The sequence below is a fragment of the Pogoniulus pusillus genome, chromosome 19 (genome assembly GCF_015220805.1).
Source record: "Pogoniulus pusillus isolate bPogPus1 chromosome 19, bPogPus1.pri, whole genome shotgun sequence".
In the NCBI taxonomy this organism is placed as follows: Eukaryota; Metazoa; Chordata; class Aves; order Piciformes; family Lybiidae; genus Pogoniulus; species Pogoniulus pusillus.
In genome coordinates this window covers 22,091,233-22,163,321 of record NC_087282.1, presented here as the reverse complement: position 1 = coordinate 22,163,321, position 72,089 = coordinate 22,091,233, and the positions used below count along the sequence as shown (strand labels likewise).

Genomic DNA, 72,089 nt, shown 5'->3' with positions numbered 1-72,089 from the left:
ATTCCTCAGTGTAACATAAAAGAACATGGGAAGAGCTAGCAGCTTTAACCAGAATTTTCAGAAAATCATAGGGTTTGTTTTCTTGCACTTTCCTGGGTGACTTGTCACATCCAATAGTGTCAGTCACATCTCATTAGGTGTTTTTTTGACTCCAAGACACGAAGCTACCTGGCTGATGCACCTCGATGCAAAGCACTTCAAGATGACTCACTGAGAAACTTAATTCATTTGGCAAAGAAGCTTAACCCTTAGTGCTCAGAGTCAGATTCCAGTAGGATATTTCCATCACATTGAGTAGGATATGATAGAGAATGACCACTGACTGAAGGGTACAAAGAGCAGTGACTCTTCAGAAAGTGGACTGCTTTAATAAAAGGTCTGAAGAACATGCTGGTGAGTTTTTGCCTAGATATTAACATGCCAGATAGTGGCTCAATACCTCTCACAATCTTCACTATTTTTTTTAGCAAAAAGCCTTTCCCACCCCCCCCACCCCCCCAATCCCAGAATATTTTGCTCAAGGTTCACACAGAATAAATAAGACAGATCATTGGTCAGGCCACACTTTGAGTACTGTGTCCAGTTCTGGGCTCCCCAGATGCTGAGGTGCTGGAAGGTGCCCAGAGAAGGGCAATAAAGCTGGTGAGGGGCCTGGAACACAAACCCTATGAGGAGAGGCTGAGGGAGCTGGGGGTGTGCAGCCTGGAGAAGAGGAGGCTCAGGGGGTGACCTGAGGGTCACTACCTGAAGGGAGGCTGTAGCCAGGTGGGGTTGGTCTCTTCTGCCAGGCAACCAGCAACAGAAGAAGGGGACACAGTCTCAAGTTGTGCCAGGGGAAGTATAGGCTGGATGTTAGGAGGAAGTTCTTGCCAGAGAAAGTGATTGGCATTGGAATGGGCTGCCCAGGGAGGTGGTGGAGTCACTATCCCTGGAGAGGTGTTCAAGCAAAGACTGGCTGAGGCACTCAGTGCCATGCTCTGGTTGACTGGACAGGACTGGGTGCTAGGTTGGACTGGATGAGCTTGGAGCTCTCTTCCAACCTGGTTGATTCCATGATTTCTCTGCATCATTTCCCCAGACTCCCAGTTTGCAAAATCAGGCATATAAATCACATATCTCTACCCTGGAAAGCTCTTAGCAATAGTTTTGCACATCTGCAAATATTGAGACACTGTAATTGAAACAGCAGAAGACAGTTCACAGAGCAGCAGCTTGCAGGTCACCATGGATTTACCATAGCACTTTTTGTACTTAAATGAGATGTTCTAGAAAATATTTACTGGATTATGAAAAATTTGGAGGGGAGGGTGGTCACATCAGTTGCTACCTGTGGTTATTACCCTCTTTTATTTAAGTTCAATACAGGTCAGAGATGCTCTGAGATATGTTTTTGAGGTGAAGCATTTTTAATGAGATTTGGAAAATAATTTACTGGGGTTTTTTATGCAGGGAAAGAGAAAAACCAAGCAATATAGAGAATTATTTGTCACTTATTTCTGCCTTTTTTCCCCCCAACAGAAGCTAGTCCAGATATCTTCTTCATATAATTGAACAACATAGAAATAATTGTGCTGCATTACATTAATACAGGTGTTTTACCTGCAGACTGTAGCACATTTCAACATTAGCTATAACCATATCATAAAGTAATATTGTTTTCTTGTATTACATGATGATTAGGGCTCAAAAAGAAAAACCACACTGTTTATAATGTTCACTTTGGCTATTTTACCTACTTAACAATAACCTACGAGTAAAGAAAATGGAATTGGTTGCAAGGGTATTGTTTTGAGAAGTTCATTAACCACGTGTGGCAATATTAAACCATGTCACATCCAAACAAACAAGTAGGAAATGCTGCAGCAGCAACAAAAGAGCTGCATTTTGCCTTGGAGCTCCTGGTAAGCCATGGACACCATTCAAACCTCCCCCCGTGCAACTTGAGGCTGCTGCCTCTTATCACTTGTGACCGCACCACAACCTCCTTTCGGGTAGAAGTAGAGAGCAATAGTGTTTCCTCCCCCCCTTTTTGGGGGACTAAACAACCACAGATCCCACAGAGACTCCTCATCAGACTTGCTCTCCAGAGCCTTCACCACCTTTGTTATCCTTCTCTGGACATGCTCCAGCAGCAAAATGTCCTTCTTGCAGTAAGAGACCCAAAACTGAATCCAGTATTCAAGATGAAACCTCACCAGAGCTGAGAACAGGGGAGCAATCAGTTGCCTAGTCCTGCTGGCTCTTGCTGCTACAGGCTAGGATGCCATTTGCCTCCTTGGCCACCTGGGCACATGCTTGTTCATGCTCAACTGTCCATTGACCAATATTTCCAGGTCCTCTCCCACTGGGAGCTTTCCAGCCACTCTCACCCAAGCCTGTAGCATTGCGTGGGGTTGTTATGACCCAAGTGCTGAACCCAGCACTTGGCCATTTTAAACATCATACAACTGACCTCAACCCACTGATCCATCCTCTCCACATCCTTCTGTAAAGCCTTACCCTCAAAGCAGAATCAACACTCCTGCCCAACTTGCTGTCTTCTGCAAACTCACTGAGGGTGCACTCAATCCTCTCATCCAGATCACTGATCGATTCAACACAGCCAGCCACTAGAAACCACCCTAGGATTAACCACATACTCCAGTCTATATCTTAAAGCCATGAGTTGGCCAAAAAGTCCTAAGAAGAAGACTGTCAGAATGCTTCTACCTCTCCATGAGCTGCAGAAAAGGCTCAGGACTGAACATTCCCAATGGGAAGTGGGACAGTGGAATGAAGGAATCTTATGAACCTTGCACTATTTATTAGTTGCACTCAGCTAGGACAGTAGTAAACACTGCTGGACTGCTGCCTGTCACTGCTAGTCAGGGTTGCCTTGTGCACTGGTGTAGAAGAAACTGGAAGCATGTGACACTTCATGGCACAGAGATTTGCAAATCCATTTGCTGAAAAGAAATTTCATCCTTTTATTAAAATTGAACCTAATTTTTTAACAACTGCCAATTTTACTTGGCTCTGCTGGGAGGATGGGACTGAAGCCCAGTCACTATTAGCATTTACTTTCATTTCTTTTTGCTGTTCTAACATGAGAGCTGACTGGGAGTGACCCCAGCATCTTTCCATCTGCTTTAGGAAAATCTGCTGTGGCTTTATGATATCTGAAAAGAGACATTGCTGATTCAACTGTTCATTACTTCACTAGATCACTTTTGTTTTCTTGCAATCTTAATCCAGGAGTAGGAAGATTGAGGTGCTGTAAACAGGCAGATTCCTATGCAATTGCTACCAGAGTGCAAAGAGACACTGCTTGATAAATTCCCACCTGCATCAAACACTCTTATCTTCTTCCCATTTCTTGTGCCCTCTCCCACTCACCTGGAACTGAACACTTCCCCTTTGTTTTATCTTATCATGAAAACAAGGAAATACCACAACTTCCATGTCAATATGACCTCTGTGAACTAGGAAAAAGCTGTCTCCTGTAATACCTTGTGGCTCCATTAAGCCAATTAAAGATGCATCTTGAATTCTAGCAGTGTTGGGAGGAGAAAATGTGCTTTAGGCTGTAAGTCTGAAAAATGTAGAGACTAGACATAAAGAGCAGCTCTTCTACTCAGACATCCTTTGTAAGATGAGCTTACATAGTTTCCCAAAATTAGATTTAAACCCTGGTTTGGTTTGTTTCCCCTCCCCATTTATTGGCTATTTTTATTTTGCATGCATTTCGTGGACTAAAATGAAACTGTTGGGATTTTAGGTAAGTTGAAGGCTAACTGGGGAATGCAGAAGTCACATCTAGCAAAACAGATGTCTTTCTGTGATTTATGAATCAGTTTTTTGCCCTTGCTGTAGAGGAAAAGCTGCAAGGAATGGTTGCAGTGAGATGTTTGGTCCCTGACTTTACTGGTGTAACAACACTGGGGTTTCAAAGTGGTGTGATTTCTGGGTGCATGCAGGGCATCAGAGCAAGATCTGACAGAAAGCTGGTTTTGATAGCCTTTAGCTTAAGTTGCCTTTGATTTCAGCCTGACTCATAAAGGAAAACCATTAGGGCACAAAAAAACCCAACAAACCAAAACCAAAACCTCCCAACCCACCCAACAATGTGTAATTTAACAAAGGTACTTGGAGTTCACCTGAAAAAGGTTTGTGTGTTTTTTTAATTGCCACACCGCTGATGAGGTCATGAAGCTGCTTCCCTGTGGGCCTGTCTGACTGTAGAGAGGAGTTGTAGTCACTTCTCAGCTGCCTCTGGAGATACCTGATCTTGGATGAAAAGCAGTGGTGAACTTTTGATAAACACTTGGCTGAAGACTTGCCCTCAGGTGTGACAACAGGATATTCCTGCAGACATCTCACAGAAATACAGATATTGCTACCACAGCTGAGATCAAACTAGAATTACACTTCACCAGCTTCACTCTCAGTCCAGAGGAAAAGTAAAACACTGACTACCCTGAATCCAGAGGGACAGCACTAGCAAATTCCCCCTTACCCTGCTGGTGTGATGTAACTCTCCTCTGAGAGTGGAAGGCAGTTTGGTTTCTACAGTCAGTGTGCTACAACTGCTTGTAAGGGAGGGAAATAATGTCTCCATTTAAGATAGCTAGGGTGGAACTCAGTGGCTTGTAAATGAACTTAGATCAGCTTGCAACAAGCTACAGTCGCTGCTTCTGGTCCTAGGCATCACCCTGAAATGGTGCCACACTAAAATAGGAAGACCAGAGTCTTACATACAACCAGCTGTAAAGTGTCTACCAGCAGAGCTTTACCTCCTGAGAGCCAGCAGGAGCCATCACCATGCACTTCTGGCCTGGCTGGTTTGCATCCCATCTTAACAGTAGGACTGTGAGCAAATAGCATTAAGTGTTATCAGATGTGCACAGTCTAGTGGGCAGCCACTCTGCTTTGCTCTGTTCAGCTCTCTAAGTTTGACAGGGATGAATGTGAAAAGAAGTGGAACAGTAAGAAAATGCAGCATACTGACAGCAACAAAACTAAGAGCAATTGTAGTAGCAAATGACTGCTGCTTGGAGTTGCACCTGACTTGGACATCTTCTCTGAACAACATTTCAATAAATCACAATCTGTGAGTTGGAAGTGTTTAACTAAATCTCTGAGCCTTATCTTCTTAGCAGATAAGTGGGAACCACATTAAGGAGCTCACCCACCTTAAAGACAGGCAGCGTGGATACGAGGAGCAAAAAGAGAAGGCAGGATTTATTTTGCTCTGGGTTAACACAAGGCTATAGAAAAACCAAATTTGAGACAAACATTTTACTAAAAGAAAACGATTCTCTCAGTCAAATGCTCCATTCATTTTTAACCAACACCTTCAAAGACCTAATTTGCTGCTGTTGTAAACCAAAAAACTACATGAGAGGCTACATCTGGTGCAAAACACTGCAAGCAAGAAAAAGTACTTTCTGTGAGCCTTCTGTGCTTTGCACAGGAGTTAAATATTTCTCACAGTACAGAAAGTAATCTCTCTTTTCTTAAAGAGTAATCTCTTTTTTTTCCCCCCTCTCCCTCTATTAAAAGTAAGAGCTGAGTAAGTACTATTTCTGTCCTCTGGAACAAAACAGGCTGGGGTCGGAGTGGCTGAGAGCAGCCAGACAGAAAGGGATCTGGGGGTGCTGATTGATACCTGCCTGAACATGAGCCAGCAGTGTGCCCAGGTGGCCAAGAGAGCCAGTGGCATCCTGGCCTGCATCAGGAATGGTGTGGCCAGCAGGAGCAGGGAGGTCATTCTGCCCCTGTACTCTGCACTGGTTAGACCACACCTTGAGTGCTGTGTTCAGCTCTGGGCCCCCAGTTTAGGAGGGACATTGAGATGCTTGAGCATGTCCAGAGAAGGGCAACGAGGCTGGGGAGAGGCCTTGAGCACAGCCCTACGAGGAGAGGCTGAGGGAGCTGGGATTGGTTAGCCTGGAGAAGAGGAGGCTCAGGGGAGACCTTATTGCTGTCTACAACTACCTGAGGGGAGGTTGTGGCCAGGAGGAGGTTGCTCTCTTCTCTCAGGTGGCCAGCACCAGAACAAGAGGACACAGCCTCAAGCTACGCCAGGGGAAATGTAGGCTGGAGGTGAGGAGAAAGTTCTTCCCTGAGAGAGTCATTGGACACTGGAATGGGCTGCCCGGGGAGGTGGTGGAGTCGCCGTCCCTGGAGCTGTTCAAGGCAGGACTGGACGTGGCACTTGGTGCCATGGTCTGGCCTTGAGCTCTGTGGTAAAGGGTTGGACTTGATGATCTGTGAGGTCTCTTCCAACCTTGGTGATACTGTGAAAATGGAGCTCACCTATTATAAAAGTATATTCTACAGAGCATCACTGGTCTGGGAACAGATATCTGTGCTTCTACAGCATCAGTGGAAACAAAGCAAGGCTGCAGCTATGCTGCATTGCAACTTTTGGTGCATGAAAAAAGCCTTTGGAACTGGGAGAACACATGTCAGCCTCTACTTTAATAGCAAATTGTGTCAGAGCTTGAAATACATTTAGCTGCTCTGCAGAACAACATTCACTCTGAAAGCAAACTGCAGGTAATAACTCCTGCTTCTCCCACACACCACCCATGCACAGAAGAAAAGGTTGTGAGAAAATTACTTCCATCTCGATACTTTTCTTGTGACAGTGTCCTTGGTTACTCAGGCAAGGCTCGGAGCACAGTAGCACATTACTGGGGCTGGAAGGTGAAGGCAGATTGATGTTTAACTTTGTGGTATGCTTTGTAAATTGAGAGATTGGAAATGTGAACCAAAATCAGGAAATGCTGCTCCTGGTCCTAGAGAAAGGTGCTGGTGTGGTGAGTCTCTTATGTGGGAACAGCTGTGAGGCAGGGATGCTGCAAGAGCGTAGCAGCCCAGGGTTAGCCCCAGGGGGAGTGCGAGGCATGCAGCTCTCTGACCTGCTTCTCACTTCCAGTAAGTAGAAGGGGAAGGAGATGGCTGATATTTTAGCGTGGCAGCAGTGAAGCGGGATGCCCCAAGGAGCAGGCTTTTTGCACCAGTCAGTGAGGTAAGGGCAGGAGAGCAATGAAGCATTCATCCAGCTAGGAGAAGGGTAAGGTGGCAGCTACAAGTCATTCTGTAATCATCATTTGAGAATGTTTTAACTCATCTCTATTTTTTTTCCTAGCTATGTCTGGGATTACATTAATTCAAAGATCTTTTCATTTGCCAGATACAGGAGACAGTGGCAAAGAGTTGGTCATGACTTGCTCATGCCAAATGAGCCTGCAGAGCAGTCCTTCCCTGACAGAGCAATCAACAGGCTCTGCTCATAGTGCATGTGAAAATACTGAGTAATAGTTTCATGTCCCTGGGAAAAGCAACCTCCTTCACATTCCTCTCACCCACTGCACGCCTTCTGCATTCAGGCAGCAGTTCTGCTCCTCAGCTCCTGCTCACGGTGGTTTCAGTGGAATTTTGGAGAGGCAAAGAGAAACAGCAGTTTAAGGATCAGAGCTTTGAACCCCGGTGCTGGCCTTCTCTTGTCCTAAAATACCTTTAACACACTTGAAGGTGTCAAGAAATGAGAGTTTCCCCTGAAAGAGGTGAATCATCAGAGATGAACAACAGAGGTGAAGCTCCACAGCTCAGCAGAGCTAATATTAATGCGTTTGACAATCTCTCATCACAACCCACGGCTCCTGGACTTATTAGGAAACACTGATGACTGTCTCTTAGTGCAAAAAGTGCATTTATCCTCAAGAAACAAGCTGCACATTCCTGTGGTTTTCAGTTTTTCATCTTAATGATACACTCCCACAGAATTATGCAGAACAAGCATCATATTCAGGGTATTGCTTTCAACTACAACCTGCAGTGTTGCCTGCTTTTCTCTCGTGTGCTCTGTGTGATGTTTAATGTATACACTGAAGTCTTTGTTTCTGGAAACTATTAATATGTACTTCTAGATCTTACTGCTCTGAGATAGGCCACATAAGAGAAGTAGAAGCCAATGTTGTTTAAAAGATCACATTTGCAATTATGGGGGGGGAAAAAAAAGAGAAAAAAAATCAATTTATATAAAATTCAATGTTTTCCATAATCCTCCATCTATAGAATTAGGCTTACAACAGATTACTGTTGGCTTTGTGCCTGGAAAGGTTTCGAGATGACTGCTTGATGATATTTTTCTTCTGAAGCAGTGTTTTCACGTCTGCTGCTGAGGGCTACTTTGCTCACCATGGCCCTCTAAACACACATAAGTCAAACACCTAAAACATCTCATCTTCAGAAATGCTGTGTTAAGAAATTTGCATTTACATGATCATAGAAGCATAGAATCAACCAGGTTGGAAGAGAACTCCAAGATCATCCAGTCCAACCTAGCACCCAGTCCTATTCAATCCACCAGACCATGGCACTAAGTGCCTCATTCAGGCTTTTCTTCAACACCTCCAGGGACGGTGCCTCCACCACCTCCCTGGGCAGCCCATTCCAATGCCAATCTCTCTCTCTGGCAACAACTTCCTCCTAACATCCATCCCAGACCTCCCCCAGCACAACTTGAGACTGTGTCCCCTTCTTGCTGGTTGCCTGGTGGAAGAGACCAACCCCCACCTGACTACAGCCTCTCTTCATGTAGTTGTAGACAGCAATGAGGTCACGCCTGAGCCTCCCTTTCTGCAGGCTGCACACCCCCAGTTCCCTCATCCCCCTTCATAGGCCTTGTGCTCCAGGCCCCTCACCAGCTTTGTTGCCCTTCTCTGGACACCTTCCAGTACCTCAACATCTCTCTTGAATTGAGGAGCCCAGAACTGGACACAGTACTCAAGGTGAGTAGGTTTGCAGGTGATCTATCACCCTATCCAGAAGTCACTTCCTTGCAATCACCACTTTCTTTGTCATGTATTTCCTACACATAGGAACAGTCTTTATTACAAGGCACAAACATCATCTAACTATTGACACCAAGCTCTCTGGCTATTGCTGTTTCTCAGGGCTCTAACAGCTTGATCGTTCAAAGACAGCCCAGTCATTCATACTCATTGTTCACTTACATAGACTAACAGCTCTTGTTACATCTATAAACAGAGCATTCTTGCCTATAGTGGTAAAGGGTTGGACTTGATGATCTGTGAGGTCTCTTCCAGCCTTGATGATACGGTGATATGTGGAAGTATTCCCTCTTTATAGTATCTTCTGTGGTAGTTGTTGCTTTGAATTTAAGGAAAGGGGAGAAACATATAACCTGGGACATGTTGCTTAGAGGATTATCTAATTGACAAGTAGCATGATAGTATTTGTCTCAAGAATGAACACTGAGGAGAGCTGACAGCCATATTATTCTATAGGTCATGAATTTTAAGGAGTCTAGTGTTTGTGGCTAGTCTTAAAAGTGTTCAGTACACCTATACCAAGGCTTCCTCTGTTTAGAAACTCTTGGCATTTGTTTCACCAGGGAAAAAAGATACCTATAAAATGTCTTTTTGGTCAAGGCTTCATGTCATCCCATTACTGCTTGCTGCCTGTTCAAATAATTTAACTAAATACCTTAGGGATAATTTAAGGTATAGCTGTGAGAAGTAACAAACTGGTTTTCATTACATAGTTTAAGAGGATCCTTTCTGAATCATCCCATGGAAAACTCCTACTGAAATCACAGGGCAAGGAATGCAAGGCAGGGAACGCTGAGCTTTTTGCTGTTCAAAAAAGGATTCCTGAAGCAAATAGAATGTGAAGTTCCAGTAAGTGATCAACTTCCCCTTTGTCTGATGTCATTCAGCTTTTTTCTTCATGTTGCTTAGTCAAGATCCTCTAACCAGAGATTTGAAGTGTCTCACCTAAAATTTTCATGGGTGTGGTTACTCATAAGGACACTAGTCATAAGGACCAATTGAAGCCAACATCCAGAGATGCCAGCAAAGGACATGACACATTGGCTGTGTTTTGGGAAGCCACTGATTCTCTGTGAGAAACCTACACACTCCTAAGGCAGTGGTTTTTTGGGGAGGTTCACTTATAACACATTGTGAGAACAAAAATCTGTCTGGAGTCATCATTCTGAAATATTTTAGGCAGAGGTTGTCTGTACCTAGAGTCTTAAGTGTAAATATCAATCAGTTAAGCAACTTTTTTAACCACTGAATTATCATTACATTCAACTGAACTGTGAGTTCTTTGAACCCTGGAAGTCCCAAACATTTCAGCTTCTTAAATCCAGACTTAGTAACCTGATTTTAAGTGGTTATACTTTGTAATACCTTGTGGTTCAGCTCATTGATTTAGGAATCAAAGTATGGTTAAATTGTTATACCTTCCTGGCTTTAAAAAGATGTGGGAAAAAAACTCTTTATTCTGTTCTAGTTCTACTGCTCTCATCACAGTAGCAGACTGGAAAGCATTGAGGAGCCTAATTCATCACAGTAGCAGACTGGAAAGCATTAAGGAGCCTAATTTCTTGCATCTATCCAGATGGAAAACACTGTAACAGTCTGAAAATAACCCTGGGGCAAATAAATGGCTTCCTTTTGTCCTGATCTTGAAGGAGATTCTGACTGCAGTTGATTATATTCAGTATCAAACTATAAAGCTGTTTACTTCCAAGTGGAGTGCTCACAATACCTACAATGCTGTGTGCTAAGGTGCAATGATTACACCTGCTAGTAAGTGCAGAGGCATGTGAGTCTTGACAGACAGGATCAAACAGGCAGCTCATGAAGCCAAACGTCTTCCTGTTTGTAATTGTCACCAAGCTGCTTTGATAAGGACACCAAACCAATCCGCTACACTGACACTTAATTTAGATCTGCAATTAGACCTACAAAGGTGTTTCCTTTGTGCCAGTGCATGTTATTCCAGTTGGAACTTCTCAACACGTGATTCACACTATGGTCTTGTATGGATAGACCCATTAGAGAAGATTCTGAGTCGTGAATAAGATTTCTGAGAGCTAAAAGTCCTCAATTCTGATCACAGAAGACATAACAGCACCCTAATAACCTGGCCTGGAACAAGACATCAGCATCTCACTGCACACTAATCATTACACCTGGAAATGTATGCTCACCTCACATGGCATCACAGTATCACCAAGGCTGGAAGAGACCTCACAGATCATCAAGTCCAAGCCTTTGCCACAGAGCTCAAGGCCAGACCATGGCACCAAGTGCCACGTCCAATCCTGCCTTGAACAGCTCCAGGGACGGCGACTCCACCACCTCCCCGGGCAGCCCATTCCAGTGTCCAATGACTCTCTCAGGGAAGAACTTTCTCCTCACCTCCAGCCTACATTTCCCCTGGTGCAGCCTGAGGCTGTGTCCTCTTGTTCTGGTGCTGGCCACCTGAGAGAAGAGAGCAACCTCCTCCTGGCCACAACCTCCCCTCAGGTAGTTGTAGACAGCAATAAGGTCTGCCCTGAGCCTCCTCTTCTCCAGGCTAACCAATCCCAGCTCCCTCAGCCTCTCCTCGTAGGGCTGTGCTCAAGGCCTCTCCCCAGCCTCGTTGCCCTTCTCTGGACACGCTCAAGCATCTCAATGTCCCTCCTAAACTGGGGGGCCCAGAGCTGAACACAGCACTCAAGGTGTGGTCTGAGCAGTGCAGAGTACAGGGGCAGAATGACCTCCCTGCTCCTGCTGGCCACACCATTCCTGATGCAGGCCAGGATGCCACTGGCTCTCTTGGCCACCTGGGCACACTGCTGGCTCATGTTCAGGTGAGTATCGATCAGCACCCCCAGATCCCTTTCTGTTTGGCTGCTCTCCAGCCACTTAAAGCAGAGATAATTAAGCATCTCACTTTATTCATGTCAAGTATTGTTTCACTTCCTTATTTTATCAACTCTGAAAGTTATGAAGAGAACTTCCTGCCTGAGGTGGTAAAATAAACCAGGATTGGCACTCGCAAGTGAATTCTACTGCCTTTAGAAAGGGCAGAGCCTGTGATACCCCACAAGTGTATCTTCAAGATCAATTTACCTCACAGCAAGGGAATATACAACAGCAAAATTAGTTTTATCCTAAAAAAATTAACCTACCAATCTAGGTAAAATAATTGTGTGAACGCTTACAAAGGCAGCTTGCTGGAGTTTATGTTTTCCTTGCAGTGAATCACTAAAAGGATTAGGAAGGCAGTCAATGAACTAAGAGGAAAAGCAAAGTTTATGCTGACCATTTTTAGGTTTTCAAGCCCCAGCACGAGGAAGCTGCTGGCTCTCAGAGCAGCCAGAAAGCACTGTGGCTTTGCAAAGAAGTCATGATCTAGCTGTAGTTTCAGGATGGCTATTTCTCCCTAGCTTTGTAGAGAAAAATCAATATCTTGTTTTCAGATGTGTAAATGTAGTTGTCTCTCTAAAGTGCCCTGGTCAGTTTACCACACGTTCAGCAGCTGCTTCTTTCCAGGCTATCCCACGATTCCCAGCCTATGAGGATTGACAAGGCAATGATAAACTAATGTGCCCCCTCAGCTCTGTGCACAGCCCATTGTTCCGGCAGCTGAGACCCTCTGCTTCTATTTGCTTTCTCCCACATACATTATTCAACAGCCCAGGAAAAGGCCAAGAACCTCTTTCATTCAGGAATTCTGTATTAAAATAATCAATTTCAAACTGAAGCGGGGAAAGGAGGCTTGCTACAGGCAAGGCCTATTAATAAGCCACCAGTCCCTGCCATTTGCATTGGAACCATGCTAGCACAAGGTAATATAGTATTATATTTCTTACTCATAAAAGGAAGGAGGGGGAAATGAGACTGTTTGCACCTCTTTCTTATCAAAAACATAATTACAGCAACACCATCCTGATGTCATATTTTGGCACTGTTTGCAAAGCAAGCACCTCGTTTGTGAGAGTCTGTATTAATTGGCTACTACTTGATCCAGAAAGCCTTAGGGAGGGAAGAAAGTTGATAGTTCTACAACAGGCAAACAAGTTAGGTGTTAAAAAGAATTTAAACCACTTTTTTCCCCCCTGAATGTTCCAAAGTCCATTATTCCATGCAAATGTTTTCCTGGCATTGCAACATGCTTGGGCATACCAAAACCATGCCCAGTGCTGTTAAGTCATAAACTGCATGACATACAAATGCCACATTTCTCCTTTACAGCACCACCAAAAAAGAAGCACAGGAATAAAGGCAGGATAAGTCATTGCTGATGCACATCATGATTTTCTTCCAAGATCATTACCTTCAGAAAAAGTGGAAGAGGTTTCACTCCTCCAGCCAAAGAGTCTCTTGTAAAAGCCCTGCAGGGGCATTGCTTTATGGTGTTTAGTGTGGCTTGTTTCTCAGGGACACTTACACTATCCTACTGCACTGATAAGTTTTCAGCCAAACTTTCCTTCTTTTCTTTCTGCAGTTAAATGCATTTATGACAGCAGCATTTTTAATTTGCCCACTCTTGGCACCTTGCAGGTCAATAGCATAAAAGCAACACTGATGCCAACACCAACAAAGAAAGCGAAACCCCAGGCCCACGGCCATGGGAATTAATGGGAAGCATCTCACAGCCTTCAAATGGTACTGACCATTGTCCTCCTCTGTAGTCATGTTTTCATAGAATCACAGAATGTCAGGGGCTGGAAGGGACCTTGAAAGCTCACCTGGTCCAGCCCCCCTGACAGAGCAGGAGCACCCAGAGCAGATCACACTGGAACACATCCAGATGGTTCTGGAATATCTCCAGAGAGGGAGACTCCACAACCTCCCTGGGCAGCCTGTGCCAGTGCTCTGTCACCCTCACAGGGAAAAAAATCCTCCTCAGGTTCACATGGAACCTCCTACACTTCTACTTGAGATATTCCTTGTTATGAATGTTCCACCCATTATTGGACACTTCTGCTAACCAGTTATTGTTACTATTGTTCAGGAATGATTAAAACCTGTGAAGACTTCAGTGAGATCAACACTACAGCAGCAGCCTAGCAGGCATGGAGGTGGTGAGTGACTAACTAATGGTGGCTGAGGACAAGCTTTGCTCAGCTTCATGAAAGGCCCACAGTTTCTGCCAAGTGTCTTGGCTATGAAGTCAAACAAAGTGTAAGACTTCAGACACTGCTTTCAAAACTCTGAACTTGCATCTCAGTGGGGAATAGTGAAAAAACCAAAACTGCCCCATTCTGATAGTGAGAGGGGACTCTTTTACCACTCTGTTGTGCTGCTGCTGGCACCGATTCTACACACTGGGAGTCTGCTCTTCTGACAGGAAAATCTAACAAGTGTTTGTTGTTGGAAGCAGACAAACTGAAGTGGAAAAGGCTAAATGTACTGGGATTTGTGCTCATGACTCACTCCCAGAGCTCAAAATGCTCAGTGAGTGACTAAAACATTCCAGAAAGCGCCGTGTACAGCATGAAGCATCCGACCTCAATAAGCAGATGACTTTTTGCCAGCTGATGAGCAGTGCCCCATAACTATTCAAACTTTTGTTCTGCCCTCTGGAGAGTTTCATTTCACAACTCTGCAAGAGATGTGCATGAGACTCACCTAGAGATGAGCCAGTAAAGCACTTCATTGTGTCCAGATTTTCCATGGTCTGGACATACCAATATGTCCCTCACATTTTCACTGTGCAAAATAAAGCAATCCCTCCTGCTTAGCATTTGTAGTTTGAGGATAGGAAATCACTAATACGACAGCAGTCAGCTGCTACCTGCTTGGTGGGAAACGAGGCTGCAGAACTTTTGATCTTACACCCTTGTATTAACTATCCACTTAGCAAAGCTGAGAGCAATGGGTAAGGAGGGAGAAGAAGCAAGACAGAGCAGGATAAAGGACATTACAACCACTTCCCCCACTGAGCTGTTTTCAACAGGAGGGAAACTTGGGAGCACAGGCAGGAAGACTTATGGCAGACTGACAAGGTTTGTGCAGCTGAAGCCTGCACCTGCTCCAAGGAGACTGCTGTGCTGTCAGGTCTAGCAATGCAGACAGGGTCTAGAACACTTGTACAGAGTGTGCTTATCTGGAAAGGAGTATTCCTTTTCTCAAAGCCTGCCTTTACAAGAAGGTCAATATGAAATTTTACCCTGTTTTTTTCCCCGTCAAGGCATCTTTAAGATTTACAAATACCTCATTTTTACTCTAAAAGAGCCTCAAATCCTGGAAATGTCACAGTTTTTTCACAAACCTCTACTTCTGAACCTGGTTTCCTATCACCATTAAATCTCTAAAACTGATGCAGATTGTCTAAAACACAAAAGTAACCCCAAAACATTTATAACATAAACTACACTTCCACAACAAAGTTGGTCCACAGACCTGTATGTAGTTTCTAACAGTAGCTAGTATACAACTCTTCCATAGTGACTGCACTCTTGAAAGGCACCAAATTCAACCAACCAGGGTAATATTATAACTGGGTATGGGAAATGAGACTGCCTTCCTTACACAATTAATCCTGAGTTTAAAAGAGTGAGATATCTCATAATGTGCCAAATTCTCGTGGCCCCTGTAAAACAAACTCTGCTTTTCATTTTCTTCTAATGAAGTGATTCAAAATGCATATTGATACAAAAGAGAGTAGAGTTCAAGACTCTATGCAGGCAAACTGCACCACTTTTTCTTAGCTGTGTTTACTTTTATGTGTCTCACTAAGCAAAATGCTTTAGTAACTGCAGGCATCCTCAGTCGCTCATTATTAGACCTTTTATGTTATTTTTCAGTGTTCAACAAGTGAATTTGTTCTGTAGTTTACACTGTAGTAACCTAAGATGTACACAGACAAAATGCCATCAACATTTATCTGCTGCTTTACACATGCCTGGAGCAGAGCAAAGGGGAGCTGTGAGCATTTATATTCCTGAACAAGAAGAAAGGGAGGCAGGGGAGGGAAAGGAGGGGAGGGAGAAACAAACTCAGAAACAATCCAATATAAGGATGAATATAAGGATAAATATGGTCAAAGAGAGAAAGAAATAAGCTCAGACCTGTAACATACTGAGTTCCCCCAGGAACAAGCAAAGTTTCCCACCACTGCTTCTTAAGAGCTCAGTAGTACAAGAAGGCAGATCTAACCACTGCCAACCTGGGAGCTGCAAACACCACCAGTAACAGCACAGAGAGGGAGTACAACACCAAGTCTAATGTGAGTCCCAACTCCGTTCTGAGCATAGAATGCCAAATGGGCATGCACAAACTTACACAGAGAAAGAATTTTGATTCTCAGACCTCTGCAAACCCACCAAATTGCACACAAACTGTCCAAGTACCTCTGCTGTATAATGAAACTCATTCTGGTGCAGCTAGCAAGGAGAACATCACAGTGTAAGTAATTCACAGAATGAGTTTTATGGGTCCTGTGTAACTATGGCTGGTTCAAAGCACACTTCTTCCCTGTGAGCTGATACAGTGATAGTAGAAATCTTAATGGGGAGATGCAGATTCCTTTTGCTGAAGAATTGTTGCAACCTTATTCCTATAAGGTGAAGGCAAACATGTACTTTTAGAGAGTCTCACCAATTCCTGAGTCCAAGGTTTTTACTTTGTGTTATGGTAACAAAAGGCTTTGGACTCTCACAATTTTCCCACTAGCAGAAAAATCTATTTTTATTCCTATTTTATTTCCTCCTTCCTTCCTTATCAGGCTTTTAAGAAAGGAAGAAGGAAAGACACAAATCCTATGCACCGTGCTTGCAGATGAGTTGAATTGCTAATTATGTTTTCCAGACCAATGCCACAAGGTGCCAAATCCTGCTAAAATCATCCAGCAGCAGCGGGGTTGGATGGGACTGTTAGGAAGATCTTTGCCAGTATTGAAATGAGCTGCATTGTACTATCACACGCTTGCTGCTAGAACTGATCCAGAGAAGGGCTAAGTGTCCTCAGCTCTGATTACCTCTCATTTGGAATTGAGAGCACTTGGCAAGATCCAGCCTTAAAGCTGTCTGGGCCATTATTCTGTTTCATAGAGTGATTTATTTGAAACGAAAGCATATGGATAGCAAGTGTCAATAGTGCAACAGTGCTAATGTTAGGTGATGCACCCATGGCACATGAGAAGAAATACAGTCCCTCCAAGCAGAAGGTAGCAATGCATATGCCTCTGTCAATAAGACCCTACACACATTCCCAGTGAGCAGATTTTGAGCTCCTATTATCAGTAACAGGAAGGGGGGGGGTGGGGTGGGGGGATGGGGGACATCCATGTCCCTACGTGTTTTCTGTGCTAATCTGAGAGCTGGACCAAATCCCAGTACTTGGGTCACTTGTACACAGAGTTCTCATTGTGACTCAGGGGTAAAATGGCAGCCTCTCAGTTGTGCTTTCAAACTATGCATTTTTTAAAACTTGTGTATGCATAAGCCTCTTATTTAATGAATGACTCCCTTTGTATTTACATGTTCCACCATCCACAGAACAAATAGGGTTTAGTTGTTGGAGAAGGAAAACTTTGAGTCCTTAAGGGAGAAAAAGGAAAAGGAAAAAAATAGTTGCAGCTATTTTATGGAAGTGGTAAAAGGGAAAAAAAAAATCTCAATTGGGCTGTTAATTTTAGATCTCAGCTGATCTTCAAGGCATTCTTTGGGCACAGATGTATTCTTTCTGAAGTTACAGATCCCATTGCTTGGATCAGAAAAAAAAACCAAACCCTGATATAAATGGGACTGAAATGTATTGAAGCTGAATTCAGACCAAAAGTGGCCAGCAAAGTTATTTTGGGCTGATTGGGATCATTATTCTAAATGAGAAAGGTCTTATCCAGCCTTAAGACATCTTAATCTTATGCCTTTTTCACACCTCCCTTTAAATTCAGCTGATAAATGAAACATTTTTAAATATATAGGCAGAAATTATGTCAGAGGCTTTAGCAGCCAAGATTGGAATGGACTGAAAGCAGCATTTTAAGTTGTCTTGATTTCCAAAAGGAAATAGTTATAAATTAGTTCTAGGGTACTCTGCCTCATTTATAAGAGTGGTTCAAGAAACTCTTCCATATTAATTAGTAGCCTGTGAATCCAGGCTATGCAATTATGATGAGACAGTTCTTTGGGTATGAAAGAGCTAACTTATCATATTTTTGAATTCCCCATCTATAAGCTTGAATATTTTTGTATTTCCATATTTCTCAAGTAGCACTTAATTTAATCTTCTCCCCATTTCTTTCAATAAACCATTGTTGCATCTCTTAAGGAGCGCAGCTTCCTCCTCTAACTCATCTCCCCGTGAAATTGGTTTAATGAAGCAGAAAGGTATGAAGCATTAACAACACTGGAATTCATGTGGTAGCACTTCATTTTTCAGAGGCACTCACATTTCCTACCTAATTTATAAAATCAGCACACAAATGATTTTTATCACAGCCATTACATCAGTATAAATTACTGCCTTTTCTATAACACAGCAGTTAGTCAAACTGTTGAAATTATATCTATTAGTCATAGAGAGGAGGAGGGAAAAAGACAAACCTGTAGGAAAGATTTAGTGTAAAATCAGGGCTGATAGCAGCCTTATTGAAAGGTTAATATTGATTTACCAAATGAGCCCCAAGTGTGGATATTTTGCAAAGGGAAATTAAAACCACACAAAAGTCAAGCAAATGGGTCAATTTGTAAGGAGCCAAAAAGGAAACTCAGCAAACAAACTGCCTCTATCAGAGGCAGTCAGAAATGCAATTAAGAAGTTACTCACATCCAAGAAACCAAGGTATGCCTTGCTTCCAGTTGTAGATTCCTCTCAAGCTTTCCCATTCTCCTCATTGCTCTAGTACTGGTGTTCTGCTTTTCTGCATGGTTCCTCCTCCAAAATCGTTGTTGTCACACTCACTTCTTCCAAATACGCTGTTGCCTTCTTGCATCTTGGATGTTCCTTCTCAGGCCAGCAGAAATCAGCCTCTACCACACACGTTTGCCACACAGTGAAAGTATGATGACACTTACTGGGAAAACCTTTTAGTGTGCTCTGTTTTCCCAGTGGACATAAACTGGCTTTCCAGGATAGTGCCCTCTGTTTTCCCAGTGGACATAAACTGTCTTTCCAGGATAGTGCCCTCTGTTTTCCCAGTGGACATAAACTGGCTTTCCAGGATAGTGCCCTCTGTTTTCCCAGTGGACATAAACTGGCTTTCCAGGACCTACATCCTGATTTGCAAAGTTTAACCTGCTTGCTCTGCAGATTCATCACATACTTGCAAACACTTCAGCCTTGCACTGCTCTGCAAACAACACCTGTCTCCACTACATCTGCTGCTGGTCTTACATGTGTGTCATGGGCCTTCTGTCCTGTTTGCCATCCTTCAAGCATGACTCCTTCCAGGATTGTTCTGCAAATTCACTGTTACCTGCTTTCTCATCTCTCTCCTCCAGGTTTGCCTATGTGAAACATCCACATGATAAGGGGCAGCCAAAAGGTCAGTGGGAAATATTCTGTCAGAACCACAAAGATGCTCCAGAAAATCTACTCTTCCTGTAACTTTTATTCCCCATACCCTCTTTCAAATTATTTCCCCTTGTACTTCCTACAGCTCAGGTAGGAAACACTTGGAGGCAGGGACCACATCTTCTGATTTGTCCTCTCACAGCAGCACACAGAGCAGGGCACAAGGCTACACAGACACTGCTTGATGTCATTGCCCTGGGGAGCACAAAGTGGTAAAATCAGTTTCAAACCAGCATAAAACAAGGGGATTAGGCTGTCAGTGCAACAACACAAAACCTGCCAGGTGCACACAGTTCGAGCTGCCCTCCTTTGGTGTGTTTTGCTTTATATTTTAATCTCCTTCTCCTTACAGTTTTTAATTAGTTAGTCTTTCCCTCTGCATAGCATCAGGGACCTGTAAGCTGGCTTTCTCTGCTCCCAGTGGATGTAACCCTGATGTAGAAGTGTCTACTGATGGCACCTTGTGGCTAAAGCAGAGAAATGCTTGGGAGTGGGAATAGGCATGAGATACAGCAGGAAATGATGAAGGAGAAGCTGTCACTGTGAGAAGTATGGCCTGCCTGCCCCGGGCACTGCTGCAGGACATGGCACAACACTTTGCACTGCTGCAGGACATGGCACAACACTGTGCAGACACCTCCTGGGCATAGCACGGCGCAAACCCTGCCTGCCGGGGGAGCCCAGAGCTGCTCCCTCCGCACTCGCCTGTCCCTTGCAGAGTCCGGAATTGCAGGCAGGGGACTTGGGCTAAAGCCTCAGCCCAGCAGGAAGCAGAAGGGGGAAGGGGCCTGAGGCTTGCAGTAGGCGAAGTGAACCGGCAAATTCAACTAATCCAGTGTGTGAGAGGGAGGAGGGACCCAGGCTTTATCTGCTGCCCAGAGCCCCCGAGGCTGATGTCAGCTTGGTTGGGTTCCCTTGGACTCTGCAGATGAGAAAGCCTGAACCCAGGCATCAGTTCTGGTCTGCACTGGTCAGCAAAAGCACTGAGCTCCACGGCATCCCTTTCAGCACCCCTTTTTAGGGGGCATTGCAGTATCTGCCACCACGGGCTGAGATGTAACTGCTCTGAAAAGCTGATGGCATTGAAGAGATGCCCAGCACCTGCTGATCCCCATTTCCAAAGGCACAAGTGAGGCATTTGGCCTCTACCTCGCTAGATGGTGATTTAAAAGCTTGAGTTTGGGTGGTGGGTCCTAAATAGCCTGAGACCTGCAAGACAGCTGCCAGCTTGCAGACACAGCTGGGGCTCAGCGTGGTGTGACTGCAACCAGTAAGGCTGCTGGGTCCTCACTGAGTAGTTCTGTCCCAAGCCCTGATCAGAACAGCTCAACAAAAGCAGAGCATATACCAGCACTGGCTCTGCTGGTATCAGTGCAATCCTGTTCCCACACGCAGGAGCAGCTGACAGGATTCCCAAATTGTGATGAGCAGCAGTAGTGGGATTAACAGACAACAAAGGCATGGGCAGGAAATCCCAAAAGAGCCATGAAAAAAGTGAAATTTGTCTTTGCCAGTAGACTTAGAGGTTCTCAGTAAGCTGAGGTCTTCAGACTTGATGAAGCAAAATGCCAAAGAAGCAGCTCTACCTGCCTTATATAAGCAGCCAAGGCAGAAGTTACTGTCCATCTAGGGGTTAGTGCATCCACATTACAAAGCAAATGAGACTCTCAGCAACCAGCAGAGGTTTTTAAGCAGGAATACAAAACAAGAAGAACTAAATTTTGTGCCAGACCTAACCTGCAGCTATGCCAAGACTTTGTGTTTGTCACAGCCTGCTGTGGTACCATACACGGGAATTCTCAACAGCTTTAATGCACAGATTTTTGGATACAAGGACACAAATGTTCTGTCAGGTAAATTTTGGGCTTTCCAATTCAGCAGAGGCAGAAGAATTCTTTTTCCACTAATCACATTAAAAAAAGAGGTGTTATGTTAGGAAAAGCAAAATTCCAGACTAAGAAAGGAGTTTCCTCAGTAGCTGGTGTAAGGTTTTGGTTTTGTTAGTTTAGAAAACCTTTTTTTTCCCCCTTTCCTGTACAACTACTTTCAACCATAAAATTACTCCTGATAGTTTTGCTCTTCTTTTTATCCTACCTCTACTTAAAAGGAAATTAACACCAACAGATAAAGAGTAAACTTTTGCCTATAAAAGAAAGAAGAGTGAGAGATTCAGCAAAGGCTGCAAAAGATTTCACTCGTCCTTATTACCTGGAAGATACTCAGATACCACTGTGATAAGCAGCCTCACAAAAACTTGGGAAAGGCTGATGGCTGAAATGGGAATTTTACTTTTTACTTTTTTTCCCTCCAAAGTAGATGTTTTATTGCTTTTTTTTTCCCTCCTGAAATAGTAAAGCTAAAGGCTCATCTTTACCTTTTTGTGTAAATAATTTCCTTTGCCTGGGGTGTTCATCATCGGTTTGACCTTAAAATGCATGGCAGAGTTCTTAGCAATATTCAATCAATGGTAGGATTAAAGGTGAAATCAGTTACACAGAGGAAGCCTACTGCTGTTTCACCAGTGTGGTGGCTCTAATCTCCCTCCAAGAGACTAAAGATCATACCTGATTTACTTCTCTTCCCTGGGGAACAATTTTCTGTAGCCTGAAGCAATCAGGAAACAGACTGAGTTGGCTTTAATACCCATCTGCCCCAGGGGGGGAGAGACTGTGAAAAGCTGCTAGGTTGTTTCTTCTTCATACTTGTAATTAAATAAACTATGACAAATTTGACAGGCAGAATTTCTAGCAGCACCAGTTGTCTTTAAAACTTCCTAGTCAGTGTGTAATTGATATATAGCAGCTATTCCCAGGTAGCACTAGAGAATATCTAAACATTAAAATCGGCAATCTCCACTCCAGGGCATGAGGAAACCTATTGGCAACACAACTCTAATTTTCACACCTATCAAGAGACAAAAATAAGTTTTTTTCCTCCCCAGGACTGTGAGACATGCTCAGCCACAAGTAAATGGGGCTTACTTTGATTTTAGCTGTCCCTTTTCCCCCCTTGACATGGGTTCTTTCTACTACTACAACAATGTAAAGGAGATAGTACTGATACAATGGGATAGAATCATAGAATCATAGAATCATAGAATCGACCAGGTTGGAAGAGACCTCCAAGATCATCCAGTCCAACCTAGCACCCAGCCCTAGCCAGTCAACCAGACCATGGCACTAAAAGCCTCATCCAGTCTTTACTTGAACACCTCCATGGACGGTGCCTCCACCACCTCCCTGGGCAGCCCATTCCAATGCCAATCACTCTCTCTGCCAACAACTTCCTCCTAATATCCAGCCTATACCTACCCTGGCACAACTTGAGACTGTGTCCCCTTGTTCTATTGCTGGTTGCCTGGGAGAAGAGGCCACCCCCCACCTGGCTACAATGCCCTTTCAGGTAGCTGTAGACAGCAATGAGGTCACCCCTGAGCCTCCTCTTCTCCAGGCTACACAACCCCAGCTCCCTCAGCCTCTCCTCATAGGGTTTGTGCTCCAGGCCCCTCACCAGCTTCGTTGCCCTTCTCTGGACATGTTCCAGCACCTCAACATCTTTCTTGAATTGAGGGGCCCAGAACTGGAAAGCGAATCTTAGAAGTAGTATCTAAAAAGCTTTTATAGCAGGAAAGGAAAAACCTGGGATCATAAAAGGATGTCCATGTGGATTAATATCAAAATACATATTACTAAAAACTTGATCAACAGGTTGGTTTTGTTTTACTTCTACCTGGCAAAACATTGCTGGAGACAAAGAAAATGACGAGCTCTTCTCTGACAAACTTTCTGCAATTGACCACGTTTCTCTGAGCTGCCCTAACATAAAAATCAATGCCATTTGCTAAAGAAAACCCAGGTTTGTGTTTTATAAGGTATAGAAAGCATAGGAGAGATACCAGGGTTGCTGTGGGTACAGTCATTTCAAATATGCTGCTGTCTACCTTTCTTTTCTATATGCTCTTTGTAAGTACTCCATGAGGCAGTCAACTCAGCTCATGACTTTGCCATTTACTGTGTTAGAACCAGAGACATCTTTTCTCACACATGAGCTTAGTTGAGACAGTTTACAGTCAAGGGCAATTCTGTTTTCTTCATAATTAATTATTTTTTTCTTCTTCATAATTAACTTTTTTTTTCTTCTTCATTTTTTTCTTCTTCATACAGAGGAAAACAATCTAAGAAATGCTTTGGTTTATCTTCCAGCCTGTTGCCAAATGATTCTGAGGCCTGACACCCTGGCATTCAGAGGTAAAAGAATTGCCATGACACCTGCTGGGTGTTTTCAAAGCACAGTACCAGTGCTACAGAGGATGCTGTTCCTTACCTCTATCTCACAGACGAAAGCATAGGCATGGAAATAGAACAGAGGCTCTGCCAAAAACGTACACTGATATTTCTTCCCAGCTTGGGGTAATTCAGTGATGATCTTCCAGCAAGTGTCTACAATTGAAAAACAACTCACATCAGCTGAGCCACACTCCCAAAAATCAGCATTACTGGAAAGTTTGCAGATGAAAACATTTTAATCTTTGCAAAGCCAATGATGAGAAGCTGAACTTTGTTTACCAATGTTAGAAGACAGCACAGCAAAATGATCACTACCTCTTTGGTCTACGCTGCCTGCTGCATCCAGTTACTAAGGAGATATAGAGGAGATGACCTCAATAATCAACTGTTTAAAGCAGATTTACAGGCTGTATTTTCACACAGTAACTTAACACAACAAAAATGTCCAAGTAAACTCAAAGCTTTGAAGTTAGCATTGCTCTCTGTAGAGTCCTGTAATCCTGAATGCATTTTTCAGAAGGTACCAGCCCATGTGCCCTTACAGACTATTAAATCAACTTACAAAACTACCTGAAAACCACAAATTCTCTGCTGCAGCATGCACCAGCATGGTAGCATGGGACAGATGCTGAAAAGTTTTACATTCATGGAATCATAGAATCAAGCAGGTTGGAAGAGACCTCCAAGAGCATCCAGTCCAACCTAGTACCCAGCCCTATCCAGCCAACCAGACCATGGCACCAAGTGCCTCATCCAGGCTTCTCTTGAACACCTCCAGGGACAGTGACTCCTCCACCTCCCTGGGCAGCCCATTCCAATGCCAATCACTCTCTCTGGCAAGAACTTCCTCCTAACATCCAGCCTAGACCTGCCCTGGCACAACTTGACACTGTGTCCTCTTGTTCTGTTGCTGGTTGTCTGGGAGAAGAGACCAACCCCCACCTGGCTACAGCCTCCCTTCAGGTAGTTGTAGACAGCAAAAAAATAATCTTTTATATTTCTCTGGCTACTTAAAAAAGTGGACATCTGAGGGGCACCAGTCCTAAACCTGTAATTAGTTCCCATTGCTATTATGCTGAATTCTTCCCATCAAATAAAGAGGCTTAAATAAAACAGCAAAAAAAGTACTGACTGAGGACCTAAAAGCATAAAGCCACTGGCATGAAGATTTTGCCAAACTGATACTAAGGGAAATTGGTGGATCTATTTGCATGGTCTGGCCTGTACTTAGTTTTTAAACTAACAATGACAATAATGTCACGCTGAGCTTGCTGATGGAAAATGCTGCAAGCAAAGTGTATTTTGTCCATTTTGCACTAAACTCTGAAAAACTCAGGTAGATACCAAGAATTAGAGCTGGCTTTAAAACAACCCCAACAAAAATGTTACCATATAAAACTCAGGCATTTAAAAAGACACCCATTTCCCTTGTTTCTCCTCTGCACCTGCTTTTTTACTGCAGTGGCCACAGGCTGTAATAAGACAGCAGTGTGGCTTCAAGCCTTGGTACAAAGGAAGCTCTGTCTGAGCCAGTTACTTATCCACATGACATGATAGGTCCCATTTCCTCCTCAGTCTTGCTTTCCCAGAGCAGTGACAGAAACCACATTGCAGAACTGTCAAGATTCTAAAATCTGATTGTTAATTGCCAATTACCTTGATTAAGTTTCCTAATTAAAAAAAAACGGGGGGGGGGGGGAGTAAAATATATTGGCCAAATATTTACCTGCTGTGCTCCAACATGATAAACTGGGCATCAAGCATCTTGCCTGCTCACAGATCCCATTCACATAAAACACAGGTCACACTGTCACAGTATCACCAAGGTTGGAAGAGACCTCACAGATCATCAAGTCCAACCCTTTACCACAGAGCTCAAGGCCAGACCATGGCACCAAGTGCCACGTCCAGTCCTGCCTTGAACAGCCCCAGGGACGGCGACTCCACCACCTCCCCGGGCAGCCCATTCCAGTGTCCAATGACTCTCTCAGGGAAGAACTTTCTCCTCACCTCAAGCCTAAATCTCCCCTGGCACAGCCTGAGGCTGTGTCCTCTCGTTCTGGTGCTGGCCACCTGAGAGAAGAGAGCAACCTCCTCCTGGCCACAACCTCCCCTCAGGTAGTTGTAGGCAGCAATAAGGTCTCCCCTGAGCCTCCTCTTCTCCAGGCTAACCAATCCCAGCTCCCTCAGCCTCTCCTCGTAGGGCTGTGCTCAAGGCCTCTCCCCAGCCTCGTTGCCCTTCTCTGGACACACTCAAGCATCTCAATGTCCCTCCTAAACTGCCCAGAACTGAACACAGGACTCAAGGTGTGGTCTAACCAGTGCAGAGTACAGGGGCAGAATGACCTCCCTGCTCCTGCTGGCCACACCATTCCTGATGCAGGCCAGGATGCCACTGGCTCTCTTGGCCACCTGGGCACACTGCTGGCTCATGTTCAGGCAGGTATCAATCAGCACCCCCAGATCCCTCTCTGTCTGGCTGCTCTCAGCCACTCCGACCCCAGCCTGTATCTCTGCATGGGGTTGTTGTGGCCAAAGTGCAGCACCCTGCACTTGGAGCTATTGAAGCCATCCCCTTGGACTCTGCCCATCTGTCCAGGCAGTCAAGGTCCTGCTGCAGAGCCCTTCTGTCCTCCAACTCAATCACATCTGCCCCCAGCTTGGTGTCATCTGCACACTTGCTGATGACTGACTCGATGCCCTCATCCAGATCATCTATGAAGATGTTAAAGAGCTCAAGGCCAGACCATGGCACCAAGTGCTCAGATGTTTCACTTCAGCTAAGGAAATTGCAGCCACAATCAATTATTTAACACAAATCTTTCTGTTATCTTTAAACAGTAGTTTGAAGTTTCTCTTCAAAGATTTATCTGTAGAAATGGCTGTAAAGATGCTTGGATTTAACTCAACATTTCCCAGGAGTGACTGAAGGTTGGCAAAGGCCATACCTGTCTACAAGAAGGGCTGAAAGGAGGATCTGGGGAACTACAGACTCTAGTAGTCTGTCTTCAGTGCCAAGGAAGATCAAGGAGCAGATCATCTTGAGTGCCATTATGCAGCAGGTGATCAGAAACAGTCAGCACTGGTTCTTAAAGGGCAGGTCTTGCTTGATCAGCTTGATCTTCTACAACAAGGTGACCCACTTAGTGACTGAGGGAAGGGCTCTGCATGTTGTTTATCTGGACTTCAGTAAAGCATTTGACAATGTTTCCCGTAGCAGCCTCCTGGTGAAACTGGCTTCTGGTGGCTCACATGGGTAAATGCTTTGCTGGGTAAAACAGTGACTGGTAGCTGGATCCAAAGAGTAGTAGGGAATGGAGTTAAATCCAGTTGGTGGTCAGTCACAAGTGATGTTCCCCAGGGCTCAATTCTGGGGCCAGTTCTCTTTAATATCTTTATCAATGATCTGGACAAAGAGAATCATAGAATCATAGAATCAACCAGGTTGGAAGAGACCTCCAAGATCATCCAGTCCAACCTATCACCCTGCCCTGTCCAATCAACTAGACCATGGCAGTAAGTGCCTCATCCAGTCTTTTCTTGAAGACCCCCAGGGACGGTGAAGATTGAAGCATCCTCAGTAAGTTTGCAGCTGGAGTGGAATGTTGATCTGCTTGAGGGTAGGAAGACTCTAGAGGGACCTAGGCAGGACCATGTGCAGTCCTAGGCACAAACACAAGTATCTTCCCAATTCTTCAGAAGGTTATGGGCAATCACTGACTGTGTGCACTCAATGACTGCATCTAAATGAAGGTGCAAAGTACATCTCCATTACATCTCTGAGATCTTACTACAAATACTGAAAGCTCCAGGCTAAGTTAAAGTGGGGACTAGATTGTGACTGCACAGGCAAAGCAGCAGGAGCCAAACCCCTCTGCTGTTCTGAGGGGGTGTTTTCCTGTAGTAGTTATAGCTGAAATTCAGCTAACAGCCCAAATTAACTGTGCAGCCCAATAAACAGTTGTGACATGAAATGCCAAGCAACAAATGTAACCATAACACTTCTTACAGCTAGGCATCACCCAGAGTACAAATTACCCTGGCTGTCACATCTGCATGCCCCTTTCCCCCCACCCAACCCTCTCTTTATTTTTCTTCTTTTAATTAATCACCTTTACTTGCTGTGCTCCCCTGGCTCCTCTATGCAGCAGTGCTATGAACGAGCCAGAAGTGCAGTTGGGAAAAGAAATGAAATGTTTGTAATTTTTTACTTAGTTCTGTTCTGTGACTCATTGTTCAACACAGAAAGTCGTTTTCTGCACAGAAATGTTCTGGCTCACCAGCTGAGAATAATCTAATTATTTTCCCTTCCATTACATTTAAAAGAAATTATATTTAAGAGTCCTTGCAGCCACTTTATCACACACACAACTCCTGCTGCATATCAGAAGGTGGCAGGCTGAACAGCTAGGGATTTCTGTATTCACTGTCAACCTATTTCAGGGACAGTCTCCAGAACAGAAAAGCATCAGACATCTGAGCCAGCAGTGTGCCCAGGTGGCCAAAAGAGCCAGTGGCATCCTGGCCTGCATCAGGAATGGTGTGGCCAGCAGGAGCAGGGAGGTCATTCTGCCCCTGTACTCTGCACTGCTTAGACCACACCTTGAGTCCTGTGTTCAGTTCTGGGCCCCCCAGTTTAGGAGGGACATTGAGATGCTTGAGCGTGTCCAGAGAAGGGCAACGAGGCTGGGGAGAGGCCTTGAGCACAGCCCTACGAGGAGAGGCTGAGGGAGCTGGGATTGGTTAGCCTGGAGAAGAGGAGGCTCAGGGCAGACCTTATTGCTGTCTGCAACTACCTGAGGGGTGGTTGTGGCCAGGAGGAGGTTGCTCTCTTCTCTCAGGTGGCCAGCACCAGAACGAGAGGACACAGCCTCAGGCTGTGCCAGGGGAGATTTAGGCTGGAGGTGAGGAGAAAGTTCTTCCCTGAGAGAGTCATTGGACACTGGAATGGGCTGCCCGGGGAGGTGGTGGAGTCGCCGTCCCTGGAGCTGTTCAAGGCAGGATTGGACGTGGCACTTGGTGCCATGGTCTGGCCTTGAGCTCTGTGGTAAAGGGTTGGACTTGATGATCTGTGAGGTCTCTTCCAACCCTGGTGATACTGTGAGACTGTGATCTGGCAAGATGTGATTGTCCCCTGGGAAGAAGCACACACTCATGTTTTGTCACCAGCAATATAATTCCAGCAAATTCTTCTGGGCAGTTGTGCTAGTTTGAGCCTAGCTAGAATGTTTTGGTGAGAAGAACTAGATTACAGGCTGTGGAAGGAAAACAAGGCTGATGTCTACCTCACTCATAGGCTTGCTGAGATGTATAAAAACAAAAATCCAAACATACATAGGGGAGTCTCCCATTGCCTTCTGGGGAGCTCTGAGCTGAATCTCACTCTCTAACCTCACCCTCCATTTTTTTTTGACTAATCCACTTTGCTTCCTAACCCCCTGGCCAAACCTCCATTCTGCCTTGGGGCTGGAGTAAGGTGAAGAGGGGTAGGGGGAAGGTGAAGTGGCGGTTGGGAGCCCCTCCTGGGGACTCAGGTTTCTGGGAGGGGAGTTGTGTTTCTATATTACCTTTTACCTTGTATATAACTATATATACTGTAAATATCTGCTTGTATATTCTGCTAAGCTGTAAATATAAGCTTCATTCAATTTCCAGAGCTGGCTGAGTCTAGTCTGGGTGATTTCCTAGGTTGGGGGGGGGGGGGGGGGGGGGGGTGTGGAGAACACCCAAAGCTTCACAACAGTCTAACACCAACTAGAACAAGATTGCTGTGCTAAAATTTCTCTCTGCTTCTCAAAGAACACCAAGGGATGACATCTGGGTGTTCATCATCATCACAGATAGCTCAGCAGGATTAATTCAGACTAGAGATAGCTACAGTTGATCTGATCTGGTGCAGATATCTTGTTAACAAACTCATTTAACACCGCAAGCTTCAACCCTTCCAAGCAGACATATCAGAAACCCGGACCTGAATCCTAACCTCAGCATCCAGTAACACCGTTGGGTAACCTCACTTTGAGGGTTGTTATTGATCAATCAATCACTCCACCTGAGCTACTGTTGTTACTGAGTAAAACAAGCACTTGAGTAGGACTTGAGCAAGAGGAAAGCAATACAAATGAAGAGCATCAACCAAACATAGTTCCATTTTCCTGCTGCAAAATAAGATGTTAAAAAATACCACCACAATAATGTTTTAATAGATATTCAGCTGTGTCATAGATATTCAGCTTTGTCATGGAGTTTTGGAGAAAAAACTGCAACTCTGTTCTATTGGGGAGGAAAAATTTAACAAGAAAAAAAAGAAAAGAGGTTATTTTTCCAATCTTTAAAAGCCCCAAAACGTCAGAAAGTCCTTGCATGCATAACTCTGCATTTCTAATAGGCTAATGCTACAAACACCCAGATATTTTCCCCAGTACTCTCCACTTTTGGCAGATAAAAAGGGAAGATAAGAAAGCTGTGATGTTCTTTTGACCTTCTACCAGAGGTAAGGACCACCTGACGATCTGAATTTCCCTTGCAAATCTGCTGGAGCAGCAATACTGAAACCTCACTGCTGGTGCCTGCTTTATCTCTGATTAGCCATCATTTGGGACAACTGTTCAACTGATGGAGCAAATGACTGCACTGAGTTGGCATTTCCTACTTCCCCATCACACAACTGTTTAGAATAATACCTCAGTGCAAGTTAAATGCACTTTTATTTCCCCTCTCTCACCCAATCCCTGAAGAATAAGAAAAAACTTCATACAAAGGTTTAATTTTATCTTATTGGTAAAGGATATTGTATATTATGATGAACAATACTAGGATTAAGGTGGTCTCAGCGAGGTGTTTGTGGCTCAAAATATACCTACAACGCTCAGAGATGTTTCTTGGCCAATAACATCTTTCACCTGATGGTAGGATTTCTCAGGGGGCTCCTGCAAAGCTGCCAAAACCAGCTCTAATGATCTGCTGTCTGTATCAAATACCAGCTGGCATTCCCTAGTTTTCCCTAGAGATGGCTGCATTTGTCTGTAGTAGACAGAGCAACCCATGAGTACTGTCTTTGAATCTTTGCTCTCTGAGAATGTGCACTGGAGTCGGGTTGCTGGAGTGATTGCAAGTATTACTTGTCATCTCCTCTGCCCTCATTATGTCTTTCTTTCACTAGCACATGCCAGTTTTAAATGGATCTAATCTTCTGTTTATTTACTGTAGTATGCAACCCTCAATGTGTGAGTGTGCTCAGGCAAACCTGCCTATTCTCTTCCCACTAAAGTCAGCTTTTCCTTTCTAGCATAAACCCCTTCACTTCTCTGTCCATGCTCTTTTCATGTAGCCCCAGACAACAGCCACTAGGAAAGCAGGATGAAAGTCTGGGATGCCTCTGACTAGCTTAACTACCTGATCCTATTTTGTTGTTAGAGTTGTTGCTCCAGTCGAGGAAGATGTGCAAAGCAGCTATAATGGAGTGTTCTGGTGATAATCAAACAATTAAGCCCTGCCTTGACATGGTAGAGCTGATTCAGAGCAGAACTTGCAGTGGTGGTAACAAAATGAAAATAGAATCTTAAATAGAACCATATCAGAAAGCAGTAGAAGTGATGGCATCTGGAGGCATTCTTCTCAGAGGAAAAGAGGAAGACATGAAAATCAGGGGGGCTGAGTACCACATTAATTTAGTTGAGGAAAGTTGGATCCACACCAGGATGATTCTTCTGATCTGTATATAGAATCATAGAATCAACCAGGTTGGAAGAGACCTCCAAGATCATCCAGGCCAACCTAGCACCCAGCCTTGTCCAATCAACCAGACCATGGCACTAAGTGCCTCATCCAGGCTTTGATTCAACACCTCTCCAGGGACGGTGACTCCACCACCTCCCTGGGCAGCCCATTCCAATGCCAATCACTCTTTCTGGCAACAATTTCCTCCTAACATCCAGCCTAGACCTTCCCCTGGCACAACTCGAGACTGTGTCCCCTTGTTCTGTTGCTGGTTGCCTGGCAGAAGAGACCAACCCCACCTGGCTACAACCTTCCTTCAGGTAGTTGTAGACAGCAATGAGATCTCCCCTGATCTTCCTCTTCTGCAGGCTGCACACCCTCAGCTCCCTCAGCCTCTCCTCAGAGGGCTCTGCTCCAGGCCTCTCACCAGCTTTGTCACCCTTCTCTGGTTATAGATATAACCTCCCATAAAAAGTCTGACTAGAAAATGAATTAAAAGAAAGCTGAAGCAAGCAGGTACTCACTGCAAATGTTTTGCCAGATAGGAGGTATTTTTAAAGGAATTAGGCTGGACCAGCAGTAGGTTGTACACACACTGGAGGAGAAAAACCCCAAGCAAGCTGCAGTAACCATTACAAAAGCTGGAATTTTTTTTTAGGCAGTAAGAAGTCATTGGTATGCCACCTTGATTTTAGAAAATCACCTATCAAAGCTGCAGTAGCTGTGCATAAGCACCTCTAATACAGCCAAAGATAGAAGCTGGAATTACAGGAGCTGCACTGAAGTCCTGGCCACCAGGTGCCCATGCTTAGTTCACAAAAAGCACATTCAAAGAACCCTTTCAGACATTACTAGAACTATCATAGAATCATAGAATCAACCAGGTTGGAAGAGACCTCCAAGATCATCCAGTCCAACCTAGCACCCAGCCCCATCCAATCAACTAGACCAACTAGACCATGGCACTAAGTGCTTCATCCAGTCCCCTCTTGAAGACCCCCAGGGATGGTGACTCCACCACCTCCCTGGGCAGCCCATTCCAATGCCAATCACTCTCTCTGGGAAGAACTTCTTCCTAACATCCAGCCTATACCTACCCTGGCACAACTTGAGACTGTGTCCCCTTGTTCTATTGCTGGTTGCCTGGGAGAAGAGGCCACCCCCCACCTGGCTACAATGCCCCTTCAGGTAGTTGTAGACAGTAATAAGATCACCCCTGAGCCTCCTCTTCTCCAGGCTAAACACCTCCAGCTCCCTCAACCTCTCCTCATAGGATTTGTGCTCCAGGCCCCTTACCAGCTTTGTTGCCGTTCTCTGCACATGTTTCAGCACCTCAACATCTTTCTTGAATTGAGGGGCCCAGAACTGGACACAGTACTCAAGGTGTGGCCTGACCAGTGCTGAGTACAGGGGCAGAATAACCTCCCTTGTCCTACTGGCCACACTGTTCCTGATGCAGGCCAGGATGCCATTGGCTCTCTGTCCTACAGCAAATGTGAATTTCACTTGCACAGTGTCTGGCTCTGGAAAAATACAGTCTCCACCTCGATGGATAACTGGGACACTGCCTCTTTCACGCAGAAAAAAGTCCCTCTGCATTCTTGTTTTGAGGACCTCAAGTGGCCAACGACATTCTCGGTCTTACTAATGCTGTAAAAACAGTGTGTGCTGAATAGTGCAGATTTGCCACTTCTGTTTCAGCTTATTGTTGCAGTGTCTCTATTTTTAACATCTGCAACAACAACAGTCATGCCAGTGGCTGCCATTCCCTCTCTCTTTGGGAAAACACACTCTGTCCCTAAAATTGTGCTCCCTGTTGTGTTCTCCTAAGCAGTATCCACTATCCTGGTAGCTATCCCCAGGCTGCAGCAGCAATTTCTGAGGTCAGTGGCAGCACACAAAACCCAAAGCTTCTTATGCAAAGTATAAAGTTAACACTTCAAGAGCTTACCCCACTGGTGATTCCAAGCATAAGAAAGACAAAAGTGAATGAAGAGGCAGGAGGGTGAGAATTCACAAGCACTGGGACTCAGATAGGAAGCTCAGCTCTTCAAGATATCCTCACTGCAAAATGAGTAGGAAACAACCTTAATTAATTACAAGCTTTAATCCAGATGACACAGTCTCAAACTGCACCAAGGCAGATTTAGGGTGAACATTAAGGAAGAAATTCTTCATGGAAAGAGTGATTGGCCATTGGAATGGGCTGTCTGGGGAGATGGTGGAGTCATCATCCCTGGAGCTGTTTAAAAGGAGGCTGGATGAGGCACTTAGTGCCATGGTTTAGTTAATTAGAAGGGTTAGGTGATAGGTTGGACTCGATGATCCTAGAGGTCTTTTCCAGCCTGGTTAACTCTGTGACTTGTGTAAGCAAGACACAGTCTGTGTCCTGCTGGGATATACCTGGTACTAAGTAGAATAAGTATCAAGGGTAACACATTGTATGATACACGCTTGGAAAGAAAGGGTTTCCTTGTACCAAAAGGAAAGTCTGAGGACTGTGCTACATCCTAAGAAATGAGTACTTAGATTTATGTTAAAATATTTAATCTGGCTTTCCTGTTCAGGCAAATGTCCTTAATTAATCAAATTACAAGGTAAGAACATTGCTCGTGCAGGTCTCATTTGTCAGTGCGTACATGAATTGTGCATCTGGAATCCTAACAACCACCAGTGGCAGGTGTTTGAGGAAGCTGTTGACAGTTACTCAAAAATAAATTATCATAAAGAGAATGGAGCAACACTTGACAGCTACCAAAATTGTTACAGTGCCACAGGAAAATGATAACATGGCTAACAAGGAGAAATTACACTTCCTTGATTTCAATTCAAGAGAGATATTGAGGTGCTGGAACGTGTCCAGAGAAGGGTGATGAAGCTGGAACACAAACCCTATGAGGAGAGGCTGAGGGAGCTGAGGGTGAGCAGCCTGGAGAAGAGGAGGCTCAGGGCAGAGCTCATTGCTGTCTACAACTACCTGAAGGGAGGCTGTAGCCAGGTGGGGTTGGTCTCTTCCACCAGGCAACCAGCAACAGAACAAGGGGACACAGTCTTGAGTTGTGCTGGAGGAAGTATAGGCTGGATGTTAGGAGGAAGTTGTTGCCAGAGAGAGTGATTGGCATTGGAAAGGGCTGCCCAGGGAGGTGGAGTCGCTGTCCCTGGAGGTGTTCAAGAAGAAACTGGATGAGGCACTTAGTGCCATGGTCTGGTTGACTGGACAGGGCTAGGTGCTAGGTTGGCCTGGATGATCTTGGAGGTCTCTTCCAACCTGGTTGATTTTATGCTTCTATGTTTGCAGTAATTGTTTTCTTTTCAATAACTCTAATGCCCTGCAGAACCTTCTGCATGATTTGCACATTTTACTGTAGAGAAAGTGGCCATTCTGAAATGCAACATTAAGGCTCTAACATGAAGAGATGGGAAGTGTGAACAGACATCAAATAATTGTCCCAAACTTTGCTGATTGTTCCATGTCAAACAATGTCCACACATTGTGAAGTACTCTGAAATCACAGAATCATAGACTCAACCAGGTTGGAAGAGACGTTCAAGCTCATCCAGGCCAACCTAGCACCCAGCCCAAGTCAGTCAACCAGACCATGGCACTAAGTGCCTCAGCCAGGCTTTTCTTGAACACCTCCAGGGACGGTGCCTCCACCACCTCCCTGGGCAGCCCATTCCAATGCCAATCACTCTCTCTGACAATAACTTCCTCCTAACACCCAGCCTGTACCTACCCCTGCACAACTTGAGACTGTGTCCCCTTGTTCTGTTGCTGGTTGCCTGGAAGAAGAGACCACCCCCCACCTGGCTACAGCCTCCCTTCAGGTAGTTGTAGACAGTAATAAGATCACCCCGAGCCTCCTCTTCTCCAGGCTATGATGAAAAGCAAACTGATACCCTCTGGGGCTGCAGAGATATATCATATTTTGCATCTTCTGAAGCACAGCCAGAAGCTCATCTTGGCAGCTAGCTGTAAAATCCGAACTGAGTCTACCAAACTAAAAGAAACTGCTTCAGTTTCTCTTTTAGAAAGGGAGAAGAGTTTTACACTGGACTACATTATTTTTTCTCTTCCTTTCAATAGTTAAAATTTACTTAGCTCTATTCTCACAGCTGATCACAGATGATGAATTTTTCTAATCTTTTTTTCTTTACCAAAGAGTAAAAAGACACTGAAGTAAAGGCTACAGCTGACAATTGCCACTAAGATGAGACTGAAGTACTTCAAACTGAGTATCTCTGAATGAAAGATGAGATCTTAATTATTATAGCCCTTTATTACATACTCAGAATTACCAATGCAATAGTTATCTGATACTCTTCAGCAATTTCAGATCATTAGGAAATATCCTCTCCCATTACAGACAACAATGCTGAAGTAATGTGAGGCATACTTTTTCTTCTAATATATGACACCAAGCAGCTAAACTCAGTATTCATGGAATGGTTTAGGTTGAAAGAGACCTCAAAGATCATCCACTTCCAACCCCCTGCCATAGGCAGGGACATCTCCCACTAGAACAGGTTGCTCAAGGCCTCATCCAACCTGGCCTTGAATATTTCCAGGGAGGGAGCAGCCACAACCTCCATGGGCAACCTGTGCCAGTGTCTCACCACCCTCGCTGGAAAGAATTTCCTCCTAACATCTACTTTTAAACTTTTCCTCTGCCAGTTTAAACCCATTACTCCTCATCCTGTCATTAGTCACTCCCCAGCCTTCCTGTAGGTCCCTTTCAGATACTGGAAGGCCACTACAAGGTTTCCTCGAAGCCTTCTCTTCTCCAGGCTGAAGAGCCCCAGCTCTTGTAGCCTGTCCTCATAGCAGAGGTACTCCAGCCCTCTGAGCACCTTCGTGGCCCCCTCTGGACTCACTCCAACAGTTCCATGTCCATCTTGTGTTGTGGGCTCCAGAACTGTGGTTACCTTACTTTGCCTTCCATAGAACTCCTAGAAAATCCTACTTTTGTTTTGTTTTATCTCTTTTTCACCTACCATAATTTTTGAACTAATAATCATTTTTTAATTAATTAATGGATTGGGATGAGTTGAGAGTCAAACCTGGATCTTGGAAAATCACCTGTTTAGAGATGGAGGATTCTTGGTAGCTTGAGAAGGACAGGTGGTACATCCATTTTCAAGAACTGCAAATTAAATGGTTAAAAAAAAGCCTGAAACTACGTCAATGCATGCAATAAAAAATATGTCTTTAAGGCTGGATCATTTCAGAATAACTCCTGTTGCAAATAGCTTCCACTATCTTCTGTGAGTTATGATTATATATGGGCTGCCCAGGGAGGTGGTGGAGACACCGTCCCTGGAGGTCTTCAAGCAAAGCCTGGATGAGGCACTTGGTGCCATGGTCTGGTTGGCTGGATAGGGCTGGGTGCTAGGTTGGCCTGGATGATCTTGGAGGTCTCTTCCAACCTGGTTGATTCTATGATTCTATTTATGCTCAACTTGCTGTACTCAAAATCCTCACCTTTCATCAGTACTTTCCAGAATGATGTTCACCATAAGCCTTATTTTCCAGTAACTGTCTCAAGCTGACCATGTGGCAGAGCCCCATCCCACACTGAATACTGCAGGGTATCCATCCTTCCATCACAGAGCAATACTTCACTGCTTCACCCACTTGGATTTGCGAGCCACAAGTTGCACTCTTCAAACACTGACTCTGTGTAGAATGAGTTTTGTGACATACCTGTAAAACAGTAGATGCTAATTGAGGAGATGTTTATCTTGCAGGAGTGTTAAATGATGCCATCACCTAGCACAAATGATGGTGTGGTTCAGGCCTAAATTAGCAATTAGAACTGAGGAGATGCAGTAGCAGATACATTTGTCAGTGGAGACACAGAGCAATGGACCAGCTTTGGGCCACTGTGCTTCCCACATGACAATAATGTCTGACTTCTGCTTCGGACAGTAGTTCAAGAAGCCACAGAGTGAACTATTTCAGGCCATACAGCCTTTTCTAGTGGTGCTTTTGCCACTTCAATGAATACCATCTGTTAGCAAAAAAACCCCAAACTTTTAAAAAACCTAAACAACCAAAACCTGTCATTTTAATGACTTCATCTAACACAGCTTAAACTAAGAAATAAAAAAGTATTGATCAAAAGATGGCTGCTGAACACTATGTAGGGAAGGAATTGAGATGCAGGGCTGCCCAGGGAGCTGGTGGAGTCACCATCCCTGGAGGTGTTCAAGAAAAGACTGCATGAGGCACTTAGTGCCATGGTCTAGTTGATTAGATAGGGATGGGTGCTAGGTTGGACTGGATGATCTTGGAGGTCTCTTCCAACCTGGTTGATTCTATGACTCTACAAAAAGAAGGGAAGGTAACCTCCTGTTGCGGAGGGCAGAAATAATTCGTGGCCGAGTCGAAAATTTATCAAAAATAGATATTTTTTATTTTTACAAAACCCGCCCCCACAACTATATATACAAAGGTTAATTTCGTTTGATAAACAGGTTAAGTTGCATGAGAATTCTACGAGGATACCATTAATAATCTGACTATATATATTTGGAAGTCAGTTTTTGGAAAAGGCTTTAGCTATTAATTAATAGCGGTTTTCTTACTAAATTAAGCTAAGCCAAATAACTCACTCAGGCTGGCTCGTGCGGTCTGTCTTCCTCCTCCAGCGGCTGCAGGAGTCGTTAAGGGTCGTTAAGGGTCGTTAGGCAGACAAAGGTGTGCCTAACACCAAGGCAAGTCCTTTGGTCTCTCCGCAGTCCAGGCACAGGAGAGTGAGCGAACTCGTCCAGGCACAGGCAAAATCCAAAGCGGGAACCCCAAAGGCGGGAAGACCCCCAATATTTATACCCTTCGCTAGACAAAGGGCAGAGTTACCACACTTTAGGCGCGAAAGCGCACGGCCAATCCCAGCCTGGCTCCAGCGCGGGAACTCACGGGGCAGTCGCCGCCCCCTTCTCGGCTGCAGGGCAGGCGAGGGGGGGGGGGAAACCAGGCGGCTTTTCCCCTTTCCCCCCGAAGTCCGGGCAGGAGAGGAATTTAGGGGTACAGGACTCCAGGACATCCCACCCCGGTGGTAATGAGCATCTTTGTCTAGAACTTGAGTGACAGGTGATCCCCCTTCAATTTAGGAACCTATTAATATATATATATGGCTTAGCCTTTTCGAACATTAACAATATGTAACACATTAATCGCCCCAACAATATTTAACAATACTTAACAAGGCTTAACAATAGCCCAAACAGTATTAATAAAGCTACACAGTCAATTTGAAGATTGCTCTGTTCCTGGTAGAGCAACCAAGTTCATGGCAGAGCCTTAGATGCTCTGAGTCCATGGCTGGAGGTCACAGTCCGTGGGTCCGGATGCCATCATCCACTGGCCACCCCGGTGATATGACTCCATCTCTCGTGTAGCTGGCTCTCCTTTTCCCAGGTGCTGGTCAGGTGGTCAGGAACTGGTCCTCTGCCTCGACCTTAACCTGTAAGGAGACAAAATCTGCCTCGGCCTATAAAGGCCAGGCTTGACAATTAATAATTGGGGACGATCCACCGTGCACTGATCCGGTGGCCTTTTCCATTTGCATCTAGGGCTTCCCAGGCATATAAGCCTCTGGGTTTACCCAGTGTCATTGGCACCACCCCTATAGAGGGTAGCCTGACAAGCACAGGTTGGCCCACTTGCATCTGGGACAAGGATTTATCCTTAATTCCCCCTGGCACAAGGTCACTGTCCACTACAGGCTCAGCTGGGCAGAAGGCCTTAACCTTGGGGCTTCCATAGCTTCCCCAACGATTATTGACTGTAAAGACTGCTTGGGCCAAACGCGAGTCCCAGCCACCCTTAGACACATTTGCATGTCTTTTTATCAGGCCATTTGCCCTCTCGACAATGCCATTTGCCTGGGGGTAATACGGGGTATGAAACACCCATTTCACCCCTTCACTACGTGCCCAGTCTTGCACTGAGGTTGCAGTGAAGTGCGATCCATTGTCGCTCTGGATGCACTCAGGCATTGGCAAGATGCCAAACCAGTGTTTGAGAGTCTCAACAGTTTGAGCTCCCGAGGCTGCACTGGTGGCAGTGGCCATGGTTAGACCAGAGACCACTTCTACGCCAACCAGTATGTATTTTTTCCCATGCGATGGCTTGAGGGGTCCCACATAATCCACCTGCCAGGTGTTCCAGAGACTTTTGTCCTGGCGGATATGCTGGGCTGGTGCAAGGTTTGGGTGGTTGGCCTTCAGCCTTATCTGGCATTGTGGACAGGCTGAAACAATGGTCTCACATGTTGAGAGTGAGACTGGCCATCCCCGAGACCTGCACTCATAGTAGAGATCAGCTTTGCCTGAATGTCCCCTTTTAAGGTGCAACCATTCAGCTAATCTCTCCCAATCCTTTTCCCCACTGCCCACTACATGGATACGTGCCAGGTAGTCAGCCTGCTGATTCCATTTTGCAGCAGGGGTTTCCTTATTAGAGTGCCCTTTGACCCACCCCACCTTGATGGGTCTCGACCGGCCTATCTCCAGCAGTCTCTGCCAATCTCCAGCTCTCCAGACCTTGGTGCTGCCAATCTCCCATTGATTTGCCTCCCATTGGCAAATCCACTCCGTAGCTCCCTTAAAGGTGGCATAGGAGTCTGTGTAGATGGCTTTGGCACCATTTTCTACAGCTAACATGAGGGCCCGCAGTTCACCCACTTGAGCACTGCCTTCACCCTCCTCAGTAACAGTCCTGCCTGTACTGATTTCTAAAGCTGCTGCTTTGTAGTGCCACTGTGAGCCCACTCTCTGGGAAGAGGCATCGGTGAACCACACTCCCTCAGTGTCAGAGTCTGTGGTTATCTCTGGAGCTACATCTATTGGAGATGGCTTATAGGGCTGTCCCAGTAAAGTTGTATCTGGATTTACTGGTTGCTGGAGTTTGGACACCTTGGCTGGGCCCTCTCTTAGAGGCATGAGCTGGGCAATTCCCTCTAAGTAGGCATACCACTTCCTTACAGTGGATTTTTGGGCTATCCCCTCTGGTGGAGGGGATCCCTTGAGAATTGGTTTAAGCAGGAGGAAAGGTCCTTGCACCACAATATCCTGTGTGGTGCGAAGCTTCTCTGCCTCCTTAACAGCCCTTGTAAGGGAAAGGAGCCCCTTTTCCCATTCAGAATACCTCCTCTCAGTGTCCTTGAACGCTGTAGAGGAAAACAACAGGGCTCTAGTGGGGCCTTTAGGTCCCTTCTGATAGATTCCACAATAGGAAGCGTGTTCAGAGAAGCCCCATTCTGCCCTTAAGGGATCCTGTGGGTGTAGTGGGCCCAGTTTCTGGTAGGCCTTTAACTCGTCCTTAAGGGTTTTAAGGCTCTCACCGTGTTTTGCTGTCCAATCCCAGGCCTTGTGCTTTTTCAGCAGATCATACAGTGGCCTGGCAATCACCGAGAAGCCGGGAATATGCTTCCTCCAATATCCAAGGGTTCCCAATAACTTCTGCAGTTCCTTTTTGTTCCCGGGGATTTGGCCCTTTTCAATTTCCTCCAGGGTGTCAGCAGGCACTGCCACTGCTCCTGCTATCCACCAGGCCCCAAGGAATTTGATTTCCTGTCCTGGGCCTTGGCACTTGGCAGAGGGGATGTCTAACCCATTCTGGGTCAGCAGTTCCCAGATGGCTTTTGCTACGGAGCCCACCTGGTCTTTGTTGTCCCCACCCACTAATATGTCATCTATATATTGATAAATGACAATGCCTTCTGGGACCTTGATAGTGTCCAGAAGCACTGCCAGTGCATTGTGGGCAATGGTAGGAGAGTGCTTGTACCCCTGGGGTAAACGGTTAAAGGTGTACTGAATCCCCTGCCAGGTAAAAGCAAACTGAGGCTTATCCTCCTCTCTCAGGGGAATCATGAAAAACATATCCCGGATGTCCAGGGCAGCCATCCACGAGTGGGATGCAGCCTGAATGGCTGTGACCACTGAGGTTAGGCTAGGCACTGCTGCTGCGAGGGGAGGAGTATTAGCATTCAGCTTCCTATAATCTATTGTTAGTCTCCAGCGCCCATCCGGTTTTTTAACGGGCCAGACCGGGGAATTATATGGAGAGTGAGTCCTACAGATTATCTGTCTCCTCTCCAAGTCGGCAATCACCTCAGAGATGCCTTGCCTGGCTGTTGCAGGTAAGGGATATTGAGATGCATAGGTGATGCCAGCTTGAGGTAACGCTGGAGCCAACTGCAAGGTGTTTACATGGGCTGTTCTCACCTTCCTTGACTCCACCCCGTAGGCACCGAAGCTCCAAAGAGAGCCGTTTGGAAGATGCCACCTCTTGCCAGCCAGCACATCAAAACCCAATATATTCCCCGGGTAGGGGCTTAAGGCAACTTCCACCAAGGTGCTGCGTTTGTCCCCTGGGAGCCACACCCTTGTTTTAGCTAGGTAGCAGCTATCAGGTGCCCCTGTAACACCTTGTATTCTTATCCTTTTACGGGATGGATATATCCCCAGGCTCTTTGCCAATTCTAAGTTTAAAACACTAATTTGAGCACCTGTGTCAATTAGGAATTTTACGGCCGTTCTACCGGGTCCAGTCGGGATTAGGATAAAGGGCTCATCGTTGTCAGACCATTGACAGATGTTTACAAAGCGGTGACAGAGGCCTGACGCAGTCACCGCCTCATTTAGTTTTTTGACTCCTGCCGGGAAGGCAAGGAAGAGTTAACCTTCCTGCCCGGAGAAGCAGCTGAAACAGTCGCGGGGGGGCTGCCGCGTCTGGGCGTGCCGCTCCCGGAGCCACCGCTGGGCGAGCCGCTGCCGCTGGCCCTGGCGCGGCTGCCTCTGGATTTTGCAGCCGATTTCTGAAGGCACCGCACTAGATCCTTCAGCTGCCAGTCTGCCAGCTGCCTTAAAACAGTTTTTGGTACCCCTAAAGTCAGGGCTTGTCTATACCAGCTGTTCTTTTCTCTGGGTCTCCAGTCACTCTGTGGGTCTCTGCCCCTTCCCCTCGGGGAGAAGCCTGAAGGACCGGTCCCCCTGGGGGGGCAGTCCTGCACTGGCCGGACCTGCCTGCGCAGAGTCCTGGGATTTTCTGGGGGAGAAGCACGAGACTGTCTCTCCCCAGCCCCTTTTCCTTCAGGAGACCCAAACCCAAACTGCAGCCCGTGGGCATTCAAGTCAGTTAACAGTTCAGCCCAAGTCATTACGTGCTCTTTAGCACCGTCCTCTGAATTCTCTGCAATCACACGTTCAATTTTCTCAACATTCTTCATTAGTTGGATTTGCAGAGTTGCTGGCAAACCCTTCATAATAGGGTGCAGTCTCTCCGGGTCCACAGGGGCATAAAACGGGCAATCGTAATGTCCCTTATCATAGATAGCCTGGACACAGGCAAGTCTGCGGAGAGCAGTGATGAGCTCAGAGGAGCTGGTGACCTTTAGTTCCGTCGGCTCCCCCCGGTAGGCTGGACGGACACTGCTTGCCCAGTAGGCTATCCGAGCGGTGAGGCTGTGTGTCCCCTCGGGTTCCCGTGTCAGGAACACATCGTCCCCCCAGTCTCCAGCAGCTTCCTGCGAGTCTAGAAGGACCCGGTCCCCACCGGCTCGGGACACTCGATACACATAGTCAGCGACTGAGTCCCCAGGATCTCTCGCATATTTGACTTGTAAGTCACTGAGCTGTGCATCTGTAAACTGTTTTTTGATCACGGTGGTCCCTGCACCGCCTTTTCTGCCCTTCACGGACTCAGTCCTTATAACAGGCAACACGTGCCTCTGCACCGCGGCGCCCTCCTCACCGGAGCTCTCTTCATCGCTAGCTACGGGAGAGTCCGGTCGGGACCTGCGCTTTCTGCGCGGCTTTGAGGCTTTCTGCCGCGCAGAGGCATGTGCAGAGGAATTCTCTGAGTCTCTGGCAGAGTCTTTTGTGCCTGGTTTCGGGGAACTCCTCTCCCCCGAAGAGCCCCTCGGGGCATTCTCTGCCTTTCTCCCCGATTCCCGCGAATCACTCCATTCAAATTCAGACACGGAGACCGAAGAGGTGGTGTCTGCAGGCGTTACAAGCCTTTCTTTCATCCGGGCAGTCAGTGCCGCGGTCAGGCTCTTTGTCTGCGCCAGCATGCTTTCCCAGATACTTTGGCATTTAGCTTTTTCGGCTAATAAATCCTTTTCCAAGGCCTGAATTCTTTTTTCATAATTTTCAAATTCGGCCAGAGTCTGGGTCACGACTGACCCCAGAACAACAGAGAAATGCTCCGTTGGAGACTCAGAAATCACAGGGTCTGAGCGCTCAGCTAATTTCTCCAGGATTTTCTCCGGATTTTTACAATTTTTCTGAGCCCAAATTAAATCAAGCCCTGTGATTAGGCATCCCTTTTCTTGTAGAAATTCTATGATTGAACTACCCTGCATACACTGCGCCATAATGTTGCGGAGGGCAGAAATAATTCGTGGCCGAGTCGAAAATTTATCAAAAATAGATATTTTTTATTTTTACAAAACCCGCCCCCACAACTATATATACAAAGGTTAATTTCGTTTGATAAACAGGTTAAGTTGCATGAGAATTCTACGAGGATACCATTAATAATCTGACTATATATATTTGGAAGTCAGTTTTTGGAAAAGGCTTTAGCTATTAATTAATAGCGGTTTTCTTACTAAATTAAGCTAAGCCAAATAACTCACTCAGGCTGGCTCGTGCGGTCTGTCTTCCTCCTCCAGCGGCTGCAGGAGTCGTTAAGGGTCGTTAAGGGTCGTTAGGCAGACAAAGGTGTGCCTAACACCAAGGCAAGTCCTTTGGTCTCTCCGCAGTCCAGGCACAGGAGAGTGAGCGAACTCGTCCAGGCACAGGCAAAATCCAAAGCGGGAACCCCAAAGGCGGGAAGACCCCCAATATTTATACCCTTCGCTAGACAAAGGGCAGAGTTACCACACTTTAGGCGCGAAAGCGCACGGCCAATCCCAGCCTGGCTCCAGCGCGGGAACTCACGGGGCAGTCGCCGCCCCCTTCTCGGCTGCAGGGCAGGCGAGGGGGGGGGGGGAAACCAGGCGGCTTTTCCCCTTTCCCCCCGAAGTCCGGGCAGGAGAGGAATTTAGGGGTACAGGACTCCAGGACACCTCCTACATCTGCAATAGCTGGAAATGGCCACAATGGGAGCACCACTTCAATCTCTATGCTTAGGCAATCAATGGAGTTTTTTGCTCCTAGTTCCATAACAGAAATCTGTTGTATTTAAATGAAAGAGGTGATTCTTCTTGAAGTCACAACTAGCTGTTACTACTTGGAAGGCAACGGGAATTCCAGTTACCCTCCACATGTTCAGAGTACTTCCAGCTCCTGCTTTCTGAATGAACATAGAAATCAGGTAAATTAATCCATTTTAAAAGCCAGAGTCTCCCCTTACCTTATAGTTTCTGAGTCTTAGTTACTTACTCATTAGCAAGACAGTAGGTACAGTAGAGCAAATTTGTGAAGCTGTCATTTATTGCTCTGACACACTGCAGGTTTGAATGTTGTTTTACATGATGTTTTCCTTCCGAAAGGGCTGCTTGAATCATTTTGATTTGGAAATGCAACATCATTTACAGACTCAGTGCTGGCAACTTGGGCTTCTCTTGATGGTTCCTTAGGTACTTCTATTGTCCCATCACAGCTGCATTCAAATGCTTTAGAAACACCTATAAACCGAAGCGATGGCATTGGTTACCCTTGCTTCTTTCACAGGAGGAGTATCTTTTTCGTTGTGTGATTATGTTTGTGTGGAAAAAAGAAAGAACCCAGGAGGAAATGGTCAGGAAAAAGCTGTTTACCTATGATAGGAGCCTAACCTACATTGCTTCCACAGCCCCGGAATCTGCACAGAGGTTTTCCTCTTGCCTCACACTTCACCACTGCATTTTTACAGCAAAACTGTCCTGGGGATATTCTATGATTCTATGAAAAGAAGTCAAGCCAGCACTGCAAAGGATTTTGAGAGTTAAGGCAGAGACCTTGAACTGCACTTTGCATTAAGGAGACAGTCCTCAGGGTAGAACATCAGGCTGATGTGCTCACGGTAATGACTGTTGCTAAGCGAAGGGAACTGATAGCTTCTTTTGTACCAAAGTTTTCAGGATGTGTGGCCTCGCTGAATGGTCTGGAGGTCAGGAATGCATAGGTCATCCTGGTCAGACCCAGGCCCAATTGAATGGGACATCTCTTATGGCAGATGGAAAGGGGAAATTTGCTGCCATGGTTGTAGGCATCTGCAGCAGCAAGGAGTTCAAAAGGAGCGCAAGACTGCATGCACTCCTATCCTAGTCCCATGCTTCCCCACTCCAACCTCTCAACATTTACCTTTCCTTAAAGCCTGCAGCAGTAGGATGTCTTGACATAGAACAACCTCGGCCCTGCCAAATTAGACTTAAAAGAAAGTCAATCAAGAAGCCATGCTGTAAATGTGTAACACAGAGGAGGAAGCAAGCTGATCTGGTTTATGACCTGCTATCTCTTTGTCTTTACTTGTTTCATCACATCTCCCAGTCTCTTCATACTCCGGAGAAGTGTCAGGATGCAGAAGACAGTCACAGATGATGGCTGAGCCAATCTACAGATCTAGTACTACTGTAGTGCCAACATCTCTGTTCCTTTTCTCTGCCACACAGTCACTCCCATCATCTGTGCTTGTTATAATTGTTATGTTTAGAAACCAGTTCAGTTCACTAAACTGAAAGAAAACTATTATCTAATGGCACATTACTTTTCTATCAAAAGCAGCCCTTGTCAGGTCAGTAAATGACAGAATTGCAGAGCTGTACGCAGGAGAGAAGGATACAAGGATGGGAACCTGCTCTTACCATAGAGCTGAGAGTTTAAACTGTACCTGAGCCCTCTGACAATGCTCAGGGCAGGAGCTTTGATCACCAGAGAGCTGTCTAAGCACAGAGAGGTTTCCCTTGTTCAGTCTAAGAAATAAGGGCTGACCCACTTCAGAATGTTTCCTTTACGCTTGTACAGCTCTGGGAAATAGGACAGATGAACGAGCACAGGGATCAATAATAGTCAAGTGCTGCAGTGAGTCCATTACAATCAGCCCCATCCATCAGGGCTACAAGAGCTCTTTCCGTGCCTGGCTGTAGCCTGAGGCTCGGCTGAGACGAAACTGTGGCATCCACCCCAGCTCTTGACTGGAGAGTTCAGAAAAGCCAGCTCTTGGCAAAACTTTCCAAGGCTGCCTCTTCAGAGCACCAGACTTTAATTCCTTCCTAGCGGGATGCTCCAATGCTTTAGCATCATTGTCTTTCAGCAAACCATTGCCCAAGAATACGAAAAGAGCAACACAGAACTTCTGCCCTTTGCAGTAAAGAAAGTATGTAAGGGGGTTCTGGAGTAGGAGAAACAACTTCTATTTTTAATTCATGGGAACTGGACAAGGAGTGGTTTGAGTTCAGCATAGGAAGACTCCAGCTATGGTATGCTCAATCACACTAAGATTTTTAAGACTTCCCTATGGGAAACCTATGAATACCTCAGAAAGGCAACCTGCAGGAAGTTATCATCTGCATAAATGCCAGAGTCTCCCAAGGTGATGGATTACTCCACCATCTAGTCTAAGCTGACTGCCACGAGTATCTTTGGGGACTTTGGGCATGACATGGCAAGACAGCACCAGACACTGTCCTTCCCCGAGGGCTACACTTGACTGGCATTTTGGGGAGTCATTCCATTTGTGGATTTTTAAGGTATGCACACTCACCAGTTTAGGGGGGGTGGGGCATGTGTGAACAACATTCTCTGCACTGTTTTTTCCAGTTTAACATGAGCAGCTTACATTTATTCTCCCGTGGGCAATTCTCCCATTCAAGAATGCAGGTAATGAAGAGTCTGTTATACTACTGGCTGAGTTATTTCATTGGTCTTCACTATTAAAGACATGAAATACCTGATGGACATTTCTTGCTCCAAGTCTTAGGTGTGATCTACTCCAAAACAGTGGGCAGAAGGGGAAATGTCACAGAGGGTGGGAGGTTTCTGATGATATCAGAAATAAAGGTTTATAACACTGCAGCTGTAATAAGCTTTACAACCCAAGTGAACGTGTAAATCTAAACACACACATTTGTCATGACAACTATTAGGACAAGCAAAAGAAGTGCACTGTGTTACCAAAACTTCTACAAATGACACGAGGCTAGTTTTCTTCTTGCTCGGTATGCTGGAGCACAGCAGGACATGAGCAATACAGAAAGGCAAGGCACACATGCGCTGTCTTCCAGAAAAAAACGTTCCCAAGGAAATCCACAGTTAGCAAATCTTGCCAAGGCAGAATTCAGAGTAAAGTGGGAAGACTATGCCCATGAGAGCAACAATCTGTGTTTGCTCGAATTATAAGAGAGGGAGGGGGATAAACAGCTTAATCTGTTGTAAACTGATTTTGACCCTGAAGGTGATCACAGGTACACAGCATTACTGCACTTTAAACTGCTTTATGCAAAGCTTAAAAAAGACCCAGCAACAAACAAAGCTTTTTTTGTGTTTGCTAAACAAAGCATGAAAGAATAGTGACAAAAGTAGGAGGAGTCGAGTTTGTCTGGACAAAGCCAGGAGGAGGAGCCCTCATGCAATGGAAATGCATTTCAGTGGTCCTGGATTGATATGCTCATCCTTTAAACTCCCAGGGCTGGGAGATCACAGGGCCTGAAAGTCCATCAAAGAGCACTTCTCTGCATTGATCCAGTCTGGAGCGGAAGGCTGGTGGGGGTCTGCTCTTCTGTATAAGACTGCCTCCGAAGATAATCAGCTTTTCTTCCCTGGAAATTGGGGGATCTCAAACATCAATAAAGTGTTATTTCAAGTAAAACGTCAGTCTTAACATACAGAAGCCTGAACGTGTGTGTCTGTTTTGTTGTGGCTTTAGGTTAGGGGTTTTTAAATGAAACAAAAAAAGGGAAAGAAGAAAAAAAAAAATCCTGGGCATGTAACATCGGAGAAGAGTAAACATTTGAGTTTAATGCTTCAGTTGATCTTTCCACCTTGTCAACAGCAGAACCCGCAGTAAAAGTCTTTAAAGTAGGCTTACAAACTTTCTCATTTATGGTTCGATTACTTGACACAGTAGCACCCGACCTAAAAGGACCAAAATAATTCAAAATCGCGATGTCTTTTACTCTCCCCATGGCTTGTTAGGTTACCACGTACTGTAGGCAGGCAATTACAGGTCAGTTTAAAACACTTTAGGTCTGACAAAAGGGAAATCTGAAGCCTGGGGAACGTTTAACACAATCACTGTGGCTGATTTGCATCATCTTTAGCTTTCGGATGATCAGCTGAGCATCCCCTGATCTGCCTCTCACAGCTCTGTGCTTGGTCTATTCCAAGTTATACCTCCAACATACAGATGTTAAAGGACTAAACATTCCTAAAACAAAGGCAAGTAGGAGCGAAATCAGACAATCTAACACTCTCCAGTGTAACTAGAGACTGGAAGTCATTAATCAGTAGTTCATCTGACACTGGGCACTATTAGGATATTTGATTCATTTCAAGGGGTGCAGTGTTGAACAAAGAGAGGATGCTACCGACTTTTCTATCACAGCATGTGCCATCTGAACGATAAAAATTAGGAATATTTTAATATCATCCATAAAAAGTTGCATTTTACTAAAATAAACCAAATAGCTGCCAAATCCCTGCACCCTAGAGATCCTGATCACCGGCAAAACAATCAGTAGCACTCTGGCATTTGAAACTATTTCAGGTGACTGCAACTATTGAAGAGAAATATGGTTACAATTACCTTAGAGCATTACCTGTCTGTGAGCAGGATAACAGGGAGGAGAAAGACCAACAACTGAGTTGCTTGCAAGTAGTCCATTTCGTGGCTTTTGAAACGAAACCAGTTGCAAAGGATCTGATTCTTCAAAATATTCAGCACTGTTGTAAAGATGTTGTTTCTGGGATGAGCAGGCCACCAAAGTCAGGGCTTTGGAAATCAGGCAACACACAAAGTACTTTGCTGAGCACATTTCAACTGACTAATGTGTGAGCTAACGAAGCCTGAGTGTGTTAGAGATCTGAAAGAAATGAACAGTACAAATCGAAGCTCTCTTTTAGGCTCAGAACAGAGTTGTTGGTCATTTCCCTTTCAATCTCCTCTCCTAAAAAACAAATCACACTACTGAAAACCAGGGAGTAAGAGTTTCTCTTTCTGTCACATACACACAGCCTCACTCTTAAAGGATATGTGCTTTTAAAGGATCTGTACTGTGGGAGAGTTTTATCCTGCATACACAGAGAATAGATTAGCCAACATTATGAGCTATTTCTATCACATCAATACTTCTAGCCTTCAAAAATTCACTGATCTAGTCAGTGTATAGACAATAACTTCCATCTCACTTGCCTAGTTTCTTTTTCAAGGAGAATTAAAGAAATGTACCATTGAAATGATGCTGATTTATGTAGTGCACATACAGCCACTTCTGTAGCAATGGAAAAAGAATAAAGAAAGGTGTATTCTTGTTCTGGTACAAACAGATGCACATTGGAAATCATGCCAGTCAAATGAGACAAACAAGCACTCTACAAACAACTATATACAAAAGGTTACTGCTCATCAGTCTGCCCCCAAGAATCTCTGCCACGCCATCTGCCAAAGGTCATCACCTCCTCAGCCCTAGAAGCACTACTCACACATTTGCTTCCAGAGATGTTTCAGTCAGGTTAACTTGGTTTACAGAGATTGAGGTTTGCTTAACCTAAAGCTAACCTGGAAGTGCTCTTGTAAACAGCTTTGCTAGCGAATCTGACAGTGTTAAGCTCTGGAAAGTTATAAACACCTGATAGCATCTCATACCAGCACAGATGAACCTAAAGAGAGACACACATATCTGAAATCTAATTAAAGCCCTAGAGATATGTGGGAAGGTTTTCCTAGAACACAAGCACATACCTACAGATCCAGCTGGTTCGAGGCTGGCGATCTAGAAAACCAAGACGTGAAGTAGGAAGATAAACATCAGCGATCGCCATTGTTTCTCTCAGGCCATTTTCTGCTAGCAAATTTAGAGCCATCAGTCTAGGACAAGTGGCTATAAGGAAGGTAACCACAGAGATGGTTCCACAGCTTGGCTTGGAGAGAGCATTGCATACCTGAGGACTTGCCTGAAAGACAAAGGCAGATCATTAGGATAAGCTGAACTTAGGAGGGTGATAAAAGGTTGGGGGTCAACTGCTTACACAGGAAGACATGGAAATAACTCCGATGCAAGTCATTAGAACAGTGGTTACGTGAGGCAAACTCACCAAAAGAATTTTGACTTCTGCTAATCAACGCAGAAACTCGAAAATAGCCATGGTGCAGGGTAAGAGCCCTAGCAGAGCTTGGAAGTACATGAAGTGCTGAAGAAAATGAAACAAACTAATGGCTGCTGCGCTCCCGTGAAGGATGTGCCAACGTCCAATGTAATGAGCTCAGTTTTGAAACGACTGCACCGTGAATTAATGTCCACATATGCAAAAGTACTTGAAGGTGTCAGCAGGCATCAATAAGCACAGAGGGATTTTGTTCTGGAGCCTCCAGTGGAAGACTTCCATAACATTCCCACGTGGAAAGAAATTTGCTTGATGAGAGGAATCAAATCAAGGCACTTGCTGCTGTAATAAGAACGTGAGGAAAATCCCAAACTAGAATAGCTGCTTTGACTTGTGTTAGACAATTATCATCACTGTGAGGATTTATTTGGAGCACAGGACAGCATGGCAGCGTGCTACAGTTTTGTTTAGCACGGCAGTAGAGTTTGGGTTCCTGCAGCAGGAGAGCAGATATCCCTTCATTTCTGAGGCTGCAAAGGGAATCTGGCTACATTAGCAACCAGAGAAGAACGCTCATTAGAGGTGGCACCTCTCATAAACATATTTGGTTACTTACATTACTGCACTTCTTTTTTTCACACCATTTGCAGAGCAAAATAAGTGCTTGTTTGTTTTCTTCACTTTTGACAAGGAGTTCTGTGAAAGTCTCGCTGCTCCTTGCTGCAATGCTCTGAGCAGAGGATGAGGAACCAAATTGTTTTGTGAGGTTGGGAATTTTCTTTCAGCAATTTCGCTGTTTGCTGATTCACTGAAATAATAAGCAGGGAAAAAGATGCTACAGTTGCCATTGCTAAGGGCATGCAGGAGCTCATCACTTGACAAAGGCAGGCCTGCAGGCTCATGCTTCAACAGTACTGACTTCATTGGGCTTTCTGTAAGGCTGCTGTCATCTTTACATTTCGTGTGAGGCAGCAACGTCCAACTGTGTGCAGCAGTCCCAGAGAACAGCACAAAGAAGATGTGAAGACATCAGGAATTGTAAGACAGTAGCCAAAACTAGGAGGAAACTGAAAACTCAGCTGAGCTGAAACAGTGACCCATTTAAATGCAAGTGTGAGTAAGTAGCAAACGTATCAGATCCTTTCCTAAAGAAAGGGGATGCCTATCCTAAGCAGCCAAAGCAAAACTGCCCTACCCACAACTGGATGTTCTCCCACATAAAGATGCACTAATCGATTTTATTGTTTAAGGTCAAATTTTTGTCGTTGTAACTAAGAATAGCCCCAAAGTTTGCAAGTCTAACCTTTGCCTAAACTTGTGTACAGCATCCCATCTGCTTTGCACCACTTTAGATACTCACAATGCATGCAGCACGAAGCACTTTTCCTTTTCGCTGTGCCTGGTGAATTAGCCAGCAAGCAAGGAATAAACAATAACAGCAGATTCCTATTTGATGGCTGAATTTGATGCTTCTTTTAGTGTTTTGTTCATTTGGACTGGAGAGAAAATGCACACAATTTGGTAGCTGGCAAAGTGGGCTTTAATAAGTCTCCTGTAAAACACAGCATGTATGCAAACAGCCCAGAGGATTAGGCTCCACTTGCTTAGTTTAGAACTTGGTGCAGCCAACCTGAATAATCAAATGGAGGAACAAAAGTTGTGAATTCCCTCAATGCACTGCTTCATTAGGATCTCCTTACAAAAAAAGAAAATGGGACTCATCTGATCAGCCAGATTTTATGGCATCTGATTAGACCACCATTTTCTCAGCAGGTCCCCTTTCTTTAAACTGTTGACTATGGATGGCCTGCTGAATAGGATGAACTTTGGACGGCTAAATTGCAGCATTATGGTTATTTAGTGTAATTTATGAAAAAGAGGGGAGTCGTGATCACCTACTTCATATTGCTAATGATATCTCCATTTATCAGAACAGGTAGGAGTTTGGATCATAATTTTTGCCTCACAGCCACAGAACATTGTCCAATTAGATACTAATATATATATATATGCTTGCCAATGAGGCTGTATGGAGGCTAAATTAAGATTTAATAGTTCTTACATAACCATTGATTACCATTGACTGTTTGCTGCCTTGCATTAAGTTCCACATCCTCTCAGCATGTTTACTTCAAAGTTTCCTATTCATTGAGTATCTTCTATTTGCATTTCACTGAGACTAGTCTAAAAAAAAATAAAAAGGGGAGAAAAATGTAATCTGAACTTGATTTTTTTCTGCTCTGCAACATCTCATCTAAACACCAATTAAATCCATGACATATTAAAAAGATGCTAGTTACATTAGAGTGATTTCTGTGTGGAGGTACTCTCAGGCAGCTACAGTGAAAAAGAAAAAGGGGGGGGAGAAAGTGATAATTTCTAACAAATAAGACTGCAACACTTTCCATAGAGGCAAATTTCTAAATTGCTGATTATTATAGGTAATGATCTATTCACTGTGTCAGCTTCCCAGCCATCCTTAGAAGCTGGAGTTATGCAAGTTAACAATGAACTATCAGGGAAGGGATGAACAACACCAGTAGGTGATGCTACCAGGCAGAAACCAATTACACAGACATGGCAGAAGCAAAGTGCATAAGAACTGCACGTGTCCTGTCTCAGAGACACTGGAAGAGATTCTTAGCCCCAGCCCACTCACAGCTAGTTATATATTGATATATATGTAAATAGCTGCCTTTCTCTGTGTTGGTAGTTGACTCTTGCCCCACTGCAGCCAGCAGGAGGTTGTATGGGCACTTCTGCCCCAGCCCAAATGACTCAGGTAGGTATAAGCCCTAGAAACACATAGCCTTCAGCCCAGACAGGTTAGATTGAGAGAGGTTTGGGCAGACCAAGCATGCTGCTATGGACAGACTGAAGGAGCCATGGCCTCAACTCAGGTTCATTATCTTCTGCTAAGTAATGTTTTTTACATGGATGCTCTCTACAAACCAGCAGCTTTGTCTATAGCCCTCAGTAGGAGCTATTTGCTCTCTAGAATACTTTATTAGCATAACTCCTGTGAGATTTTTCTGTGGGTCACAGCCTATATTTGGTGTTGCAGAGACTGTAGGCTGAATCAAAAGGTAGCTGATACTGTGGAACACCCAACAAAGTGCAACTCAAGTGGGATGGAGAGAAAAAACAGCAACAGGTGGGATATGAGGGGTGACCTCATTACTGTCTACAACTACGTGAAGGGAGGCTGAAGCCAGATTCAAGTGGGCCTCTTCTGCCAGGCAACCAGCAACAGAACAAGGGGACACAGTCTCAAGTTGTGCTGGGGGAGGTCTAGGCTGGATGTTAGGAGGAAGTTGTTGCCAGAGAGAGTGATTGGCATTGGAATGGGCTGCCCAGGGTGGTGGAGGCATTCAAAAAAAGCCTGGATGAGTCACTTAGTGCCATGGTCTAGTTGACTGGGTAGGGCTGGGTGATAGGTTGGACTGGATGGTCTCTTTCAACCTGATTGATTCTATGATTCTATGTCTGTCAAACCCACACCACAACACTACCCCTCACAGGCAGCAAAGTTCATTACCACAAACAACTGGAGAGCTTCTATTTATTTCTCATCCCAATGGCTACTTCTCAAATAGGAAAACTTGCTGTGACAATATTCCCAATAAAAGACTTTCTCTCAGATTTGCTACAGTTTGGATCTATGGAGCTGCTAGTTGTTAACTAACTGGAAAGTCAGCAGCACAGCTCCAGCTGCATGACAGTCTTGTTTGGTCCTAATTTGTTCTCCTTCTTACTCTGTATGTGTTGTTCAAGTAAATTCTCAAGAGAAATGGTGAGAGACTCTGTACAGGGTATTATTGCTGATGACACATTTCTAATGTTATTCACTGCAACAGATACAGCATTCATCCAACACGAGCCTTGCAAATCAATGTGTCTTGTACAAAGTGGTTGCCTGTTAGGAAAGGCCATGAGGGGTTTTCTCAAGCACCAAATTTATCCTTCTAACTGGCTGTGCCGAGTAAGATGCTGATGCCTCCCATTTGCAGTGTGCTCAGTGATACCAGGTAGAAGGGAGGAAGCTAGAAGAAAGACATTAGTTCATCTGTCAGTGCACATAAGTGTCCACAAGTGTCATCAACTGTGAAGAGGCAGTGGCTGCCATTTGACATTGCTGTCTCCACGGCAGAAATATTTACAACAGAGGCAGAATTCACAAAAACTATACCCTGCTCAAATTCATCAGTTCCTGGGATGTGGTACCTCTGAGCTGAGGATCCTTTGGCAAGTCAGTAGAGAGAAGTCAAAGACAACTCTTGCACAGGGTAAGCAGGCAACACACAGACTTTCACACCTTCTCCAAGTGACAGGAGACACAGTTCTGCTAAGGCGCTCTAAGCCCCCTGTCATTGCAATACCTGCACGTCAGTGGTTAAAGACCAGCATTGCTCTGGATGCAGAACTAAGTTTCTGAAAGCTTGCTGTTGAACCTTCTATTGGCCTTTGTGGAACAAACATCCTATCTGAGTAATTACCTTCTTGCATTACACCACTACAGTTCTTGACAAGATCAGCAGCTTCTCCAAGGTGCCTCTACACAAAAACATAGAAGGCAGGGGTGTTAATGCATGTTAAAAAGCTGAGGGTGGAAAATAAGCAAAGGTTAGAGGGTATTTATTACCTGGGAGTAAGTTTTTCAGGAAGCAAGCTAAACGAAAGCATGACTGCTGCTGGGTAACTTCTGTTGATGGAATCACAGAAGTATCACCAAAGAAACCTGAGTGACAGGAACATAAACAACACCTTTTTGACAGTTCTCACCTTTGCACATGCCCTGTGGCTCACATAACACAGAATAAAGAAGTAAAGGCTTCAAGTACTTAGAAATGATGCTTGGTCCAGAAGGAGTTTTTGAGGTGCATCTGGTAATGGTAATACAGAACTGTTGTTTCAAAAGCAGGTTTGTGAAATGGCTCAGCTATGTTTCACTAAAGACTTATTTTCTCCCCTGTGGAAACATGCAGTGTGCGTTCCAACAATTATTACACCTTTATTCTGTGCATCAACTCTCTTTCTAAATGTCTGAACTGACAGCATGTCTGGTCACATGAGTCCAGTCAACAAATTTGGCTAAGGGTAATGCTTTAGGTCAAAATTATGAAAAAAATGACAAATTAGCAATGGCACCTAATCAATAAATGACACAATATGGAATCCATGAAGCTGATAATGCAACCTCACAATTCTCTCATTTCATAAAATAAATTACTGTGCAAGATGATGTCTTCTTTCCACTTAGCTTTCCCTCAACCAACAATAAATTGAGCTGGAATTATATAGATTACTGTTCTAAAATTAACAGTAAAACACAATCTTTGCAGTTTAGCTACTTTTAACCCTGACTTAGCCATTAATAACTAGTCTACAGCATACCATTGCCTTAAAACAACCTTGGATGCAATATAATTAACAGTAAAACACAATCTTTGCAACTTGACTACTTTTAACCCTGACTTAGCCATTAATAACTAGTCTACAGCATACCATTGCCTTAAGACAACCTTGGATGCAATATAATTAATAGTAAAACACAATCTTTGCAGTTTAGCTACTTTTAACCCTGACTTAGCCATTAATAACTAGCCTACAGCATACCACTGCCTTAAGACAACCTTGGATGCAATATAATTAACAGTAAAACACAATCTTTGCAACTTGGCTACTTTTAACCCTGACTTAGCCATTAATAACTAGCCTACAGCATACCATTGCCTTAAGACAACCTTGGATGCAATATAATTAACAGTAAAACACAATCTTTGCAACTTGGCTACTTTTAACCCTGACTTAGCCATTAATAACTAGCCTACAGCATACCATTGCCTTAAAACAACCTTGGATGCAATATAATTAACAGTAAAACACAATCTTTTCAATTTAGCTACTTCTAACCCTGAGTTAGCCATTAATAAGTAGCCTACAGAGTGACACTGCCTTAAGACAACCTTGGATGCAATAAGTTCTGCTTCAGAAAAAGTTCCCAGATGGAATTTTATCATCACACTGAGTAAAAAAAAGAAGAAACAGTGACAGATCAGTTTGTCTTTCCTAAAGGAGCTTCCTAACTTCCCCACTTCATTCAGAAAAGTATTTCCACAGCACTGCCAGTCTGGGAAGAAGCCCTGAAATATTTCAAGATTAAACTAGCTTCCAAACACATTATTTCCTGACATTGCATCAAATGCTTTGTTGAAGTAGAATCATAGAATCATAGGATCATAGAATCATAGAATCAACCAGGTTGGAAGAGACCTCCAAGATCCTCCAGTCCAACCTAGCACCCAGCCCTGTCCAATCAACCAGACCATGGCACTAAGTGCCTCAGCCAGGCTTTTCTTGAACACCTCCAGGGATGATGACTCCACCACCTCCCTGGGCAGCCCATTCCAATGCCAATCACTCTCTCTGTCAAGAATTTCCCCCTGACATCCAGCCTAGACCTCCCCTGGCACAACTTGAGACTGTGTCCCCTCATTCTGTTGTTACCTGGCTACAACCTCCCTTCAGGTAGTTGCAGCCAGGTAATAATTACTACCAGTAAATGTTACCAGGTAAATGTTATTACCAGTTTGGTAATAATGCTGTGAAGTCTTACTCTTACAACTAGCTTTGGTGAGTTATCTAATCTCTGCAGGCTGGCTGATGTGGTTTGTACACACACACAAAGTTCATCCTCAAAAAATTCTGAAGAAGATATCTTTCATGAGTTTGAAATGATCAGAGAGCAAGCTGAGTTAATCACAGCAAAGAAATTACATTCAGGCATCTGCCTTCTGCTATTTTCTGAACATTCAGAGTAAATCTAGATACAAAGAGCCCAAACTTGCCAGGTATATCACACATTGAGGGAAACAGGCTTAGGTGATTTACTTACTTCGAGAGGTACTGAAACTACCCTCCCGCCTGATGGGTTGGCAGCAACTGAAGGACTCCAAATTAAACTCCTTCAACTTTCTTTTAAAAAGCAATCTGCAAAAATCAAACAATACAATTAAAATGTCCAGCCCAGTAGATCCTGGCATGCTCAGAAGAACAGATGAGGCAGACATTTTAAAGCTCCAAAATGAGACTGTTAAGGACTCACACAACTAACATCATTTATTACTTCCAGGACATGAGAGGAAGTGGTTACACCAGAAGACAATCTGTTCTTCAACACAGGATATACAGCAACAAGAAAATTTAAAGAACAGAATCATAGAATCAACCAGGTTGGAAGAGACCTCCAAGATCATCCAGTCCAACCTAGCACCCAGCCCTAGCCAGTCGTCTAGACTATGGCACTAAGTGCCTGATCCAGTCTTTACTTGAAGACCTCCAGGGACGGTGCCTCCACCACCTCCCTGTGCAGCCCATTCCAATGCCAATCACTCTCTCTGGGAAGAACTCTCTCCTAACATCCAGCCTACACTTCCTCTGGCACAACTTGAGACTGTGCCCCATTGTTCTGATGCTGGAAACAATGAGGAAAGAGGAAAAGACATCGGGTTTCCTGCATCATATAGGTATTGGGTCACTAAAGCACCTGTATGAGTCCAGTATACTCAACTACTACCCTTGCTCCCTGCACCAGGCTCTGGCCAGTCAAAGTACTAGCAGAAATCCTTGATTATTGCTTGTAAAGTGCTCTCAGCTATTAAGGGAAAGCACTAAGCAACAGGCAAGCTTCTGTCACCTGGTCTCCGATACATACTCTTTCTTCACATCTTTCTTCTCCCTTAGAGTTTGAAGCTATTACCTATAGTCTTTGGAGGAAGAAAGAAGGAACTGAGATCTCAGCTCACACAGTAAGTGAAAGTTGCCCATCATCATGTTTTTTGGTGACTGTATATGGGAATCAGCACAGGGGACTCTGTGACAGTGCATCCACTTGAAGGAAAACAACTACAAGGGCAGAGTCCAAGACCTTCATCTTGGTTTTGTTACCTTGCTGGTTTGAATACAGCAGCAATGAATACGTCTCCATTTTTGATGTATTTAACAGAGAGAAAGGAAGTATTTTATCTGAGGGAAAGATAAAGTGTGCTTTATTGTAGCAAAAAGAAAGGCTTTGGGGGGAAAAATAATTCCTTTACAAGTCATTTTACACCCAAGAGACATTGAAAAAAAGAGGAATCTGTTAAAAAAAAAAAATACAACCACCAAACTTTAACATCCTGACAAAATAAAATAATGGTAGCTCCTATATTCCAGGCAGACCTGTTTGCAGCAAGAACTATGCTTAACCCTGATCCTGAAAGCCCTATGCACACATCTATCTTTACTGTTAAGAGTAGTCATATTCCAAAGCAACAGAAAAAGGCACAAAAGAAGAAATAGGTGACTGAAAGATGCTCTTTTGCTTACCTTGAAAACTGTTCAAACACACACATTGATGCATTTTTAACCAAAACCCTTAAACACATAATTCTGGGCAAATTACATTTACCCTTGAAGCAGAAAGCATCACAGCTTCCCAAAGAGACGCAATTGCACTGTTTTAAACTGCACAACACTTAAAATAGCTCATTCTGTGCTTCTTGCTCACAACCACTCTCCTTATGCACTGGTAACTTGTTAGAGTTAATCTATCTGAAAATCATTCTGGAAGGAAAACATAGCTTTCATCAGCATCAGCTCCTTGATCCAGGTGACCACAGAAGGCAGAAAGCAGCCCCTTTGGCTGCAGCTCAGACTTAGCATGCTAGTGCCAAGTTCTGCCATGGCATGAACACAACAAATCAATAATATAGCATATATAATTAACAAAATGCCAGCCCAGCATTTGAGGGTGTTTGGCAGGAAGGTATCATTCCTTCATGCTTGGCCTCATACCTCCCAACATGTGCAATGATCTCTGAGCTAAGTAGATGTAGTGTATTTTGGGTCAATTTACACACATCTCTGCACAGGACACCTGAAAAAAAATACATCAATCAAACCCATTTCAATGAATTATACTATAACCTAAGGGGGGAGAATAAAAGAAACCATTAGATGCTCTTCATCTGCAAAAATGCCAATTCAGAGTGTGCAAGCAAACTCAGAGGAAAATCTTTTTCCTGGGCAGAAACCTGGGAAAGCTGCCCAAAGTCACAGTAAAGCCCTGTGTAGTGTGCAAACGGGACAATGGTAGCGCTGCTAAATCCTCTACAGGTATTTCTGTCTTTCCCATACCCCCCTCTTCAAGCAACCACAGTTGTTACTCTCTAAACAGAGATGGGTTTGTCTATGTATGGCTGGGAGAAGAGATTTTGAAGTATGATTACAGATCCTTTGAAAATCTGACCTCTCAAAGAAATTATTTTCTGAGTCCCTAGAGGAGGCTGTCTCCAGCCTAAGGTTCAGAACAATGAGAAGTGCAGAATATACCCCTAATTTATATTCATTACCATGAAATGTGTCTCTGTCACCTCCTTGTCACATTAATGAAGGGTTAATTTTAAAATCTAATTGGGAGCTAAAAGTGGTGATATTATAAAGCTGCCTGAGTGGAAGTAAACTCACACAGAGACAAAATACCTGCTAAGAGCAAAGGGCTAGATCTCCTGATCTTGATTGTGCTCTGTGCCTCGTATCTCTGTTAAAGCAATGCTATCACCTACCTTGTGTTTTCAACCCATAAACACTTTCTCAAGGTTAGCATTGCTACAGAATGTCAAAGGCAGGGAAACTAAGGCATAAAAGGGAGGAAAGAGAGGGAAAAAAAGAGGGGGTGGGGTGGGGATGAAGGGCAAGCCAGGCATTACCTGTACAGCAGATGCAATGCCTGACTCTCTAGAGATGGTAAAAGAACTTGGAATTGCCCTCTCTGGAAAAAATCATACACGTGCTGCTATATATCAGTATGGATAAACCACACTGACCAAAATCTCAATCCCACATTCTTCCAGGTTAAAAATTTCAGTTAGTCTTTAAAAAAATAAACTCTTACCTTTAATATAATTTGCAGCTCAATGAGTCCTTTGATCACCTATCTAGCAAAGTGCTGCCCTGCAAACAAAGTTAAGAACCTTTGCTTTCAGACAGTCCTGTGATCCTTCACCACATCACTTTCAGAAGTCTCACTCCATCACATTTTTTTACTGTATCAGTCTTAGGCATTGGCCAGTTTGGGCAATCATATAGTTTCTGAGAGTTGTTGTTCTTCCTGTGCCTCTGTGAAATTTTGGGGTTAAATTCTAGTACAGCAGGAGGCATCACTATGTTAAGACACTGTCTCCATGCAAGGAAATGCACGTGAGGTATGTGGAGAGTAGTTGCTGAGCAGTGCTTTGCAAAAGTCTAGGCTACCAGACAAATCTCTACTCAGGGCAAAGTTAATCAGCCCTGACCTAAACCAACTCTCAGCATTTTTTTCCCTGTATTCCCAGTCATATCTTTATTAATCCTAGATGGAGGATTAATATAATTGTCTGTTTTCCAGAGGAGAAGGGCCAGGGGAAAGATGTTTCACAAAGCTACCGGGATATTATCATCAGGACAGATGAAAGCAAATGCACTGCTTCCGACTGTGCTCCACCCCTGGGTGGAAGAGAGCAGAGGAATGCAGTCCACTCCCAGCAGGCAGACCTGGATGGGCCTCTGCCTTCTCCTCAGCCAGCACTTTGCAAGGGGACTTCACAGCTCAGAGTACCCCTCCTCCCTCATCTTCTGGTGATCACAGATAACAATAATGCCAGGTACATAAGAAGATTGCTTTAGGGCTCAATAATGAGTTTATCACACATACAGGTCACGGGTTTGACACCTCGTCCAAGCTGGCAGTGTCCCATATGCCCAGTCAGTGGGGAAGAACTGCACCAGGTCTGGTCCCCAAAACATGGGCCTGGGAAAAGCCTTGACTGCTGCTGCTGGTGTTTAACCAGAGCTGCTTAGAAATGTGACATTCACGTGAAATCTTCACGAGATTCAGCCGGGCACACCGCAGCCGGGCACGCCTCAGCCGGGCACGCCTCAGCCAGGCACACCGCAGTGAGGCACACCGCAGCCGGGCACACCGCAGCTGGGCACACCCCAGCCGGGCACACCGCAGCCAGGCACACCGCAGCCGGGCACACCACGGCGAGGCACACCGCGGCGAGGCACACCGCAGCCAGGCACACCACAGCCGGGCATGCCTCAGCCGGGCACACCACAGCAAAGCACACCGCAGCTGGGCACACCACACACCACAGCCGGGCACACCACAGCCGGGCATGCCTCAGCCGGGCACGCCTCAGCCGGGCACACCACAGCCGGGCACACCACAGCCGGGCACACCACAGCAAAGCACACCGCAGCCGGGCACACTGCAGTCGGCCACACCGCAGCCGGGCACACCGCAGCCGGGCACACCGCAGCTGGGCACACCGCAGCCGGGCATGCCTCAGCCGGGCATGCCGCAGTGAGGCACGCCACAGCCGGGCACGCCTCAGCCAGGCACGCCTCAGCCGGGCACACCGCAGCCGGGCAGGCAACATTGCTAGAACAACATTAATTATCTTTGCTTATTAGTACTGTATTGCCTGTTTGCTAATTAAAACCACTGTGGTCAGGGCATGGACTGGGAAACGGGGATGGCAAGTGTGGGGCACCTGAGGCTACCCTATCACAGCAGGCAGTCACAAGCAGGGCAGCTGCTGAGCTCAAGAGCTGCACATTTGAAGGCAAAACTAGTATCAGTCCACTTCCCTCTGAAAGGCCACTCTACTGAGCAACTCAGCAGCCGGTTCAAGAGCTGCTTGAGCAATGTGGGTGGGGTGGGCAGCTGGGAGTGGCAAACTGGTCCACTGCCTGAAGCTATGGATCCTCTTGTCAATCCCTTCACTTAAACAGCCATCAACATGCGACTGGCCTCCATTCATTCAGATCCCGCCTGCAAATGCTTCTGAGATGGAACATTTTGTGTCCAGATCACGACTAAGACTGATTTGTGCTTCTGCATATAAGACTGAGACTTCCACTGTGGTCCTCAGTAGGACACCAAGCATGGAAGCCAGAAAAGCTCTCTGCTGTGACTGCTCGGGTGGCTGCACTAGTGACCTGCATGGAGAGGACAAGGATCCTGCTGGTCTTCACAGTCAGCAAGAATTTTCAGTAGAACCTTAGTCTCCTCTGTCCCAAGTTTCCCAGTCCATAAAGCTGGAATTACAAAACTGCCTCCAAAGCACTCCTTGAAAAGCACTATACAAACCCTAGAGTTTAACAGTACCAAGTCCAGTGGCACACAAGAGGACAATTCCATCTTCTCACATCTTTGCAGCAATGAGTGGGAATTTGCTGCACTACTGTGGATCAGTTCAAAGTGAGGTCTTGAATAAATTGGAGCTGCACCCAGATCTTCTCAGTGACTTTAGCACAAGGCACTGATACTCACATGCTCTTAGCAGCAAGATCTTAAAAGTAACATTTGTGTTATTCATTTAGTGACCGAAGAAGGTGCTGGAAATCCCTAAGGGCCACAATGCACAATTCCCACTGGATTCAACAGTGGAAGCTACAGAGATGCACCCTTCAAACACTATGCAAATATTCTGGGCTGTGACCAATAAAGCTGCACTAACAGTGGTTTATGCTGATAAATCAACCCACAAATCAAAGCACTTCAGGAGCACATCTCTGCTGCAGTTCAGTTGCAGGCAGCAGGTAATCTCAAGCAAAAGAGCAGGGATGGCAGCTGAATTGTTCAGCAAGTTGCCAAGCTGCTGAGAGGAGTGCTCACGGTGCATGTATGTCCCTAATTGCACTAAGCCTGATCACGGCAGGTACCATTGAGGGTTATAAGTATGATCTATTTCTTGGTATGACAAAGTGTCATTGCATACAGCCAATATTAGTTAAGTTAATTGCAATTATCCATCACCTCAATTGTCACAAGCATAACAACATCTTATTTCTCATGACAATATTTAACACTCACTTTCCACAGAAGAGTCATTGTTTAAAGGAAGGGAATAAGGTGGAGGGGAGAGAAAGGGGAAAGGAAGACATGACTTTCAATTTTTTTCTAGGACAAATGGATTTTGGTTATTTTACAGCATCCTTTCTAACACCTTGTCCAACACTTAAGACTATAGTGTATATCAATGCTTGCTGTCTGATGAGTTAGTCAGTGGTTCTGATCACCAGCATAAATGTAGATCCCAGTCTTCCAACTGGGCCTTTTCTAATATGTAAAAACCCCTCACAGCATTTTAATTTCTCTTATACCTGCCATAGTCAGCTTGGAAATCAAGTCTCTCTTTTTTTTTTTTTTTTCCCCCAGAAAGAAGAAAGGAATTTACTGCAGGAAGCTTAGAGTATAAAAACAAAAAATGGGGTTTATCTTTAAGGCAAGACAGTGGAAGATTGGTGTGAAAATATTTGGCATCCACTGCATGCCTTGAAAGCTAGAGAAGAAAAATATTCAGATTGGAAATAAAGAGAAAAGATATGCTGGGTGCTGAATTTGGAGGTTAATAAATAGCTGTTCTAATCCAGCCCTGCAGTCATAAGTGAGTTTTGAAGTTCTAAATTACATAAATCATAGAATCAACCAGGTTGGAAGAGACCTCCAAGATCATCCAGTCCAACCTAGCACCCAGCCCCATTCAGTCAACCAGACCATGGCACCAAGTGTCTCATACAGTCCTTTCTTGAACACCTCCAGGGAAATGAATTCAGGGAAGCCTCAACCACTTATCCAGATATCAAACATGGGGAAAAAAAACAAACCAAACCAAAACAACAGGTGCATAATACCTGTAAATAGATGCACAATACCTGTAAATAGATTAATTATACCTGTAGAAAGAGAAGAAAAAAAAATACCTGTCTCTCTTTGGTGGAAAAATGAAATCACAGCAGATTTTCTAATCTAGTAAAGAAGATTAATGAAATGCAATTTAAGAAAAGTTTTACTAAGATAAAGGCATAATCTTACACTGAGTTATCTTCTGCACATGAACATACCTTCTTCTTTATGCATTCAGGCTCTAACATTTTGGCTGTATCATCTGTAAATGGCATATTTCTAATCTGTAGGGATCTCTTATCATTCAGGGATGTTGCTAGACTGCTAGGATCCGGGGCACTAGAGTACAGGTACTTGTGACTGAACTTACTGAAGTCTGCACAGTGATTTGAGGTCATTCCTGGGTGGAATGTGATGTGGGAAACCGAAGCCTGTTAAGATCTTGAATGCAGATGCAGGATGCCATCCGACAGCTTCCAGTCGCTCCATAGCTCCCTCATTGACTGGGACCGATGAGGCAATCGGGCATCACTGAGGCTGACCCAGTGAATAATTAGGGCTTTGTGCATTTGCTATCACCTTCAGCGATCTGCCTTTTTAACTCAGAAATGTCACAATTTCGTCTAAGGCTGAAAAATATCTAACTCATGAGTTCTTTTACTGAGCTTACTTCATACTCCAACTAGTGCTTTTCAGGCTGAGACCAGCCACTATTACAGACTTTAGGAAATGCTAGAAACAAGTAATTTAAAAGCAATGTTCTCAGAGTTCCCTTTACATTTTCACAGCACTGTTAGCCCTCCACTATTCCTTTCACCCCCTGACCATCTGCCCTTTTTAGGCTTTTCCAATTCTCTGTTTGGTTGAGGTATCATTGACCTTCCTCTTCTAGTTCATGGGATCAGAAAGGAAGATGTGCTGCTGTGTAGCAACACTCAGAGAGTCTTGGACTCGGAATGAACCTTTCTGTATGACACCCTGCAATTGTTTAGTTTTCTCGAGTGAGCTAACAGCCCAGTGCTCACCATCACATGAAGGATGGATAGTTGTCTCACTCATCAGAGAAAAGTGTGAAACACAGCAGACCTGCCAAGTACCTGTGAGTAATATGTCATGGAGGATTCAGGTTGATGCTGAAGGGTTAAAAGTGCTCTTTTCAAGAAACACTTTAGATTCACTAACCCTGGCTGCAAACATGATAAACTCTAAGGAGTAACATGTGGCAAACAACATCATAATGCTTTCTCTGACAGTCCTGTTGGCTGCCAGAGCAAAGTTCTGTTCAACTGCCCTGCTACTAGAGATCTGAGCAAAGCTCTTCCTCGCCTCTCTCCATTCACATACTGTGCAGCAGTCACTGATTACAGAGACACCAGTAATGTTTTATTAACTCAGTAACTGGCATAATCACTTCTCACCACTTCCAAATGAAGTCAGCAACAACTGCTGTAGGATGATCTTTACTATTCTGTAAAAAAAGAAGTCAGTTTAAGAAAGGAAACCTCACTTCAGTAGGACTTTATTCCTACTTACATTTTTGACAGCAGCAGCATTTTGAGACACTCTTTCCCACCTTCTGCAATGAAACACCTTACAACAACTCTAACTCTTACATATAAAAAGCATGATGGTGGTTCTGCAGGGTTCTCCTGGATGATACTGCAGTTGTAATCCTGTCACACCATAGGCCCTGGAATTGAAACCTACAGTAAACTTTTATTTCAGCCACACCTTTGTAAAACGAGTTATTCCACACTAAGGCATATAACAGAGATCGAAATCTTGACCTTTGGTGCTAGAAGCAACAACTCTTACACAGGTGATAACCTCTAGGTAGACCCCTGGTTGTCACCCACTGCTTACATAAAGCTAACTGAAGATGTACCCCATGCATGTCAAAGTATATCATTCCAATGATACTACATGGATTTAGAACACAGGATCTGGATCACAGTATTAAAAATATGTTCTCCATATATATTCCACCTCCATTCCCAACCAGTGCCTATCAGTAGAGCAGATGACCTCCCCCAGCCAATCTTTTCCAGGCACATCACCACTGAAGTTAGCAACTTAAAACACAGCAGAGACAAGATGAAGAGATAAGCATCCTGCATTCCTCCCACACCCAAAGCTCCCAGCCAGAGGGCGGACAGACCAGGGAAGTGGCTTCCAAGAGCAGTTATGCTTGAAATTGATCAAGCAGTGTTGCTAAATATTTAAGTCACAATATTTTAGCACTTTTTAAGGCTGGGGGCTGAATATGTGCTTGATCCCTCTGCATGCGCATGTATCCACTCTTGATAATCCATTAAGTAACTGGCTTGAAGGAGTATCTGCTGCTGGTTTACACCGAGCAGCAGGCAAAACAGACATGGAGAACAAATCCAATGTCCTTTGCTCACCGAGGCCTAGTTTGTAGTCTAAAGTTGTATCCTTCAAGCTTTAATGATGATGCAAACATGCAGACAGCCATTGTTATGTTTTACCTGGTTCTATATGCAAGAAAAATGGATGCTTATGTGTGAGTAGTTCATTCAGAACACACAACATTACACCACAGAATTTAACCAGGACATTTTGGTAGGATGCTGTATGGAAGGGTCACATAGAATGAAAAGGCTGAATAAAACCCATGGCCAATTACATGGTCACTGAATCATGAAAAATCCAGGCTCCTGGAATTTTGCAGCTGCTAGTAGATTCAACGGATGCAGCAAACCAGTAACAAATTCAGCTACAAGTTGCCCTGACACAGAACTGATTTGTAACAAAACAAACTTTCCTCAGATCCCTATAATACAGAACATTTTAAAAGGATCACAAACAGATTCTTAATTTCCATTACAGTCTCTTCTCCTTAGAATTCATCTGTATATTTTGCTGCAAAACATATAAAAGCCTTTTTGTGTTCAGTGAAAAGAATGAGACACTCTGTGAGACATGGTTTGCCTTTAGTGAAATTAAAGCCAGCATTTAAGTGTGGCTGTCTGTTGGGAGAAGGAAGATACCTTTAAATGAAAAGTACTGTGATTGAATTTGTACTGACTGGTTTCTAAGCGTCACAGGTTGAGCTCAATCTGCTGCTAATATTCAAAATCATTTTGAAACTGGGGTGGTGGCAGCGTGGAAGTTGTGGCTGGAGCAAAGTGCCCTGGGGCTTGTAGTTCAGGTTACAACACAAGACGCTTCCTGTCCCAGTTGCTGCTTCCAGCTTTGGGGGTTTGGGGTGTTGGTCTTTTACCCTGGGCTGGCTTGGGTGGAGGGAAGCCTTTTGTTGCTGGCTTCTGCTGCTGCTTCTGCCTTTTGCTGCACTTTTCTGCAGACTAAGCTAATTGTGCATCTTATCATATCCTTCCTGGTGCTGACAAGGCCCTATGTTTACTGCTGCTGGGAAGTGCTTCATGCTGTAAGACAGGTGGAGCTTAGCGGTCTGGGTTAACACAGCCTACTCTCACAAGTCCCTTCTCACTCAGGAGGCAAACTAACACACAAAAAGCCCTCTGGGTTGAGACAAAGAGAGTTTAATGGGGTGATAAGATTCTCAGTTACTTTAGCCTATCAAATTTTATCAGAGAATTGCTATTAATGTATCTCTTCAGGGTAAGTTTAACAATAAATATGAATGATGCTACTAAATAAAGTAGCATAAATAAAGAAGTGGGATTATGGCAGCAGCATTTGTGGGATAAGGTGGAGACCTTAAAGTACACATTTGTTTTCTATATCACTCAATCCAACAGTTATCTTTATTTCCTATACTTTAAAGTTATTTCAGTGATACAAGGGAATGACCATGCACATTTCTGCTTAATCTACTGATACTTCCTGTGCCAAAAGGTATATGTTCATATATACATGCCCTATGACATGTCTAAGTAACCACAGGACCTTCTTTTAGTAGAGAGGACAGGCAAACATGTCATCTGGTACAGTCATGCTGCTCCATGCTGTGTCTTTCTTAAGCTTTTAGACCACAGCACATCAGAGAAGACACTTTAGGGGGAATTCATTGACTGCACTGTGGCCAGAACACAATCCTGGCATATACTTATACACTGTGATATACTTCTATATTTTAAGGTCAGAAGGGACCCTTATGATTCTTTACTCTAACCCCCTGAGGCACAGCCAAGACTATTAAATTTTACCCAGCAGTGCCTGCAGAGAATTATTCTCTCCTACTGCATAAGTGAACTCTACTGAGCCCAATAGCTTGTTATTCAGACTGTGAGGCAAGCAGCACCTACCACAATTTGAGTGATGAAATAAATAATAATGCAGCCAACCAGAATGAGAGACAAACTAGAGAAACCCTCATCGAAATTCTACAGATCAGGGCTCGCTCCCTCCCAAAGCTCCCCTGTCCTCCCCTTCACACAGAGATTTTAGGGACAAATGCCAACGGATCTCTATTGTTCCTGTTCATTCATTAGCTACAAGTGATTTTTCTGTTGTGTTCACACTTCAAGGTAAGGATCAGCTACATTCTGGTTGCATTGCACATACTGAAAAAAGTAACCATGAGAAACTGAAAATACAGATGTATTTTAAATGCAAAATAACATTGCATTGTTTTCTATACAGTTTCAAATAACCCTCAGATGTGAAACACATGTTTTAAGGTGATAAACTCCTTTCAGCCCATTATCTTTGGGTCTTCCCCTTCCATTTCCATTAGTTATAATATTCTGTTTTACATCTAACCTTCCTGCCCAGCCTTCACTAAATGGACTCAGAAATAAAACCTCTTGGTGCTACTTGTCACAGTGCCATTTTCTGTATGTGTACTTCTGCCTGCAGCAAGAGAATGATATTTGTGATTAAATCATAAAAGCCTATTTTTAAATTGGCACTGTCTCTGGTCTTCCCTTCCACATGCACCACTGCAGATCACGAACACCACTTTTTAAGGCTTCAAAGAAAAGGAAGGGGTCTCAGTTTAGCTGGAACAATGCATTTCACAGAGCCACAGCTTTCACTTACCTCCCATGCTGTGGGTTACTATTTGCTTTCCCACACTTCCCTTTGGGCTGACAGTCTTTGGAGCTGGAATTAAGACACCCACAAACGGTGATTAAACCTGCTTAGCTATATGAATGAGTGTAATCATTGAAATCATACCTAATGCTTTAAAAGTGGTAGAAAACAAGTCCTATTCCTCTGAAAATCTCACAGGCTAAAGCAGGTTAAAAAAGCTCTCAAGAGTTACCTTTGCAAGAAAATTTGTGGTGCAATTTATTAAAGTCACCTGCTCCTCCTTAAAAGTGTTCTTGTTTCTCATTAAGTAGGGAAAAGTAAAACTAAATCATCTCCCTCCCACCACAGATGCTTAGTCCTATATGGGCAGAGTCCAAAGGGATGTCGTTCAGTAGCTCCAAGTGCAGGGTGCTGCACTTTGGCCACAACAACCCCATGCAGAGATACAGGCTGGGGTCAGAGTGGCTGAGAGCAGCCAAACAGAGAGGGATCTGGGGGTGCTGATTGATTCCAGCCTGAACATGAGCCAGCAGTGTGCCCAGGTGGCCAAGAGAGCCAGTGGCATCCTGGCCTGCATCAGCAATGGTGTGGCCAGCAGGAGCAGGGAGGTCATTCTGCCCCTGTACTCTGCACTGGTTAGACCACACCTTGAGTGCTGTGTTCAGTTCTGGGCCCCCGAGTTTAGGAGGGACATTGAGATGCTTGAGCATGTCCAGAGAAGGGCGACGAGGCTGGGGAGAGGCCTTGAGCACAGCCCTACGAGGAGAGGCTGAGGGAGCTGGGATTGGTTAGCCTGGAGAAGAGGAGGTTCAGGGCAGACCTTATTGCTGTCTACAACTACCTGAGGGGAGGTTGTGGCCAGGAGGAGGTTGCTCTCTTCTCTCAGGTGGCCAACACCAGAAGGAGAGGACACAGCCTCAGGCTGTGCCAGGGGAGATTTAGGCTGGAGGTGAGGAGAAAGTTCTTCCCTGAGAGAGTCATTGGACACTGGAATGGGCTGCCCGGGCAGGTGGTGGAGTCGCCGTCCCTGGGGCAGTTCAAGGCAGGATTGGATGTGGCACTTGGTGCCATGGTCTGGCCTTGAGCTCTGTGGTAAAGGGTTGGACTTGATGATCTGTGAGGTCTCTTCCAACCTTGGTGATACTGTGATACTTCTAACCTGGATGCTTTTCTCTCTGCCCAATGATGAAGGTCTGTTTCATTTGTTTCTTCTCTCCTTGTTATTTCCACAGGCAAGCCAGGGTGCAATCTTAATATCTACAAGCTTCAATTGTTCTTGTCAGGATTTGGTTGGGAAATTGCATCACAGGTTGGTAATAATCTCAGCCATCACAGTTTTCCGACTCACCGAGGAGGTCACTCTGTGGACTGCTTCTCATTGAAGACCTGCATTTACCCCTTTGATTGTTAAAATGAGAGCAGACAATCTAGTGCCAGAACTGAAAAAAAAAACATTGTCAAGGAAAGTGAACATGCCCTCACTTCAGCATGACATTGTCCTTCTGACTTCTATCCAGATATGGAAACTCTGGCTTCTCTCAGCAATGCTTTTAACCCAGAGCATGTTGGTAATGCAGACATTTGGGCATTCGCTACTCAGCTACTTACTTTGCACCCAAGATGAAGCACCAAATGTCTGTCACTGCCTGCTCAACACCACTCCTAGGGAGTACTTCCCATTAGTCTTCCTTTCTCATCTTGAAGTCCTGCACTGAGCTGGGTACAGAGATGCTCAGCACATAACTCTTGCAATATCATGATGTCATAGAATCATAGAATCAACCAGGTTGGAAGAGACCTCCAAGATCATCCAGTCCAACCTAGCACCCAGCCCTGTCCAGTCAATCAGACCATGGCACTAAGTGCCTCAGCCAGGCTTTGCTTCAACACCTCCAGGGACGGTGCCTCCACCACCTCCCTGGGCAGCCCATTCCAATGCCAATCACTCTCTCTGCCAACAACTTCCTCCTAACATCCAGCCCACACCTACCCCCGGCACAACTTGAGACTGTGTCCCCTTGTTCTATTGCTGGTTGCCTGGGAGAAGAGGCCAACCCCCACCTGGCTACAATGTCCCTTCAGGTAGTTGTAGAGACCAATGAGATCACCCTTGAGCCTCCTCTTCTCCAGGCTAAACAACCCCAGCTCCCTCAGCCTCTCCTCATAGGATTTATAACTAGTATCTTCATATGTTGTCAGCAATGGCACAGGGGATGCCAACAAGCTTCTGATGTGAAGCTCTTTGGAACTATGATAAAAAACTAGAGATTAGTAGTTCTGTTAAGAAAGGAGAGATTTTCCCATTATGAAATCTCAGTGTAAGCAATGTCTGCTCTCAGGTCTGTGTGCATCAGAGCAGAATCCCAAACTGACATTCTGTGAAAAAAGTATTTGTCTGAAAAAAAAAAAAAAAGTAGAACTGTATGGTCAGTACTGCCCTAAATGTGGATCCTATGTTCATATCCAGTTCCTGAATCTTGACAGGATTAAAGAGAGAGATGAAGCCAAGCGGAACCAGAGCTGAAGAATCAGATACAGGACTGAAAAATCTCATCTAATGTTTGTTCAGTGGTATTTAAACCAGCATAGGCTGGTCTAAACTCTAGTCCTCTCTTGGAAAATTGAAGAGAAAACGGTTGTGGCTGTAGTTTCATGTAACAGGAAATCCAAAGGGTCTGCCAGATGTTGGCAGTTTCATACTTCTCCACATAGCTCACAAATCTCCTCCAATTGTTAACTGGCCTGTCAGTCATTGAATAACAATTCTACCACACGCACAAACGGACACTCCTCTGCTAGAAGCACAAACAATTGTGT

At 44.7% G+C, this 72,089-nt stretch overlaps 2 long non-coding RNA genes across 2 annotated transcripts; both read right to left on the bottom strand.

Annotated features, from left to right (window-relative positions):
• Positions 1 to 23,733: 23,733 nt before the first annotated feature.
• Positions 23,734 to 37,019, bottom strand: LOC135183715 (uncharacterized). Its single transcript, XR_010305681.1, has 3 exons — positions 36,804 to 37,019; positions 33,273 to 33,385; positions 23,734 to 23,755 (listed from the first exon to the last, which is right to left on the bottom strand). It is a non-coding gene; the product is annotated as an uncharacterized LOC135183715 (long non-coding RNA).
• An 11,259-nt stretch (positions 37,020 to 48,278) lies between these two features.
• LOC135183712 (uncharacterized) lies at positions 48,279 to 55,312 on the bottom strand. The gene is made up of 5 exons (XR_010305678.1): positions 55,221 to 55,312; positions 55,075 to 55,132; positions 50,217 to 50,428; positions 49,075 to 49,338; positions 48,279 to 48,391 (listed from the first exon to the last, which is right to left on the bottom strand). It is a non-coding gene; the product is annotated as an uncharacterized LOC135183712 (long non-coding RNA).
• Between the last annotated feature and the right edge of the window lie 16,777 nt (positions 55,313 to 72,089).